Source organism: Cyprinodon tularosa, unplaced genomic scaffold (assembly GCF_016077235.1).
Source record: "Cyprinodon tularosa strain WSP-4 unplaced genomic scaffold, ASM1607723v1 ctg1087, whole genome shotgun sequence".
Lineage (NCBI taxonomy): Eukaryota > Metazoa > Chordata > Actinopteri > Cyprinodontiformes > Cyprinodontidae > Cyprinodon > Cyprinodon tularosa.
The window spans coordinates 100,301-172,105 of NW_024037879.1; the positions used below are offsets into that span (position 1 = coordinate 100,301).

A 71,805-nucleotide genomic window follows, 5' to 3' on the forward strand; every position below is an offset into this window, starting at 1 on the left:
AAGCTGCACTCTTAAGCAATTTATACATAACCTCCTCTATCATGTCTGAAAAAACCTGACATTTGGTTTCCCATCTAAATATATTATTGTGAGCATTGACATGAACTGCATTCATAATATTTATGTGTACATGGGTTTAGAGAGAACTGCATGGAAATGTAAAAAAATAAAATAAATAAGATTAATGTAAACAAATATAAAATGAAATTCCTACCTTAAGTTTGAGGGTCTACTGTTTCTGCAAATAAAAAAACAAAAAAGGTAACTTGTTTTTAAATTTGCTGCTGAGATTATATGTTACAGTAAAATCAACAATAAAAGCCCAAAAAAGATTAGAAATAAAAGATTATAAATGATGTATAAATGACCCATAATGATGGGTGTGCATGTGACCCATCTGTTGACAGCTGATTGCTTCAAATGGGCAGGTTAACCTGCACTCCGCTTTAGCTTTAGCAATTAAATCAGTATCTCGCATCATGTACGTTACGATCTGTTGGGACTATGTAAGCCACTGGAGAGTATTAAAAACACCCAAATGTATACCTGAATTCCATGTGTATTTCTGATCAAGGCAGCAGTGCCTCAGACACATACAGGACCCTATCTCTATCTCTCCAGGGACAAACATTGCTATGGAGTTGCAACAATTTGTCAACAAAAAAAGGACTTTAATGAAAGCCATTGCTTGCAATTCAAGCCACAGATGCATCAGGCGACTGCCAAGTAAATGCCCTCTGTGCCAAATGGTAATGTGGAAACATTCCACATCCTTTAAGAACAGGTAAGCCACCTGTCTCTCATCTATTTGTGAAAATGGATCCAATTTCTTCTCTTCTTAATGAAAATGCTGATCAGATAAGGATGACGTGCAATGATGGTTCTGCGCCCACTTTGAATATTTGCTTATTGTGGTTTGAATAATGCGATGCTTTGAAATTTCAAAGGATTATGATGCTTTGTTGTAATTAAATACTCTGTTCATCACACACTGGGAATCTATGACTAAATTTAATTCAATTAAATTCAGTTTATTTATATAGCGCAAATTCACAACACGTCATCTCAAGGCACTTTACTTAGACAATTCAACCAGATCATACATTGATTCAAAGTTATCTATCTAAGGAGAACCAGTTGATTGCTCCGACTCATTAATTCGAAGGCAGTCCATCACATTAAGCATGCTTGTAGCGACAGTGGAGAGGAAAAACTCCCTTTTAACAGGAAGAAACCTCCAGCAGAACCAGTCTCAGTGTGAGCGGCCATCTGTCGAGACCGACTGGGGTTGAAGGAGACAGAAGCAGAGATACAAAGGCAACTGTAAAAGGCGGAACCGTCCAGGAAACATCCAGCCAGCTTGTAGATTTGATATATTTTAATGAAGAAAAAACTTAATTAAAAAGAAATAAAAGATTTGTCAAACAAATGGTGATATTTTTCTCTTTTCTCAGAGTGTGGGAGAAAGACTGCAAAATGAATGCAAACGGTTGGTAAATAAAATGAAAGGATGGATACCAGAAATAAAAGAGCTAATGACACAAAAGGAAAATGTGGTTCAAATAGAATAAATTCTGGAAAGGTTGGAAAAGCTGTGTGACTGTGCTAATACTGCTTATGATCAATTGTTGTGTTTGCTGCAAAAGGAAGGAGTTAATAAACAAGTGGAATGGTTGTCAAGCATAATGAAATACCCAGAAACCTTTCAAAATGAACTAAAACAATGGATAAAGGAAACCGAACAATACAACAATTCACATGAACAACAGCATATAACTACCGTATTTTCACGACCATAAGGCGCACTTAAACGTCTTTTTTCCCCCTCAAAATGTGCGGTGCGCCCTATGGTGCGGTGCGCCCTATGTGTGTTGTAACTGCGACTTTTGAGACCACCTCATTGAGGAGATGATGAAAGAGTGGCTGAATGTAAGGAGACCAGGTGTTTTTTTTCCACTCATCACCATTAATCTGTGACTCCATGCGTGCTCATCTCACAGCTGATGTGAAAAACATGGGGAAACAAATTAATGCTGTGCTCGCTGTTCAACCGCTCGACATCGGTGTGAACCGGACCCAGCAGGTGCAGCAGAAACAGCGAGTTTACATGCAAAGTCAATGGTTGACGCGGGTATAGGTGCAGCAAAAGGTCCTGCAGCGCGTTTTGAGCCGCAGGTGCAGCACGTCGGGATCGTTCAAGCATCTGACGCACCGCCAACGCGCTGCTGCTGCTCGAGATGGAAAAATTGAAGTTTTGCTGCTGGACGCGCCGCATCAACCAATCAGAGAAGCTGATCTGAGAGCTGACAGCGAGACAGACACAGCGCTCTGATGACATATGATATTAAATGAAAAGGGCTGGATAGATGAGGAGATGATGAAAGCGTGGCTGAGGGAGGTGTAGGCTATGTGAGGAGACCAGGTGTTTTTTTCCACGCATCACCATCGCTGCGTGCCCATCTCACAGCCGATGTGAAAAAAAGGTGAATCAATGAACGCTGTGCTCGCCGTTATCCCGGGGGGTCTGATAAAGGAACTTCAACCGCTCGACATCGGTGTGAAGCGCCCGTTCAAAGTAAGGCTGCGAGCGGCGTGGGAGCGATGGATGACAGACGGAGACCACAGTTTCAGGATAAGTGGAAGGCAGCGCCGGGCAAGTTACACCACAGTTTGCGGATGGATTGCAGATGCTTGGAATAACGTGTTTGCTGGCTCTGTTGTTCAAGCTTTTGCAAAAGCCGGCATTATTTCTGAGGAGCTGCGCTGCACGGAAAGTGACTGACAGCGAAGAAGGGGAAACTGGCATGTCTGATTTAGCGCAGCTGTTTAATTCAGAAACAGAGGATGATGACTTTGATGGGTTTGATTAATACTTTGTAATAAATACATGAATAAAGCACAATCATACTCAGTTTTGCTCCCGCTCTATTTTTCTACCTGAAAACTTAATTCAACAGCAGCCTCTGGGCGGGTCTCCTCCTCTTCACCGCGGTGGCTGGCAGGTGTTTTTTCATCTAAATAATCAAAATCTTGCAGCTATATTTGCTGTGATCAGTGGGAATAAAGTAGTTTTAATATGTTTTTAAGTGAGAAAGTCCACCTGAAAACTTAATAATTGCAGTCAGTTCATCCAGATTATCTATTTCTGTCGGAGGCGCTCAGACCCCCACATACCAGCGGTTCACCGACAGTAGAAATCCTTTCGTTCACCGCGGCTGCTGGCAGGTGTTTTTCATCTAAATAATTTAAACTGCAGGCACCAGGATACCAGTAATAAAAGCGAACATATTCTGTCGGCAGGTTTCAGGATTTTAAGTTAATTTAGGAGTGATCACAGCGCTGTGTCATCTGCGATGTGTCTGTCTCACGGCCAGCTGCCAGGTTTGATTAATACTTTGTAATAAATACATGAATAAAGCACAGTCATACTCAGTTTTGCCCCCGCTGTATTTTTAAATACGCAGTAGAGGTATTTAAAGGTAGTAGAGGACATGTACCTGTATATAAAAAACGCGCCCTATAGTCCGGTGCGCCTTATGTGTGTGTTAAATACAGAAATGGGACACATAACTGAGACTGCACCTTTTAGTACGGTGCGCCTTATGGTCGTGAAAATACGGTAAAATAAATAAATCCAAGCATTCTGTGGAGCAAAACGAAACAAATGTAGTTTTACTAAATATTTGTGATATAAATGGAGATTACATTAAATAAAGTAAGAGTATTTAAAAAAGGTGATCTCATAAATCTTCATACAACATCTCTACAACTTCTTCTGCACGTTTAATGCTACGTTCAGACCAGAAGCGCTGGAAGCAGCAAAAAGGCCCGTGCTACTTGTTTTTTTCATGCTAGTTCACATTAAGGTCAGTCATGCATCACAAGCAGCTTTGATGCACCTGAAGCGCGTCCAGTAAAGTGTGTCCAGATGTGTCTGATGCTTCTGCTGCTCCTGTGTTCAATGGCAGGGAGCGGCTTTGCTATATTTGCTGTGATAAGTGGGTAAAAAGTACTTTTGATAGGTTTTTAAGTGAGAAAGTCCACCTGAAAACACTGTCTGCGCAGTCGGTTCATCAAGATCCTGTTTCAAATATTATTTCGCTGTCTGAGCCGCTTAGACCACCGTACACCGGTGGATCTCTTTCACTAGAAATTCTGTTCAACAGCAGTCTCTGGCCGGGTCGCCTCTTCGCGGTTTTCTGCTACTGTTTGCGTAGCCTGGGAGGCATTTTTCACGTATCTAATCTAAACTGCAGGCACTACGATAATAAAATTGAACATATTTTTCCGGCAGGTACAAAACTCTTTTAGAGAAGTGAACAAAGCGATCTGCATCAGCTGTGTCTGTCTCCCTGCGAGCTCCCAGATCAGCTTCCCTGATTGGTTGATGTGGCACGTCAAGCAGCAAAAGTTAAATTTTTAAAAACAGAAACGCTAAATCGCTTGGAGCTCAAATAAGCTGGCACCAATGGCTGGGAATCGGTGGCATAAATAGTAGCAGGAATAGGTGAGAGGTAATGAATGTGGGGCAGAGCAAAGCAGAGAAGTGAGAAAGGAGAAAAAACCCAGCCTATCGTCCCAAGCTTATGCCAGTATGTTACAGTCAGTTGGGAGTAACTATGTAAGCACCAAAATGTATACCTGGATTCTGTGTGCATTTCTGATCAAGACGGCAATGCGTCATACACAAACAACACTCTATCTCTACCTCTCAAGCGACAAGGATTGCTATGGAGTCACTTCAAATGATGTTTTCCAAAACTCCAAAAAGGCATTCACGCTTAACAGGTGCAGGTGGTCAAGCTGGCTTTTATAAAGTATGTTATTGAGATTTGGTTAAAAAATAAAGGAGCATACCTATCCACTGGCCATATGGCTTTGGTTCTTGCACTTCACATTTGTGATGAAGTAAGTAGATTTTTCTTTATTTGAAAATATTATAAATATAAGATTGTTATGGCCCCTGTCCTTTTAAGACTGTGCAAGCTTGTTTTGTTGTGCAGGTTCAGCTGTGACAGAACACCTTCCTTATTGTGGCTGCCTGAAGGCTGCAGCGGAGCAGAGAACTCATTGGACCAGCAGAAGATTATCAAACCAATCAGATGTTGATGAGGCCCACCTGCACTATATAATATGCTCCTGAAAGCTCTCAATTGAGGGACAGCTAGTAGGAAGAGGTTTTGTAAGCTGTTCCCCCACATTGCAGAGTTTAAATCAACCTGTTTGCTATTTCTCCCGCAAGTTTAACAAACATCAACTAAACTATTCCACCATTCAAAGCAAACCATGGCTCTGTTTTTGGCTCTTCAGCACTTCCATGTTTACCTTGGTTCCGGTAGTTTGCCGATTGATGTATTCACTGATTATAATCCAATAGCATTTCTTTCACGCACGTACAATCACAATCAGCATCTTATGCAGTGGGCAATACTTTTACAAGTATACAATCTGACATTCAACGTAAGGAACAGAAAAAATGTCCTCGCAAATGACCTCTCCAGGATGTGAGTATGCTTGTTTGGTGTGACTAAGTATTTGCAGAACTTGGCCTTTTATGTTATGCAGGTTCAACACATTCATGTTGGCTGCATAAAGGCTGCAGAGGAGCCTTGACTTCATTGGACCAGCAGAGAATCGTCAAATCAATCAGATGTTGATGAGACCCACCTGCACCATATAAAAGGCTCTTGAAAGCTTTAATTTGGGGGACAGCTAATAGGAATAGGTTTTGTTAAGCGGTTCCCCCACCGTTGGTGTTTAAAACTGTTTTGGGTGGTTTGAACTCTTTGCTCTCACTTGTTCTGCATATTGTTTGAATCTGCTTTAGGTGGACTTTGCACAAGCTAGAAGCTTGTGAAGGTTTGGTGCTCCATTTGTCTTTTCTTTTGGGTTTAGAATTTACCTTTGTCTTGTTAGCAGATTTGGTCATTTAATTTGCGCTTACCCATTTTTTAATTTGTTGCTCCTCTTCTTTTTTTTTTTTTTATTGGGTTAAGATGTATTGTGTTTTGGTTCTGTGAATCCATCTTTTGTAATAATTTTTCATTCCACTTATTTTCTCTGGACACCCCTAGACCTTGGGTGTGTAACAAAGATTATGGTGTTCTTCAAAAAAGTAACCTCTCTTTTTTCAATTTCTGAAAGGAAACGAATAAACAAATTATACAATTGATTCCTGTTATTTCCTTCTTTACAATAGCACACTTTTACACAGCTCCCATGTTTTGGATCAGTTATGGAAGAGAGAAGAAGAAGTAACAAACAACTTTCAAATGGACATGGTTTAAAACAAATCTTTATCCAGTGTCTTGGTGGAAAACTATTTTCTTTAACAACACCTGGTCATTTGAAAAGGAAACAGGCCTACAGAATCACAGATCCTAAACTATACTTTTCTTGACAATATATCTATGTTTTCTGGCATAAAGCTTGTTCTCATAGGAATCTGACCAAAGCACACATTTCCAATCTTAATAGCATTTTAGCAAACCTCAGATGTTTAGATCTCTAAGAGTAGCACAGAAAGGGCATTTGCCAGAGATTCTTAGAATCTGAATGGCATAGAAAGGATTTTATGGTTGTAATTGAGATTTATTTTGCCCCAACCAATCTTAATGGTCAGATTCATGAAAACATTAACTGATAATTGATTGAGTGATTGATTATTTGTATTTACCTAGGTCCATGTTTTGGGTATAGAGCTGACAGCAATGGAAACTAAAGCCACTACGGGGAAAAAATTGAAATCGGGAGGTTTGGTCTCCAATAAAATTGGTATTTCATTACTTTACCACCAGCTATCTAAAACTGAGTTGTTTCTAAGTAATAAAGTTCATCAAACAGGTCCAGAAACATTTATTATTAGGTTATCTTGCAGTAATATACCAAAGACAGTAGGTCATTATGTGATGTGTTCATTTACTATTCAGACAAACGTCCAAAGGCATATTTTCTCCTTTGCTTTTGTAGATGGTGCAAAAGACAAGTTCTCTTCAACCATTGTTGGGCGTGTGTATTTCCTCAGGAACATGACAGTTCATGCATGTGTGTTGCGCCCATAGGAGGTTGATTGTTTGCTCGGATTAACAAACAATTGTGAAAACACACATGGCCCATGATAAAGGCAACATCCTTTTGCTGTATTTACTTTGTTAAGCCGTGATTATTTGTACTTTCTGTCTAAACCAATTAAGGTTCAGACACCTCAGTGTTTTACTTCAGAACCCATTTCTCAACACACGTTTGGATTTCTTTAAGAAATGCTTTAAACACCTTAATATGAGCTTCCTCAGATTTAACTGACTAACGTCCAACATAAGCGTTGTATGTGTATGTTTTTATTTATATTCTTTTTTCAGTGTGTTGTTATCAGAGTTAATGTTGTGAATTTAACCTTTTCTTTTGGGAGTGTGTCTAAACTTTCACGCACAACATTTTAGGATTGCCAGTCCAAAGAGGGGGAGGTTTACAGGGGGAAGGAGATGAGCAAAGTGGAAGATCAGGAAAAGCCAGGTAAGTCCTAGAAGATAAAAGATGATAGTCAGTTATTGGCAAAAGGCACTGAGCAAGTTTCAAAAATGCAGAAATTGGTACAGTGAAATGTATCTTGCTTGGGTGCTCAGCCCTAGCCTGGGTGCCATTCCAAACTTAGTCCCGCCCACAAGGTTTGAGGTCGGGAAGTTCGGTCTGGCATTGCTCCATAGTAGCGCGAGTATGATTTCCCACTCTCTGGCGATCCAATCATATTGTCAGGGCGGGCTTTATACGATGATGGACAGATGATCAACAGTAACGTAATCAACCATGTGACCAAAGCGCGCTTGGGTGACAACAACAATGGCTGCCGCTAGAGAGTTTAGGTGAGTAGATTCTGCTATTAGGTCTGTTCTAGAAGATATCGACAGCAAATTAATTTTAAAAGAGGAACAGAGAAACGCGATCAAGGCTCATCTTATTCTTGGCGTGCAACTGCACGCTTTGATTTTTGTTGACAACAACTATGCCTGGCTTAACATACGTCACGCACTCTGTTGCTGTTATTGGTTGTAGGTCTATCCAATTGAGTGCAGAGGCATTTTTTTTCCTGGTTCGTTCAAAACACTCCCCATAATAAGGTTTTCTCCTTGTTTTGTGGTTAGCCAGGGAGTCCAGGTATTGTATGTTCTTTTCATTTTCTGTGTTAGAAATTGTTTTGTTTTATAAGTAAGGGGGGGGGGGGGGGGTGTTTGTTGTTTTTGGCCTTGGAGAACCTGAGGCTCTAAGCTTCCCTGTTTTGCTGTTTTGTTTTTTTTGTGACCCCTGCAAATTGTGAATAAATTATATTTTTCTACTGACATCATCTTTTAGTTTACTGACTTTTGTGTTACACCCAGTGCCGGAATTTACCCTTTAGTGGTCTTAAGGGTGGGGGTTGTAACACACATAAACAGCGTCCACATTTGAATAAAAAGCTGTCATTTTCAGATTTTTTAAGAGGTTGAAGACTTGGTTTGAAATGTCTTTTCAACGTCTATTATGAGACTAAAGTGGGACAAAATCAGACCATCCAAACACAGCCCAATTTTTCAACAATCATTTCTGGACTGAATCAAGACTATGTTGGACCGACCAGATTTAGCCTAAAAACAAACGTCTAAATGACATCTGGTGTTCAGGAGGGATCCTTCTGCTTTTTTTACTCCAATTAGCTTTAGACATCTTCCCCAGTCTACCATGTTTGGTTCCACACACAGTAAGATATACCGTATTTTCACGACCATAAGGCGCACCGTACTAAAAGGTGCAGTCTCAGTTATGTGTCCCATTTCTGTATTTAACACACACATAAGGTGCACCGGACTATAGGGCGTGTTTTTTATATACAGGTACATGTCCTCTACTACCTTTAAATACCTCTACTGCGTATTTAAAAATACAGCGGGGGCAAAACTGAGTATGACTGTGCTTTATTCATGTATTTATTACAAAGTATTAATCAAACCTGGGAGCTGGCCGTCAGACAGACACATCGCAGATGACAGAGCGCTGTGATTACTCCTAAATTAACTTAAAATCCTGAAACCTGCCGACAGAATATGTTCGCTTTTATTACCGGTATCCTGGTGCCTGCAGTTTAAATTATTTAGATGAAAAACACCAGCCACCGCGGTGAACCCGGAGGCTGCCCAGCCTAGAGGCTGCTGATGAAGGGATTTCTACTGTCGGTGTACCACTGTATGTCGGGGTCTGAGCGCCTCCGACAGAAATAGTAGCCTATAGGCAGGATAATAATCTGGATGAACTGACTGCAATTATTAAGTTTTCAGGTGGACTTTCTCACTTAAAAACATATTAAAACTACTTTATTCCCACTGATCACAGCAAATATAGCTGCAAGATTTAGATTATTTAGATGAAAAAACATCTGCCAGCCGCGGCGGTGAAACCGGAGGAGACCCGGCCCAGAGGCTGCTGTTGAATTAAGTTTTCAGGTAGAAAAATAGAGCGGGAGCAAAACTGAGTATGTTTGTGCTTTATTCATGTATTTATTACAAAGTATTAATCAAACCCATCGAAGTCATCATCCTCTGTTTCTGAATTAAACAGCTGCGCTAAATCAGACATGCCAATTTCCCCTTCTTCGCTGTCAGAGTCACTTTCCGTGCAGCGCGGCTCCTCAGAAATAATGCCGGCTTTTGCAAAAGCTTGAAAAAGTGAGCCAGCAGACACGTTAGTCCAAGCATCAACAATCCATCCGCAAACGGTGGCGTAACTTGCCCGGCGCTGCCTTCCACTTATCGTGAAACTGTGGTCTCCGTCTGTCACTCATCGCTCCCACGCCGCTCACAGCCTTACTTTGAACGGCCGGTTCACACCGATGTCGAGCGGTGGAAGTTCCTTTGTCAGACCCCATGTTTTTCACATCAGCTGTGAGATGGGCACGCATGGAGTCACATATTAAAAGCGATGGTGATGACTGGAAAAAACCACCTGGTCTCCTCACATACACCTGCCTCAGCCACGCTTTCATCATCTCCTCATCCATCCAGCCCTTGTCATTTGCGTTAATATCATATGTCATCAGAGCGCTGTGTCTGTCTCGCTGTCAGCTCCCAGATCAGCTTCTCTGATTGGTTGATGCGGCGCTTCCAGCAGCAAAACTTCAATTTTTCCATCTCGAGCAGCAGCAGCGCGTTGGCGGCGCGCTCCCGACGCGCTGCGCCTGCTGCTCAAAACGCGCTGCGGGACCTTTTGCTGCACCTATACGCGCGTCAACCGTTGACTTTGCATGTAAACTCGCTGCTTCTGCTGCACCTGCTGCGTCCGGTTCACAACGAGCACAGCATTAATTTGTTTCACCATGTTTTTCACATCAGCTGTGAGATGGGCTAGCATGGAGTCAGATTAACAGCGATGGTGATGAGTGGAAAAAAAAACACCTGGTTTCCTTACATTCACCTCCCTCAGCCACTCTTTCATCATCTCCTCAATGAGGTGGTCTCAAAAGTCGCAGGTGCAACACACATAGGGCGCACCGCACCAAAGGGCGCACCGCACATTTTGAGGGAAAAAAAAGTCGTGAAAATACGGTAGGTAGATTTACACAGATCGTAAATGTCTGTGTCCAAATATAAACAAGAGTGCATTCAAGCCTCACTTCCTTCAGTATAAACAGTGAAGGTAACATTAGCTCAACTCACATGAAGTTCCATATTTAATAATTTTTTTACAGTGTATTGCTACTGTTGTCAGAAAACGTTAATGACTGTGTTACCCTTAGTTATTTAATGAGGATTTAATTTAACCAACTTTTAAGTCTTTAAGAGAACAGCTAATAGCCTAATAGTGTCAGGGTTGGTGGATGTTGGTGCGGACCAAAATGCAGATTAGTTGGAGGCAGAGATGAGTTTGTGCAGATTTATTAGAAGGTAGAAGGCCAAAAACAAAGCCTTCTTGGGCTTAGTACTGTTTTGACTTGTTTTGGCTTTTACTAAGCTTTTACTAAGCCCAAACACATTGGCATTTTGAATTGAAAAAGCTTCCTGAATGGAAAACGAAACATCTTTAAACTTGCAAACAAAGTTCGGTGGATTGTTTTTTGAATGTAAGGTATCCTGATAGTTTTTTTCTTATTTGAAATGTGTATTTTCTTATTTGATATTATTCTCATATATGGTAAAACACTACAGTTCTTTCTGAAATACACAATACTTACTTTGGATTCATGCGTTGATGGTTTTAGTTTATTTGGTCTGGAGAGAAAAGAAAAATGCAAAAAGTGAAGTAGTTTTTATGAAGATTTTCAGTGCATATACCTCTAACATCCCTGAGAGATACATAGGAGAGACTGAAAATAGCAGATTTACCTGCATTCCTTTCAAATTACTTGCAGCTTGTTTGACTTGTTCTGCTCACAAATTTCTTTTTCTTTTTTATTGTTTTCACTAAGCCAACTTTTGTACTTACGTTGACCTGGAGAATTAAACTAATCGGGTCAGCCAAGCAGCAGGTTCCCATAATTTGAGCTGTGACCCCAAAAATTACAATGCAAAAGACTGAATAACCTCTAAAAATACATAAAATTACTTCATTTTCCAACTATTAACAAATAACAGTTAAAGTTCAATAATAATATTTCATTTAAGATACATTTATTATTTAAAAGGAAAATATTACAGTTATTTATTTAATAGTGCCTCTCAAGTTAATGATGTATTTAATATTTCAATTTTATGTACTAAATCATTCAATTCAATGATCACTTTACAACGATTGTGAACATCAGGGTTCCAACCCCTACTTTAAGTAAACTCTGTTAAACTGATATTTTAAGGTTCTAAAAAAGAAATTTTTTTCAGAGTCACAACAACTGACACAATTATGAGTCATCATTATTATTAAATTTTTATGGGCTGTGCTTTTAGGTGGGTGTATGTGTTGGCCATTTTTTTTTAAACTGCTGTTCCTTTTATGCATTTTTTGTAGCTAAATCTTTAAGACTTAATTCCTTTTTTATCCAGGAAGTTTTTTCTTATGAGTCACTCTGTTTTACCCTGTTTTACTTGTTAAGTCTGTGTTTTCTATGTTGCTCTCGTGTTGTCATCCATGTGGTAATGGACACATGCTGTTGCGTGTTGTGTCTGTGAGAAACCCTTTTTTAATCTCTTCGTCTTTCCTTCCTACACACCTGTTTGTGCAGTTTTTGTTTTTTCTTGCTGGTGTGTCATTCTTTGGTATTTTCTGGTTTATCTACTTTACTCTAGAAGCTGCAGTCCTGGGAATACTATTAAAAGTGTAAAGGTTTCATTGGATTATATGTACATCTCATCGCTCCTCTCTTCATGTCATTAAGGGACACTATCTACCAAATTGCATCAACTTCAGAATTTTCGGACAGCGGTAAGTTTATTTAATACCTGTGTGAATTTCTCATGCATATGGAAATAAACTCTCGATAACTAAGCTTTATTTTGTGAAAAAAATATGAATTAATAATTGATTGTTTACCACCCCTCTACACATTTCTTTCTGTACATTATATACCCAAACACAGATATAAATATATATATATATATATATATATATATATATATATATATATATATATATATATATATATAGATAGATAGATATACAGATATATATGTATAAATTAACTTTACTGCAGGTGTAAGATAGTGAAGTTTGTGAAAATGCTTTTTTTTTTACACACACTCTATCCAGACTACCAGTTCCTGGTACTGTAACATAATTCACCCTCCAGGATGACATGTAAAATGAAGCTGTTGGTTTTTCTGCTGATTATGGTGGTCCTTGGAGTTCTCAAGTTTGACTTCAGAAGTTCCCTGTTAACAAGCCAAAGCTCGTTCCCCTGTTTTGCTAAAGATAATCTGCTGTTTATGCGTCGCGTTGAGCCATTCTTGTCTGCACGCACCAACCTATCAGAGGAGGCCTTTACGTGGTGGAAAGTAAGCTTTCATGTATATTTTAACAAGTATCTTTTGTAATAACAGATTTGGTGATAGCATCAGTTTGTTTCCTGGAAATTAGCATGTCTAACCGCGTCTGTGTTTCTGTTTGACAGCACATTCAACTTGAAAAGCGTGACCTCAGTTACTTTAAAGCAACCCTAAAAAGGCTTTTTGAAATCTTCCCATCCATTCCCAAATTTGGAGAACGCAGATCAGAGAGAATAAGAATGTGTGCTGTGGTGGGAAATTCCATGGATTTAAAAGGTTCGGGGTATGGACGTCTCATAGACTCCCATGAAATCATTATAAGGCAAGTGTTTTTGTTTGCTTCATCATCAAGAAGATAAATACGTATTGACGAAAAACCTTCTCGCCTGCTGCTTAGAATGAACTTTGCTCCAGTGAAAGGTTATGAAGAAGACGTTGGGATCAAAACAACACATCGTGTCATGTATCCAGAGAGCGCCGTGGATTTAGATAATACGACGCATCTTGTGCTGTTTCCATTCAAGATAAATGATATTGAGTGGCTCATTAAGGCCTTTACAACAGGATTCTATGGAAGGTGAGATATATTGTAAAAGGTAAGTCATTGCTGTCTCTTTTTTATTTACATGCTAATGTACTCCCTACAATACATATAAAGATTGAATTGTCATGTTTGTTTTAAGGTTTCTAACCCACATGCAGAACACACGGACTCTGGGAAAAAGTTCAACAGTTTATTGTTTGACATAATGAGAATAAAGCACTGATTCTGGGGGTTATCAGGTCCAGGACTGGTCACGACTGGTTTCTCTGCAGGGGGGGACAGAATGGTTAGCAGATGTCCAGGTATTTTTGCTGGTAGAATGAGTGTAGGTCTGTACCTGTTCTGAGGTTTGAGCAGAGCGGCAGAGGGGGGGAACCAGGAGGGTCCAGAGGCTGTCGGCAGGCAGAGGGCAAGGCAGAGGCAGAGCTTGGTTTGTGATCTTGCAGATTCGGATCTGAGTTTCTCTTTCAGTTTCTTCTGAAAGCGGGCAGGCAGGTATCTGACAGATTTGACTTCCAGAGTTCTTCAGAGATCAGACAGGCTGGTTTCAGACTGAGAAACTCTTCCAGAATTTCAGGGTACAGTCAGGTTCTTCCTGGGAAGCAGAGAGGACAAAAACAGGTCAGGTTCAGGTTATCAGGGAGTCAGAGATTCAGACAGCCTGATTGGCTAAGGCTTGCTAACCATAACTGGCAAACACCACTTCTAACACCACTCTGGCGCCGGAGTGTTGCTCTGCCTCTCCTTAAATGCTGGTCTCCTGATGAGCAAACGAGCCGCAGGTGTGAAGTCAGCTCCAGCTCCAGGAGACCTAGAACTGTAGGAGAAAGGTGGACAGACCTCCACATAAATAATCTTTAACAGTTTTCAATATTTAGAGTTAATGCAACCATTTAACAATAAAGACATTATTGTCTTTCAGATGATGTTCTTACAATAACTTACACAAGTTAAATCTAATGTTTATCCTTTGCAAACTTAGCGATTTTTTTTTTACAGTTAAAACCACAGGCTTTCATGTAAAGCAGTGCAACATTTTGAAGTGAAGGGAACCCTTAGCAAAAAGCAGTATACTTTAAGTAAATTATATTAAGTATACTTAAGTATAAGTATACGTTTAGAAAGTATACTCGGGCTATGTACTTTTAGTGCACTTGAAGTATACTATTTTAATACTTCTTCGAACTAAATTGGGACATTTTTAAGTTTACAAAAGTATACTGATAGTATACTGTTCCAAGATCATTTTAAGTTTACTAAAGTATACATTAAATTATTAAGCAAGTACACTAATCTATATACTAGAAGTTTACAAAGTATACTTGTGGTTCACATTTTAGTTTGTTGAAGTATATTTAAAATATACCACCAGTATACTCTTCAATATCCTGCCAATATAATAGTTATATACTGCTAGTCCATATTTTACACATTCAAGATTTACTGAAACTAAAATACTATTTTAATTTGTATAAGTATACTTAAGTTCACTGACCATATTGTAGCACATCAGATATCATATCCTTACAGTTACCCCATAATGTAGTTATAATGCAATATGTTTATACAATTACAAGACAGTATCTTGATAACTTTGGTTTATTTATATAACATATAGGTTTTTTTTTCTAAATGCCATCTTAAACTATTACAGACTGCATTTCAAAATTAAAAAGCTTCTCTTAAATCAAACCGTTCTTAGGTTTCAATATTAAAATAAAAATGTAAACACATTTACATATGAAAATATAAAAACAATGAAGTCATTCTTTGTCAAAAATTAAAAACTGCAATTGACATCAAAAATCTAAACAAAAGTGTGTTCCAGATAAGGACTGAATAAGAACTGAGAACTGAAGTCCTTGGTTTTCAAAAGAAGCTTAGAAAAGTGCACATTTTCGGAACAAAATATCTTCAAAGAAACAATATTTTTATGACTTTTCATCTAGTTGCTTTGAATAGCTTAAATTGTTGCATTTCTTTCTAATGATCCTCCTGACATCTTGCATGGCGGTGTCGGGGAACTTCGCCTGGGCATAGGCTGTGAGTACAAAAACAAATATACAAACAAAACATTACTTATTGGTAAATTTCTTTACTATCCACATCTAACACACATGTCAAACAGCCATAAAAGAATGTTTTTTCACGTATATGTTTGGAACTTAAATATAATCTATAATATACAGAAACTGCAAAGAAGAAAGATGTTGTTAACAAAGTTCAATTCAGCTTATTTATATAGCGCCAATTCAAAAGCGAAGTTATCTCATGGCACTTTACAAAGACAATTTAATCATATCATACAGACAAATTGTTAAATATTTTTTATCCCCTGATAGCATTCAGTGATGGACTTTGTAGTATTCCCTCCTCCAGAAAGTCCAGAATACCACTTTTCACAGATTCAGAAACTAGTGCCTCTCAAGTGCAGACTCAGGGTCAATCAGAATATCTGAAATTGGTAAGGCCCTATAGTCACACAATATTATAGGTAAGTCAAAATGGTTTAGCACTTGTTGACATAAATACTGTCAAACAGGTTTCTTCCTTTTTAATAGCAGCAGGTTTCCTTTCATGCTTGCTCAGTATGAGGGATTGCTGCAAATCCATGGACAATGCAGACGACTCCCTGTGGCTCTACGCTTCTTCAGGAGTGATGCTGCTTGGAGAGACTTTGATGCAATCAACTGGTTCCCTTATTTAGGAATTTTTTTTTTACCAATCTGTATAATCTGACCCAATCTGTATAATCTGATTCATTTTTTTAAAGTACCTTGAGATGACATGTTTCATGAATTGCCACTATATAAATAAAATTGAATTGAATTGAGTGTGATGTGCTTTGATCCCTCATAAGTCTCCATCAAAAATGGCCCTTGTTTGGTTTAAAATATGGCGCACACACTTTCTCGATTGTAGCATCAGTAAATAACTGATATGCCTCATGGCCTCTTAAAAAAAGAAAAATGTGCATTTACCTGAAATACTTAAGCTTTGTAAAACAGAAAAGGCCAGGATGGAATGAACACACTGTGAAACAGCCTACTGTAACTCTACTGGTATTAAAACTAATATTAACTGAATTAATATATCATCGCCAATATTACAGAACACCAAACAATACAGTCATTTGCTCATAAAAGAAGGAGAAAACAGCACGTATGAATTTTTTTTAAGGACGGTTTTTGTCCTAAATTACACGCACTTACCAAGTATAGCGTCAAGTTTTGTGTTGTCCAGTTGTGGCTTCGACTCCACATTTTTGTGAGCTCCTGACTGCCTCCCAGTCAAACTTGAGTTGGCCAGTGTTTCTCGACCATAGACGAGCACCGCCAGATCCCCAATGTACAGTGCTGAACTTGTAGTATGCACTGACTTCAACTTCTGACTTGGGACTTTGACATCATACCCTGGCAAAAGGGGCACCTGCGAAGATTTGAATGTTATTCACCAAATAATTATTGTGAAATTGCTTAAAATGTTTGGTCATCTACTGTATCTATTTGACAGTAGTAGAAAACTTATCCAAAACAAACAAATTGTGAATCCATGAAAATATCATTAAATTTAAGACAGCTCCATTGAACAAACATTTAAAGAAATTAAAGGTAGTTTAATTGAAGATAAGTGGTATATAGAGTATAATAAACCATGTGGACAGTTAATAAACCGGAAAATTGTACACCAAACACTTTCATATATGTGTCAGGAACATATAGTATCCATGAGGTAAATACCATATCATTATGGTCAGGCACAACTTGGGGAGAGATGGGTAGAGAAACTGGTGGCTCTACAGATGTTGTTGACAATGGTTGTTGATTGGTGATTCTTTCAACCACATCTTTCAGCTGTGTCACCACTGCTGGAAGCTCTAAAAACAAATGAAAACAAGGGAGGAAACAAGGAAACAAAAGCTTAGCGTCATTAGTATTGATACCATTTTAGAAAATTGAATTGGTCATTTGTGTTATGAAGGGTGGGATAAAGGCTGGGGTGATTAATGGGGCTTTCTGAAAGGAAGCAACGTTCATACCGCTGTGCAGTGTGAACCTTTGACTGCAGCACATGCTGCAGTCAAAGTTAAGCATATTAAAAAGTCAGAAGGAGAGGTGGGAACACCAGAGAGCAAAACACAAAAGGTAGTGCTGTGTATTGACAGAAAACTGGTGAACTAAGGCAAGCCTGAAACTGCTGTTTAAGAGACTGAACTCCCAGAGCCGCTCCACAAACCTGAGGGTTTCCTTGACCCACAGCTTCTTCTTCCTTTCTGCCATTTTTCTCTGAACCAGCAGGGCTAGTGCTAGCGCTAGATTCTTAGCACAGGAGATAGATGCATATTTTTCTTTATTTCATATATTGCAAGGTGTATCGGATCTGCTTTAAAATTTAAGTAGAAGACTGAAGCTAGATTAGGGTCCTTTTCCTTATTTGGCTTAAAAAACTGTGTTTAACAATTTGCTTTGCTTGAATTGAATTATAAATAAATACCTCTCATGGCATCTAGGATGTCTTTCACATGGGCTTCTTTCAGACTCTTGTTCTCTCTCTGGAGCTTTTTAAGTTTCTGCTGTGCCACACTCCAGTTTCTGGGAAGCTGCTCCTCATCTGATGACTCCTCATTTGAGTTACTTACAGCATTCTAAATTGCAGTAAATTTCACACCATAGCAATTACACTAGCTTAAATTACACCAATTAAAATACATTCAAAAATTTTACCTCTGAATTTATTTTTTTGGCCAACTTCTTCTTCAGCTCCTCTATCATTTGGTTTGCTGAGTCTTTTTCTGGGGCGGTTGCTTTCTTCATTTTCTGTGACAATTTTAATTCAGTTCTGTATTGTTATAACGGGTTATAACAATACAATACAATACGGTCTAGCATCACAATTAATGATGATTTACTCTAGTTACAGATGGATCACAACAAGATTTCAAAATGTATGAATAAATTTTAACAATCCAATAGAAATGTTACTTTTCTTCTGAATTACAATAGACTCGTCTTATGCTGAGTTATTTATGCGGGCAGCTACCTTTTTTGTTTGACCTTCATGGTCCTCCTCTTCAAAATCTTTCCATTTGCTGTTTGGTTTACTCTTCCGCTTGGGGGCTTCTTGCCAGATGTCTTCACCATTTATGAATTTTTGTCTCTTCTTGCAGAGGTCACTGTAGTTGTCTGTGTAAGAGAAGTTGTCCAGTTAAAAACAGAGAGATTTTAAAGTGCATTGAGATGACGTGTTGTGAATTATCTATACTAAATAAACTATTAAAACATGAAAAAATGAAGTTGCAATATTAAATAATATTCAGCAAATTGTAATACACGTTCTGTTAATTTAGTGTGTCATTCCTATTATCCTGTGTCTTTTAGGGCCCACTCCTGAAACATGCTACATTTTGTGTTGTGGAGGCCTGATTTTTTTTATTCTTTTAATCCCATCAGAAACTTATGACTCGCTTTATCAAAATTATGTGCACATAAAAGGATATATTTTTTGAGTGCAACATGGTTTAAATACCATGTCACCAGGGGCGGCTCTAGACAGGGGGTAAAAGGGGCCAGTGCCCCTATAGAAATGGTCCTGGCCCCTTTTAGGGCCCCTGTATTAAGGACAACACATTTAATACACTTCTTATTATATGCACATAACTGCTTGGTCATTTTGACCAATCTAAGTTTTTTACCTGTACAGTTTTACAACAAGGTTTTAAAAATTAAAGTGTTTCAGTAGTTTCTGTAGTTCCAGAGCCACAAGTGGCTCCCCTTAATATTATTAGACAATTAAATATTGCCCTGTTTTATTGTTTACCTGTTTATTCTGTGCCCCTATGAAAAAACACTGGCCCCACCTTGGCCCCCCTGGTAAATTTCGTCTAGAACCACCACTGCATGTCACCTTATAATTTCTTTGCAAAATCAAGTTAGGACTATAATAAAAATACATAATGTAATTTAAAAAATACTTATAAAAATTACAGTTCATAGTAGTCCTCAACCAATTCTTTCAACGTTATTGTTAATTGCCTACATATGAACTAACCTCCTAAAAAAATGTTGAATAATGTATCTTTTTGCTAGCTTGTAGGTTATCTTTAAAAAAAAAAAAAAAAGCAGCATAACTGGGCATTGCAAAGCGAACTAATAAATGAATATAGATAACTATAGGAAGTAAAAATTAAGCTTACCATCAAACATTAAAACCTTTGAAGGAAAAAAGGTTTGACCGCTGGACTTTTTTCTGCCTTTGACGTCCCACTTTACCTCTATCCATCCATCTTCATCTTCTAGATTAGGGCACTCAGTTATTATTTTAGGACATTGTTGCTGATCAATAGGACTTATCCACGACGTTTTCCCAACTTCCACAGTCTTGTCTTTAAAATAATAAAGGGCAAATGCCATCTCTGTATCATGAAAATACGTTCTGGGAATAGGAGCTTTTTCCCCCCTTTTTTTGGGGGGAGAAAACGGTTAACGCAGCGATGGGCGGGAATTTGCTATCGGGCTTCCTATTGGCTGCCTGGTAGAGAGGCGGGAACATGGGCGGAAACGGACAAGGTCAGGTGACGTCAGGAGGGGTAGAGAGAAGAAAACCTCTTGTGAATGAGCCCATTAGATCTATGGCAAAACGTCTTTGACCTTATCAAAGATATTTGGAGGATTATACAGCAGATGTCCCAAGGAGTACCAAGCACAGATGGAAAGTAAAAGTAAGTAAGAGATAATAAATTCAGACTACTATGATTTCAATGTCAAAGTTCAAAACAGCTAGCTAGCTCTCCTAGTCACCATGGTAAATGCCTGGTAAAGTCTTACATATATATATATATATATATATATATATATATATATATATTTATATATATAAATATACTGTGTATGTATATATATATATATATATATATATATATATATATATATATATATATATATATATATATATATTTCTTGGTTTTTTCTGTAGCTGCCCATGGTCTACATACAGTCTTATTTGTAGGCAAAATACAATTTTAAAGATCCACTCAGTATACCTGTGGACAATAAAATGCCTTGAGTGGTCATAAACAAGTACAACATTCCACCTTTCCAGGGCCTACAGGACAACCCACCAGAGCATTTGAGTCAGTCTGTTGCTTCACGCAGAGTTACAGATGTAGACAGCAGGAGTTCCTTCACTACAAGTCCTTTGGACATGGCCTTTCAACAGGTAAGCATATAATGACAGTTTTAGTCTCAAGGGGATTTTTTTTCCAAATTATACATTTAATTATCTAAATATATCGGTTTAGCAGGGCACTAGACTCAAAATTGTTGCCACTAAGAAACATTGGAAAATAAGAACATAGTTCTTAATGAGAGGCACCAATGTCACCTCTGAACATGGAGAAAACAAAAAGAAATAGGGGTGGGCTTAATTAACAAAGGTACAGGAAAGAAAACGTATATAGGTGAAGCATAGAGTAATAAGATGAAAAACATTGCTCCCCCCAACTTTGTTCTTACAACCTGGTGAGATCCCTGATGTCAAAGCATCTTCTGTTGCCAGGATAAATTCCCATATTTATCTTGGTAATGCCTGGTTTTATTTAATATTGGCAGCTAAGGCTCTGTTTTGGATTTGTTGATTGGGCTTGATATACATGAAGTAATTCATTTAGGTATTCATTATTTATGTTTTCAATCTGTAGAATACTGGCTGTAATGTTGACAGCAACACAGACGATCCCATGAGTAACACTTTGACTGATGGAGAGGAAGAACCCAGCAGTTCCAGCAATGAGGACGAACTCAATAATGACAACTCTTCCACAACTACCATGACTGATATGATAATACAAAAGGTACAATTCTAATTACAGTTTTAGCCTTATTGGGATTTTTTGTTTGCTCTTTTAGTGGATAGGGTAATGCACTAGGCCAATTTCATTATCAGAGTAATACTCTTCAGGGGGTTCTAATTACACCCTCAATTTGTCAATGGTACACACATTTCACAGTGAAAGCAGTTTGCTGTAGTAGCTGACCTATCCTTTAGCCTAACCCAGCAAAAGCAACAGCACACTAGCTGCACAAATCCAAACATTCTTATAAAAATATATTTTCAACTCTGTTTCTTTTGTTCATATGTAGAATGATAACAAAATGAACACAGAAGAACACTGTATGGACACTTCCACTAGTGAAGGGGAAGATGAGGAACTCAGTACTGAGAGCATGACCACATGCATTTTGGATGTACACATTCCAGAGGTAAATTAACTTTTGTATGTGGTAGTTTATATATGTGTTCTATATAGAAATGCTTTCTCTTTTTAATTAATTTCTTCAACTACTCCTTTTTTCTTTGTTAACCTGTAGAATGAAGAAGCTGTGTCATATTCTGAAGACAACTTGACTGATACGTCTAGTAATCAAGGTGAAAACCATGCTGATGATGAAGACATGATGGAGGGGAATAATGCTGGAGAAAAGACACCCAAACTTAAAGTGGTATGTAGAAAGTAGTTCGAAAACATAGTGCTAGTAGTAGTAGGGCTGTTACAAAAAAATTAAAAACTTTGGACACAATACATAATAATGATAAAGAAGGGAGTTACTTTCAAAACTAAGCATTAATTGTTTTTCAATTTTGCTATAGGTAAAATGCTTTATGCTAGATGGAGATTACTGCTCAAGTTTGCTGCTGTTCATTTTCATTCATACATATTTTCTCTTTTCCTTCATTCTATAGGGCTCTGAAGACCAAGCAGATGGTGACAACCCCCTATATCCTGGTGCATCTATTTCAAAGGGAGAAAGTATACTGATGCTAATGTCTTATGTGCTGCGACACAACTTAACAGGCAAGGCAGTTACTCACTTACTGGAAATGTTTAACCTAATGTTTCCAGGTCTGATTCCACCCTCACCCTCCTACCTTTTCCACAAAGAATTTAAAGGTTCATCTCAATCTGAAATTCACTTTTATTGTGAAAAATGCCTTGCATACCTTGGCAATAGTGCACACTGTAACTCTCAGTGTACCCATTGCAACAAAGCGTTTGATGCCAACAGAAGATCTTTTTTGAGGAACTTTAACTTTAACAAAAGAAAAACTGAAAGTTGTAAAGTCCTAACTGAAAGTGTTAGGGATTTTGGTAATCCAACAATGCAGAAATCTATTAAAATTTCGTATAGGCTTGCAATTGCAAAGTTGTGTGGAAATCTAAGCAACTGCTTCTGGTCTTTCAACCGTTTTTTGGTCAGTGGAGTTCTGTATCATAGTCAAAAGTATGACAAATTGAAAAAGAGATACAACAGTGCAGTATACTTAAAAGATGGAACACTTTGTTTAATTAATGACTTGGTTATTTTTAAACAAAAATGTTCACATGAAATTTCTGCTTTGTGTTCTTGTACCAAAATGTGTTGTGTTTTAGTTGAAGTACTTGCTAAATTAGACAGACCTGTATGTAAAGATTCACAGATCAACATACAAAGTACTTTCTTATTTGAGGTTAAAAAAACTGAAACTGTTAACGCTGTGTGGCCTGACATGCTTCTAACCAAATGTGTTCTTGTTGAAAGAGATAATGCTTTGTACATAACACCATTGCCAAATGCTTGTGAGAGACTAGAACTTGACCAATAAAGTCAGTCAAATGTTTCCCTGTGTCTGTGTATGTTTTAAGTTACACAAAGATAAATAAATTACATACAAATCAATATACTGTAAACTTTTAAACACCAGCACTATATGATCTTGAATATACTTTATCTTTCATTGTTTACTGGATCAGCACATGTATTAGTACTTTGTGGCAGAAATAAGAAAAAAAGCACAATATACCATAATACAAGTACAAGATTAAGTATTAAAGTATAGGCATTGTATTGATTTACTTACCCGTAGACTTCTTTTTATACTTATTAGTATAAGTCAAGTACACTTGACTATACTATTGTAAAGTATATGAAATATAGTTTAGAATAAGTAAACTTTAAGTACACTGCCGGATTTTAAGTATGAAATTAGTGCACTTTTAGTATACTTGAATAAACTTCTTTTTGATAAGGGAAAACAAGACATAGCTTTCTGGCAAATAATGATATTCAACATTCATTACTCTGATACCCCATAGAGATGCACAATTTTATACTGAATCATAATCAGATATTGGTGATTTGATATCATATATCAGAGATCCAATCCAATGGACTTAAAATTCAACAGTTTTTATCCACTTCTTATTTGTTAATAAACAATAAAAAGTACATTTAAATCTGTTAACTTGCTTATAGCAAGGCTAAAGCCTTCACTCAATTAGCAAGATATATAGTTCCTTCAACAGCTGAATCAGATGAGTAAAGGCAGATACACTCAGTCTAAGTATCTCTAACTGATTGGATCTGAAAAAACAAGATCACTGCATTTCTAACACCTCAATTGTTGCCTTAAAATTTGTAAATATAGTTCACTTTATGTAGTATAATCTCTACATAAATCCAGCTATTCTGTGCAGTACTCTGAGGTGTTTTATAGAACACTAGTGAGCAAACCAAGGACCAAGGAACATGGTGGACACATTGGGGGCGCAACAAGAAGGCAATGAAAACTCATGTTTGCCACTTACAGTTATGGTTCTCCACTTTCAGACCTCTATTTGAGTTTCTTTTGAGTTTTCAGCTATTTGTGTCATTCTGTTTTGTTGATCTTTGGTTTATTTTTCACTCTGTGTTATATTAAAGCTGTGTTGTATTTTTTGAGTTACTCTCTGTTGCCCCTTGTGCCTGTCTCCTTTCCCCAAGCTCCCTTCTAGTTACTTCTATCCACACCTGCTTCATATCAGATCATTGTTGCATTCTTTGTTCCTTTCCCCATAGATATACTACCTCTGCAGTTCCTAATTGCTGGTTTCTTATTTCACTTGGCTCCCCATGTCTGTTTCCCCTAATGTCCCCTGGTATTTTTTGGTTTCCTATATTTTTGGTGCTTGGATTTTGTTTCTGTTGCCTTTTTTTTATCAAATCAGAAAAACTCATCTCTGCCTCCTCATTTCTGGATTTGGGTCCTCAACTAACTTCCACCAAACCTGCCACTTGCTAAGGAGAAGATGAATGCTCCAGTTAAATAAGACCAAATTTGAGCTTTTGGCTTATATGTTAAAACATTATGTTTAAAGCGACTAACAACTAGTGCATTTCCAGGATAAAGAGCAGTTTAAGTAACATGCAATCGGGATTCAACTTTTGATACGGACTTAGTAGCTGATGGGAAGATGGATGGAAGAAAATGAAATATGCAGTGGAGGTTCACCATTCAGCAGAAAGACTCTGACACTACAGCCACAGCCACAACAAAGACGTCTAGAATAAGCCTAGTCATTTCTTGAAGCGGACCACTAAAATTCAACATCTGAATCGGGCGGAAGTTTAAAATTGGTATTAAAACGCTTTTCATCTATTCTGATTTAGCTGGATATATTTTTCAAAGAACAATAGATAAAATAGTTTCTACACGCTGGAAGCTTGTGATGACATCCCCAGAAAATACAAAAACATTCACTGCAACAAAAAGGGCATTTGCAAAACTTACACTGTCTTTATTTGATCAGCTGGAAGTAAGAGTGATGAAGAATTCATCATGCAGAATATGATATTTTGCTAACAAATAATACTAATACCTATATGGAAAAGCTAGATTAGCTACATGGTATGGTCGGAAAACAAAACAGATCATATTCTGTTTGAGAATGTGCGATGATATCAGATTATCTAATCTGTTGGCTTCTATGGAAGAATAGATTTTCATTAGTAAAGGCCAATATTAATACATTTCAAACCTAAGAGATACAACAGAACAATACTTGTAAAGTATTTGCTTCTGTTTTTGTTCATCATTCTATGGTTTTAACTTAAAATAATGCTTTTGAAAGCTACATTATTCAGCCAATAATGCAAATAACAGAATTTTAAAAATGTATTTAGATTTTTCTTTTCCTTCAACATCTCCTAATGATTCCCAGTATTCATTTGCTGCATTAACACCACAATATCTATACAAAATGAAGATGTAAAGTTATTTATGACAACCCTATAATGCAATTATGCAGTTCTAATAGAAACTTAACATTTTTCTGATTCTGGAGTGAGGCTGATATTGTATTGAGTGTGAAATAATTTTTCATACTGTGTTAATAAAATTTAAAACTGCTTTTTCCTTTATTTTTACAGATCATATGCACCGATAAAACCAAAAATAAAAGGCAACAAAAATTTGGTGAGTATTGTATCGTTGAATGAATGAATGAATGAAACATTTTGATTTGCAATAACTAGTGAAAACTACATTTTCATAATAGGTGATGGTGGTCAGTCCAGCTTTTATGAAGTACTCTCATGAGGTTTGGCTGGGGAGTATAGGGAACTACCCTTCCACTGGTTTTATGACTTTTGTTCTGAGCCTTCATGTTTGCGATGAGGTAAGTTAGTCTTTCTCCCAAAGTGACCATAAGGTTCTCAATTCTAAAGTTATAGCATTGTACAGTCTTGCACGAGACCAAGACCTTTCCTATTTAAGCATCTGACAAAGAAAAGTAACCTGGTAGACTTTCCAGATTGTAAGTGGTGTTTTACATATACTATACATCTGAAATTGTCTTTAAATACACCTTAAATCAATTTAGAAGAATATTATGAATACAGCTCATGCGTACCCTTGTTTTTCCTTGCGATGGCCTGCACTAGAATTTGACTCAATATTGCTTTTGATTGTTGGAATTTCCCCTTTAAATGCAAAAGAGACAGGATTAGTTGTCACTACCTGATCCGTCGCGGAAGCACAATCCATCCTGCACACACCTGAACAGATATACATCCAGGTGTCCATAAATAATGTAATTATGATACAATAATTTCTTATTTCTATCATTAGCTCTCTAAAGAATGTCAACGCACATCTATGAAACATTTTGTATGACTTTTAAGAGACAATTTTTATGCTTTTTACATTTTCTTCGTTAAACAGCTTGTCTGACATCATTGGACATGCTCAGAGCAGTCTGGCAAAATATGATTAAACCATGTTTATCTACATTTTAGTTGTTTCTTTCTTTAGATTACGCACTGTATACCATAATGTTAACAGGAAAGGAAAATGTAAAACTCAAAAAGACTAGAATGATGTTTAAAACCAAAGCCGAAAAAGTTAGCTCCCGGAAGTAGCGTAGGATCTCATTTCCATTGCGAATCTGGCAGAGATGAGTGAAAAACCAGAATTTATTTTCACAGAAAATACATGATTAACCTTTAACACATTATATTTTAGTATGCTTAGTAGTTTTGTGGAGGGGAAATTGTCATTTAGATCTTTTTAACAAAATAAAATCGAGGGCGACCCAGATGTATATCTGGATGCACATGCACAAATGAGCAGATGGAGCATGTGCAGAACAGATCGTGCTTCCAGGACAGATCGGGTAGTGACAGTGGTGATAGGTGGACTAACCCTAGCATGTTTCTATGAATGACAGAAATCAAAGAGGAGGACCAAAATTGTGCACTGTGGCAACTGCGCCATTCTTGCCTTTTCTAGTTTAAAAAGGAGTGTCTGAAAAGTTTTAACTCCGGCTTAACACTGACAGACAAGAAAAGATGCATTTAAAATAATTTGAATAAGGCTAGTAGGGTTTTAAAAATCCAATGCTGATGTAGTTAATTTTATTTTGAAAATGATATCAGAATCACGTTTATTGCCAAGTAGGTTTGCACTTACAAGGAATTTGACTTGCTGTTGATGGTGCAGACAAATTAGATATGTGTACAGAAGGATCTATAGTTATATAAAATATAAAACATACAATATAATATATACAATATATACTGTACAGTAAAATGTCCCCACTTTCGTTGATGGGCCCTTGGCCTTTTTAAACATGTTTGTACTAAAATATGCTTCAGTCATGATTTATGGACATTAAAATCTAAAGAGAAGCATCATCTCCTGATCAGACCCTGTAATTCAGTGAAAGGGTGGAGTCAGAGAGAAAAAATATGCAGGCCCATGAGAAGGAGTGGGTCACTCCAGTGGCTGGAAGTTGGAGAGGATTTTGCTGGGAGTTGCAGGAAAGTGGGTTGCCATTCGGCTGCCGTTTGACCGGGAAAGGCCATTTTAAATGACTGCTACTGTAGTATATAGCTATGTACTATATACACAGTAGGCTGTGCGTTAATGTAACGCAAGCGGTCTGGAGATGCTACATTAGTATAGCTTCTGGGTCATGAATGGGGGAGGGACAGAGGCAGTGTCAGTGTAACGGAGGTCTCTGGGCCATGTTGATAAGGCTGGTAGCGGATGGGAAAAAACTGTTTTTGTGGTGTGAGTTGTTGGTCCTGATGGACTGCAGTGACTGAAATAGTTTGTGGCTGGGGTGCGAGGGATCAGCAACAATCTTCCTTGCCCTTGTCCTTGACAACACAGTCTGCTGTAAACAGAGGAAGAAGAAGTGGCAGGAAATGCACACCCTTACTGTGGTGAAGTTAAAATGCTTTTAACTTTTCTGCGGTTATAGCCTGTCTGCTACAGCTGCACTCTTTTGGTTTCAGGGGCCAATGTAGCAACATGTGTAGTCTATTTAATGGCTTCCATTTGTGACTTTATTTTTTTTCCATTTACAGGCTATGGTATTAGGCATGGCTTGTAGATACCAGTAAGATAACCTTTTGGTTTTTGAGCTGCTTTAATCATGCTATAATCTTGAGGCTATTTAAAAGATTCAAAGAATGATACTATAGGGTATTTGGTGCTAGTCCTTAAGGCCTCTGAATAGGGTGTGTAACATGGTTGGGCTGAAAATGGCATAGTTGAGTCATAATGCAAGCCTGGTTAAAAGCCCTAGAATGAAAAAAACTTTTTTTTCCTTTTATGGTATGATCATGAATGTTTAGATGAGCTGTGCGCTGATTGGTTGGTTTACAACGAGCGAAGCTCTTGAGCAAAGACGCATCATAGCAACAAGCACTCACTCACTGAAACATCAAATTGTTGATATGGTAGGGTGACCAGATGTCCTCCTTTTCCCGGACTTGTCCTACTTTTCATACCTAAAAAAATGTCCCAGGGGAATTTCAAAATCGTCTGGGATTTTGGTCGACTACAGTGCAGCAGAACCGAGCTGTGAGCTCCAGGGCTGGTCCGGTGCAGGGAGCCAGCAGGGGACGGAGTGACCAAACCCGACCCGGTGACAGTATCCTGGACACAGGCGGCCCCGTGCTTCCCCCCGCCTGCCTTACCGGCCCCCTCCTCCAACTGAGGACGGGCGGCTCAGCGGCCCAGCAGTTGACACTTCATACCTGCCCCCACCGGGGCATGACAAACGTAAAGGCTAGAACCATTTAAAGCAACATCCCCGAGTTTACGTTAATTCAGGGCTTCTTTTGGATTCCCCCGTTTTATGGTGGAAGTTTAAAATTGTGAGATTTTTGTCGATTGGGTTTGAACTTCTCTATATGTCTATTTCACCCACTGACCAATCGTTATTCATCTATGACAATAGAAATTCGGTTTTGAATTCTAAGACCCCTTTTAGACTTTGTCTTTGTTTCGTAAAGTAAACAATCGAATGACCTGTGTAGATTCAGCCCTCATAGGCTTTGTTTTTAATATCATCAAAACACAGAAAGCTGGAGTATTATTTTATTTTCGAATTTTTGTTTTATTTTTGACTTCTCCCATGACAATGAAGACTAAGAACCCTCATGTTCATCTACTCAGATGGTGCTCAGGCACTTATGAGGAGACCATGAAGATACCGCAGCAGAACAGAACCATCAGTTAGGGTTGGATCAATATAAATAGAAGATTCACAATAAACTTGACACAACCTGGTAAATGAACTTAATTAAATTTTTCTTTATCAATCCCCAAAGAGAAATTCAGGTATAAAGTTTTTCATCAAATTCAAAAGCAAACCATTGCTATTTGTATGGGTGTATTGAAACGTAAGGCATTATGAAAGTGGAGCACAGGGAAAAAGGGCAGCGTCATCAGGATAATTCTGCAACAGAATGGTGTGAGGTTTCAACATATATGGCGTGTGTGGAACAACAACTTCATATATAGCCTGGGGGTCTTAGGCAAAACCAAAGATCAAAGAGGACTGGCGACACAGAGGCAAATGTGTGTGAGTTGGTATACAGCAGTAGCACTGTTCTTGTGCAGTGAAAAGAGGAAGAAAAGGGTAAGCCAAAGGGGAAAAAACAAGCAAAGAAAGTTGACTGCCAGCTTTAATTAGATGACAGCAGTAGAGAAAGAGATCTACATCACTCAACTGTATGTCATTCATGGGACCAACAGCTCTTAAAAAATGATCTGAACTATCAGAGATGTGTGACATACTTTGTAAATGATCAGGGGACATAAAAATCATACAATGGTTGGAAATTTGATCTCCAAATCTGATAAATATATATGGCTGAAAATGTTAAATGTGGTTTAAAAATACACCTGTGTTGGAAGTTTTATTAGTTTTTTTTTTTGTTTTTTTTACAAATTTTCCCTGCAGAATGACTTTATCCAATAATATGTTTTTGGATCAATACACACCAGACACTGTAGGCGAGATTGAGGTTCCTCCTAGTTTCAAAATGAGGACTTTGGAAGTTTTTAGCCATCATTTAAAACCTGCCTGACTCTTTGTAGTTTCACAACGTGCAGCAGGATATCAGCAATTTTATGTTAGGTAACTCGTCACTATAAATATTGCACATAAACAAGCAAATGCGTGCCTTACCCAGTAAGTTAACAGCATTATTTAAACTAAAGTGGTCCTATTAAATGAGCAGTTGTAAAAACAAACAAATTAGTGGGTCCATTAAATAAATAAATGTTGGCTTTATTCACAGATATTACAGATAACTCTAACCCAGTAAATTATTACTAAATTAGTAAGATTCTTAGTGTGAAAGGTTCCTGTTGGTGTTAATGAGCAAAGTGAGTTCTTAGCTTAATTCATCTCGATGCAAATTCATCATCAAAATCTCAGCTTTTTAATTATTAAATTGGAAAAAAGATGAAATCTTGAAGTTAGTTAATTTATGAACACCTCAGATTGTTGGATGAAGCAACTGCAGCTGTCATAACCAGCACACATATGTCTCTATTCCTTTGATGAGGCAACCTTCTGGATGTGTGCTAAATACTTAAACTCTTCATCAAATACAAATCTTCAAAATGCCAGTGGAAGTAAACAAAACTTATACTTACTTATACTTAGTAAGTTTAAAAAAAAAAAAAATTATATATGTATATATATATATATATATATATATATATATATACATATATAACATGTATTATCATTATTTCTTTTTTTACATTTTGGGATATTTATAAACACATTATTGGTAATCTTTTAAGATTGTTTTACTATATTTTAAGACATGCCTGCCTTATTTGCAACCAGACATATAGATCAATAAGTTGGCCTGATTTTGAACCTGTGCTTTATTTTTTGCTGCTTTCCTCAGGTACATGTGTTTGGTTTTGGTGCAGACAGCCAGAGAAGCTGGAGTCATTACTGGGAAACCCTTCGAGATAAGAGCTTCAAAACCGGACCACACCCTGGACACCATGAACACGCAATTATACAAAATCTTGCTGATGGAAAAACAGTAAAGCTTTATAAAGGCTCATAACTTTTCTTCTCAAACTTTAAAAGTCAGATTTTCATTCCTATTTTGTTGACATGACTTTATTTGTTGTTATAGTAACAACAGGTTGTTTTTTGGTGGGTGTTTTCTTATTACTTTTTAACCAGTTACCATGTTTTATCCATAGTGTGACAAAATGTCAAGTTAAAGCAAGCTAAGATATTTTCACTCTTTTTTTCCTTTATGGCTCCTATGTGATCTTTGATTTTGAACCCTAGCGGATCACAAAAAAAAAATATAATAATAATAAGAAAGACTTCAAGGATTTTCAATGAGAAACTCTTGGGTCTAAATCTTTGGTGAGAAAAAAAATCCAAGAATGCAGCTGTTTATACATTTTTGACAGTGCCACATTTAAGGCCAGTAAAACTTTACAGGTGTGCATATTTTAAACATGGGAATTGGGTTCATGACACAGATAGATGACATTAAAAGAAGGTGCAAATGAATTTGTATTTGCAGTTCAGCAGCCAAAGAAACTGCAAGCTGGATTTTGTTTATGTTCCTTGAAGGCATCTTGAAAGAGTCATTGGAACAATGCCAGAGGATTGGGAGACATTCTGTGCATCTAAACCAATTTTGACTGTCAAAAATAATGATATTAATTCCATGCAGGTAGTCACAAAGTCATGCAGAAGAACAGCAGACAATCTTTATACCGTTATCTTTGGCCTGATATGTTTCATGGGCTACAAAATAAAAAAAAACAGAACCATTGCTCGTAGTTTTTGCATCTTATCCGTTCTTATCTGATTGGTTTTAAAGGAATAGTACACCCAAAACATGATTAGCCTTCATTTTCTACTCACCTCCATGCTGAACAACACTCTGGAGTACTTTTTTGATATCTCAAATGCATCTGGAGATCTGGGAGACTTCTTGCTGTCTGCTGACATTCAAATAATGGAGGTCTATGGCGCCCGAGACAGAAAGGTCCACAAAAGTCCACAAAAACTTGTCAATATTCCTCCATACTGCTCGTCCAATGTAATCCAAGTGTCCTGAGTGGGTAGCATCCAGAATTTACTCGAAACGAAGTCATTTAGAACGTTTTAGAGCCTAAACAGTAGTGTATAGGATTTCCTAATAGCGCCCCCATGCGCGCTCACGATTCTACGGAAGCCGGCAGACCAAACCAGCGCATTCAGCTCGGCAAAGAACTCATGCTCTTCCTCAACACTGAAGTCCTCAGACATTTTTCTTTCGTTGTTTCTTTCTTTGCACAGGTAAACAGCACATTTCTTCTTCTACGCTTGCATTATCGGCAGACCAGACGCTGAATGCGCACTTCCTTCCGGTTTGGTCTGCCGGCTTCCGTAGAATCGTGAGCGCGCATGGGGGCGCTATTAGGAAATCCTATACACTACTGTTTATGCTCTAAAAACATTCTAAATGACTTCGTTTCGAGTAAATTCTGGATGCTACCCACTCAGGACACTTGGATTACATTGGACGAGCAGTATGGAGGAATATTGACACGTTTTTGTGGACTTTTATGGACCTTTCTGTCTCGGGCGCCATGGACCTCCATTATTTGAATGTCAGCAGACAGCAAGAAGCCTCCCAGATCTCCAGATGCATTTGAGATATCAAAAAAGTACTCCAGAGTGTTGTTCAGCATGGAGGTGAGTAGAAAATGAAGGCTAATCATGTTTTGGGTGTACTATTCCTTTAACCTGATGATGCCGACCATGTTAGTCCCGCCTTTAAAATACAGCTTTACCAGCTCTTTACCAGAATGAATGCTGAGCATAATGTATGTCATATAAGTCTGGCCAGCAACCAGTATTAAAATTTTCATTTTTATTTATTCTATTTGGTTTAACTATATGTATCTGTGCGAGCCAGTAGACCTGTATTGCTTTATTAATATTGGACTAAAATTATCTTTGTTCGTCCAAATATGCTAACATACACACATGGTACCTCTTCTGGCATTTGATCAATTCCTCGTTTTTTGAAAGGATGCCAACAAGTATTTTAGAGTGTCAGTTTGCAGCTCACTTTCAGAAGTACTATAAAAAAGGCGCACAAACTGCAGTGGAGTTTTCCATTTAGAAAATTGCTTTGCACATAGTAAATATTTCCATTTTCATATCCTTCAGCTATTGAGTTGAAAGAGTTTGGTAATTAGAATATGACCGGCACACAAAGAAAAAGGTTTGCATAGCCTGTCTACTGAACTGAACAAATCACTTTGTGCCTTCTTTGGAGATCTGGGTGACATAAAACTGGACAGTTGGACCCAGTAATTAAGGTGAAAGAGACCGTGGGAAAGTTCAAACTTTTTATTTAAATAAACAGACAAAAACAGAAGCACAGAGCTGTGGGCCACCACCCAATCGCTGAGAAACCCTGATAAGTAACCACGATGATCTGACAGGAGATAATTATCTGTGTGAGTCACCTAAGTACGTGGTTCAAAAGTTCAGAGCCCTGGATCCAGCCAATGGACTGCCAAACGAGCTGCATTGCAGGGCCACCAAGAGTGTCTGTGTTGCAGCAACCTCAGTGAGCAGGCAGGAATCTGATCCAGGTCAGAGATACAGATCAGACACGAACAGTTCTGGAATCCAGGAGTCCGCAGGCCGATCAGGGGTTACAATCCAAACAGGAAACGAGAGATCCAGGGTTCCAGGAATCCACAGAGCGTGAAGGCAGGTTCAGAGTTCCATGCTTCCAGCAGCGAACTCAGACAGAAACGCACAGATGCAGACAGGCAGGCTTAGCAGCTGAGGGACAGAGCAAACTGCGAACAAAACTGGTCTCCACCTAGGAGCAAGGCTTACAGGAATTAAAACTGTACTCCACCGAGGGGCCAGGACACGATAAGGAGGCGAGACGAACGCCAAAACCCTCTTAACCCACTGGCCTCCAGGGAGGAGGACAAACAACAATCAATGATCAGGCCCCTATAACTGGGCTGACCCGTATATAAAGCAAAACGAGCAGGTGGATGAGATGAGTGATAAAACGGAGTAGGGCAGGCGAGTGTCATGAACAGTTAAGTTCAGCTATTAGGGCAGATTGTGACACTGCTGGGGTGGTTGGAGGGTAACATTTGACTTTATTTATTTTTACAAATGTTTCAAAACTCAGAGAAGAGGTACCTATGTAAAGTGTTCTATAACTAATATGTGGTATTATAATTGTATTATTTCCTCCAACTATATGAGTTAGAACCACTTCATTTTTCTTTTACCACCATTCTAAAAAGTAAAATGTGCAATACACTCCTCTTAATGGGCAGGACCAAAACAGTTTGCATTCCTCAAAATTTGCACAACAGTCTTTATAGATCTCCTGCAACCCACTTTACCACATACTTAAAATAAATGTGTGTGCAATTTATAGCTTCTTCTTCAAAGTCTTTGAAGACCAGGAAATTTTACTTGTTATTAAAGAAATATGCGTTGTAAAATGTGTATGTAATGAAACGTTGATGTAATTTGCAAAGCTTATATCTATGGTTTGTTCTTTTACTAAGAACCATTCAGAAAATGTTTACAAAAAGGAAGATGTGAATTAAAAATAAGAAGAACTATACAAAATGTGGACATGCTGTATCTAGTAGTGGATTGACTTTGTGCTACAAATGGGATATAGACAGACCAAGCAAAGTCAAACAGAATAATAACAAAAAAGGTATAAAAGCACTTTTTAAATAGCTAAATGAAAATGAAGGCTATAAAAAAATATAACATTTGAGAAATTATATTATAATCTAATATTTAAACTGTTCAAACTTATGTTTATTATAAAATAGATACAGTTTATGTGCCATAACAGGGATATGTATCATTTAATATTAGAAATGTAGTCTATTATGTATGATATAGATGCATAAAGTAATTTGATGACATGCTTAAAAGTTTCAGGCAATAAAAAATGTCTAAACTTCTTCTCAATACTTTTTCAAGAGTGAAGCTGATGATGTATTGCACTTTGCAGTTGTATTTTTGTTTACATATATGTGTGTGTGTGTGTTTGTATGTGAGCATTTAGATATTTATGAAGGAATGAAATAATGTATTATTTCTTGTTTTTATGCATAAATGCTAGAAATATGTATATTAATTAAAAATAATAATATATTAAATAATCTCTGCAGGGTTGGACTCCTTTTTTATGTTTTTTGTACATACTGGTATAGATTATATGATTAGTTTATAATAATTTTCTTGTGAGTAATTCAGTTGTTTAATAAATATGAGCTAACGGTTACCAAAGACTGCTATAGAGGCCGTGCAGCTGACATCAACCAACCATATAACAGCCTTGACTCCTTCTCTTTGGACAGCAAAACAAACCTCATGTGCAACATGCCCTGCACCGATTGCTGTTTTCCACCATAATACCTTGAAAACATAAAAAAAAAAACACTGTTAAATGGGGGAGTGGTGGCCTAGTGCTTAGGGCATTGTGCTTGGATCCCAGAGGTTCTGAGTTTTAATAATAATAATAACTGAACTTTATTGATCTTTATTTACCTCTGCATTTAACCCATCCCCTTGTGGAGCAGTGGGCTCCCATCATGGGGCACCTGGGGTGGAATCAGGGGTTAAGGGTCTTGACACAAGGATGTAGAGAACACAGCCTTCAACAACTTTTTCAAAGCTTCTTTGTGCTCTCCAAGAGCAACAGTCATTTCTTTTAAGGAGTTTTTCATAATCTGTTAATAGTGGTGGTATTTATGAAATGAATCACATGAATTCTCTAGATCAGCGGTCCCCAACCACCGGGCCGCAGACCGGTACCGGTCGGTCATTTGGTACCGGGCCGGACAGGAAGAAAAAAAAAAATATATATATAATTTATCGACGATCAGAGTCTGAGTGATGTTTTATTTTGAAAAATATAAAAACTCTCCCAATTACATCAGTCAGTGCATCTGTGCCTCTTGACACAGGTTAATTCAGGTCAAGACGCATCCTATTTATAACATCCCATCTTTGTGAAGCGGGATTTTCTGCGGTTATGGCAACCAAAACAAAGCTACGGAGCAGACTGGACATTAGGAGCACACTTTGTGTGTCAATGCCTCCCATTACGCCTAGATGGGACCGGCTTGTTTCGGAGAAACAAGCTCAGGGCTCCCACTAATTCAACGTAATGGTGAGTTTTATTTTTATACTGTTTGTATTTGATTTTATGCCAGTCGTATCATTTCATTTGATCCGGTCCGTGGTGCAAAAAAGGTTGGGAACCGCTGCTCTAGATGGTTACATGAACCCTTGCCAGGAACTGTTGCTTGCTCGCCATGTTTTTCTAGTTATACATTTCCCTATGTACGGACACCACACAGGGTATGAGAAAGCCAAAACTGACATAATTTGGGCTTGCCGACACTTCAAGAATAAATTAATTGTTGATGAGCGCTTGGAGAAGTGATGAGAGTATGCAAGGAAAGCTTGTGTCAGCTGGCATAATACTAGGGTCTAATTGAACAAATGCCTACCAAAGGTACCTGTAGCAGCACTTGAATTACTCAGCCAGTCTCTACGGGTGAATTAAGCCTTTTATTTTCTTTGATGAAGATCCTCATCACATTCACCATCTTAGTCACTGTGAAAACTAAAACATATACCACATATACAAATATTAGAATACAAAACAATAATTTACTATACAAATAACAAAACATACCTCGCTGCTTTCACTGGGGAACACTACCTGTTGATTGCTTGCTTGATTGATGACAAACAGCTTAACAGTTCAAGTCATTCATTAGTGCAATGATCCCACCAGCATTTATAGGGCCTGCCCTCATTTTCTACGGCAGCCCATGAGGTACAAAAAACCAACAAAAAGAATTAAACATTACCATATACAATGCTAATCAAAACAGACAAACATCCATAAACAATATGCAACATTTAGAAAATTCGCTTCCAATATGAAAAAATAAATTACACAATTCATTTTTAATAACTCACTATCCATTACAGTACCAAAGGCTTAAAAACAGGCCTTATGCTATAAAGGTTGATAAAATTCAACCTAGTGCCACGTTGGCATAAAGAGGAACCAAACTCAATGAAAGGGGACCTACTGCATGTTTGATGATGTTACCATAGAAGCATACAAAAGAGGCCAAGCTTAAATGCAGAGCCAAGGAGGAAGTGGAACTTTGTATGCTGCATATGTGCATGATAAGAGAAAATTGAAAACCGCAGGAAAGGAACATTATGCACAGTGTTGACACATGAGAGAAAAATGGTAACCTAAGGAGTAAGAGTAATGCCAGTATTGTCAACTCAGTGCTTTTGTTTTCTTTGAAACCCGCCTCCTGACATCCTCTCTGTCTGTCATGGTTGATGCAGGGCAGGTTGCGTGCATGCTGCGCTGCAGCAGAGACAACCTCTCAACTTCAAATCCAGATTGCAAAAGAAATGCATGTTCCAGGCTGTTACATAAGACACAGCAGAAGATACAGCAGAGGAAATGACCATTTATTCAAATGTCTATCTCTCCCTCCTCATCATTCTCCATTCATGCAGTCCTTGTGTCTTTTAGTTTTTCCCCTCACGACTCCTTTGTTTTTAAGTGAGAATGCTGCATATGTTAAACTTAGTGGACAAACACTCAGTATTCATGAATCACGAAGATACAGTAAATGATTAAAACCAATGAAAATGTCCAATCAAAATTAGCTCTAAAAACATACACATCAGGTCACTGAAATAATTGAACCATTGAACCATTCAACAAATCTGAATAGATCCAACCACCATATCACAGGATAGATTCCCACTTGGCATGAAAACTGTCATGATGGGTTTACTGAGAGGCCCAAGATGCAGAACACAACGGACTCAGGGGAAAAGTTAACAAGTTTATTGTTACACAAGCACGTAGTAAATGTACAGTTTGCTGGTTCAGGCCTGGGGACTGGTTCACTGGAGTCTGTGAGGGAGACAGTTCAGTTAGCGTTGGCTTGGTTGGAATTGATCTTGAGAGATTCTGGTTTGTACCTTGAGATGCGTAGAAGAGACTTTGGGAGAGGAACTGTTGGGTCCGGAGATGGTTTGGTTCAGCAGAGTCTGATAACTGTTTCAGCGTCTTACTTCAAGTGAGGGTGTTGACCTTGGTTTGAGTTCCCAGCTCTAAATCCAGAGCTGCTTGGAAATCCAGAAGAGAGTCTTCAGGTTTGGCTCGGCAGGTTAAGCTCTTCCAGAGCTTCACAGGAGAAAAACAGGTAACCTGGAAGCAGAGACAAAAAGGTTAGAATCCAAACTGGACTCAGAGATAGCAAAGTTCTCAGGAGGTTCTAGGCTTAGGTGCTAACCAAACTGATTAAACACTGCGGCGTCGAGGCAAGGTCTGAAGACAGCTTAAGTACTGTGGTCCTCCTGATGAGATGATCAGTCACAGGTGTGCAGGCAGCTTAGCTCAGGAGGATCCACGGCGGACTCTGCTGGAGGAAGGTGGAACTTCTCCAGCTCCCAACAAAAACATGCTTATGTGCTGCTCCTCTGCTTCTATTACCATGTTATTTACTGCCTTTCCTCATCATGCTACGCCCGGCAACCATGACAACAGTCTACACTCCACATGGTTTTTTTTTTTTATCATAAAACACTTAAATCAGAGACAGCTTAAATCATCCAAAATAGACCCTCACCAGAAACCTGGTTACTAGATTCTGTTGATATTTCACTTAAAGGAATAGTACACCCAAAACATGATTAGCCTTCATTTTCTACTCACCCCCATGCTGAACAACACTCTGGAGTACTTTTTTCATATCTCAAATGCATCTGGAGATCTGGGAGGCTTCTTGCTGTCTGCTGACATTCAAATAATGGAGGTCTATGGTACCGAGACAGAAAGGTCCATAAAAGTCCACAAAAAACGTGTCAATATTCCTCCATACTGCTCGTCCAATGTATTCCAAGTGTCCTGAGTGGGTAGCATCCAGAATTTACTCGAAACGAAGTCATTTAGAATGTTTTTAGAGCATAAACAGTAGTGTATAGGATTTCCTGAAAGCGCGCGCATGCAGGTTCATGACGCTACGGAAGCCGGCAGACCAAACCAGATGAAAGTGCGCATTCAGACACAATGAGACTTGATAAACATATCATACCATGCTGAAAGAACTTTTTTGGAGAAGTAATTAGTAAATATGACTAGTTACTTTTTTAAGTAATTTGCACAACATTGACGGCCCAGTTTTAAATCTGAGCCCATATCTATATCTAGAAGAAAAATAGGACTGAGACTCAAAAAAAGGCCCAACCCTATCATCTTTAAACAAAGGCATTGATAGCAGCAATCCAGTTGATATTTCTCTCCAGGATGGTGAAACAGCAAAAAATTATATATAAGATGAAGCTACCATGAAAAAAACAAACAACAACAAAAAACAGAGAGCATATAAAATTATGGGTGGAATTTAACAAATACCACAAAAATGGGAGAATAGAGGTACAATGAAAAATGGTGATGTAAAGTGGTCCCTCCAGCAGTCTAAGCCTATAGACTATAGATATCTCAGGATAACCTGACTACTTTACTCTAATCATAAACCTTATCAAAAAGATAAGTGTTAAGCCTAGTCTTAAAAGTAGACAGGGTGTCTGCCTCGCAGACTAAAACCGGTATTTGGATCCACAGGGAGCCTGATAACTAAAAGATATGCCTTAAAATTCTACTTTTATATGCACCTACACCATCTTGTAAAGGTTTTTACACCTTTAAGCTTTCTCTCCCCAACTTTTTTCAAGAAAGATTGGGACAAACTCTTTAAATAACACTCCATAATGTATATGCTTTAAAATAGATGAGACATGACAATAGATTTTATCAGAAATTATAATCTTACTCAAACCAGAGAAATTACTGATATTTACGGATTGCAGTGCTTACCAACCAGGCTGGCTTCTCCAAGAAATTGGCCCCCGAATCACAGTTAAAGAAGCATTTTATACAACTCCAGTATGCCACTTCCTCAAATCATTTAATCATACATGTTTTTAAAGGAGGGGACATCCATGGCTCCTATCTTATGAAAATATTCCACTCAAGGACATTGCTCTCATTCTATTCCCAAGTCTAATGAAGATGACTTTTTATCCCGACTGAACTGTCCTAAGTAGATAAACTGCTTGGGAAAACATCAGTTTTGACATGTAACAGGCAGGTATTATTAGGGTTTAACAGACTCACTCATAAATAAGAATAATCCAATACTCGATCTTCTAGAAACCACTGGTCCTCTTTTTCATATTTGATCAAGCATTAAATGGCTGTATATATACGTATATATATATACACATGTATGTATATATATATATATATATATATATATATATATATATATATATATATATATATATATATATATATATATATATATATATATATATATATATACAAAGACCTTGTCGTTTTTTGGTTCATTTTTTTTTAATACCACTGTAGTAACTTCCTCATTCACTTAATGACTCTGCCTCTTTAATGCGTGACTTCACCTCAGATATCAGATGCACTTGGTGTGACAGATATACAGTAACTACATGGGTTTCAGTTCTAAACCAATTAATGTTTTATTTTACACGACTTCAAAAATTTAAGAGCTCAAGCTGATATCAGGTAAGGACAAAATCTAAGTAATATGTTCTCATTCAGAGCAGTTCTCTATCTTTTCTTTCAGATATTATAGATATTTTGAAAAACAGAGCAGGGCTATGAGTTTTGGTTTTCTCGAGAGAACATCTTTCCTTGACGTTGATTCAAGTTTTTATTTAGTGTTTATCTGTTTGCAAAGTTATCTGTGCTTGTTATCTTCCTGTTTGTCTGCTTTTTTCAGCACCCAGCTCTTATTCTTTTCCACTTCCTGCCATGTGCTTCAAATGCTTCAAACAAAGCTGATTTTTTTAGGTTAACTTTCATTCTACATAAATCTCCGCTATTCTTAGGCCCCGTCCACACGAAGTCAAACCCTGGCCTAAACGCACAAATTTTTCACCAAACCATCCATACGAAGCCGGCGTTTCGGGGGTCTGTAAACAATCTTTTTTTTATTAAGCCTTCAGAGTGGGAAGATTTTGAAACGCCGTTTTCCCGTTTCCCTCTTTAAGCTCTAACCGCATTTTTTTTCTTACACGCATGCGTCATAGCGTCGCCTCTAAACATGCATGCGCGACACAGTATCACAACAACAATGGCGCCGTACTGTGTTGAATGGTTGCTGCTCATGCTACTCACCCTGCTGTTGGGCTTACAACAGAATCTTCTTCTTCTGGAATATCTCCAGGAAGAACAGAGCAATATAGACGACATACAGGTGCTGGTCATAAAATTAGAATATCATGAAAAAGTAGATTGATTTCAGTAATTCCATTTAAAAAGTGAAACTTGTATATTATATTCATACATTACATACAAACTCATATATTTCAGATGTTTATTTTGTTTAATTTTGATGATTACAAATGACAACAAATGAAAATCTCAAATTCATCATATCAGAAAATTAGAATATTACTGAAGACCAATAAAAACAAAGGATTTATAGAAATGTTGGCCAACTGAAAAGTATGAACATGAAAAGTATGAGCATGTACAGCACTCAGTATTTAGTTGGGCCTCCTTTGGCCTGTATTACTGCAGCAATGCGGCGTGGCATGGAGTCGATCAGTCTGTGGCACTGCTCAGGTGTTATGATAGCCCAGGTTGCTCTAATAGTGGCTTTTAGCTCTTCTGAATTGTTGGGTCTGGTGTATTGCATCTTCTTCTTCACAATACCCTATAGATTTTCTATGGGGTTAAGGTCAGGAGAGTTTGCTGGCCAATTAAGAACAGGAATACCATGGTCCTTCAACCAGGTACTGGTAGCTTTGGCACTGTGTGCAGGTGCCAAGTCCTGTTGGAAAATGAAATCTGCATCTCCAAAAAGTTGGTCAGCTGCAGGAAGCATGAAGTGCTCTAAAACTTCCTGGTATATGGCTGCGTTGACCCTGGACCTCAGAAAACACAATGGACCAACACCAGCAGATGACATGGCACCCCAAACCATCACTGACTGTGGAAACTTTACACTGGACTTCAAGCAACGTGGATGAAGTGCCTCTCTTCTTTTCCTCCAGACTCTGGGACCTTGATTTCCAAAGGAAATGCAAAATTTACTTTCATCAGAGAACATGACTTTGGACCACTCACCAGCAGTCCAGTCCTGTTTCTCTTTAGCCCAGGCAAGACACTTCTGACGCTGTCTGTGGTTCAAGAGTGGCTTGACACAAGGAATGCGACAGCAGAAACCCATGTCTTTCATACGTCTGTGTGTGGTGGTTCTTGAAGCACTCACTCCAGCTGCAGTCCACTCTTTGTGAATCTCCCCCACATTTTTGAATGGGTTTTGTTTCACAATCCTCTCCAGGGTGCGGTTATCTCTCTTGCTTGTACACTTTTTCGACCACATCTTTTCCTTCCCTTCGCCTCTCTATTAATGTGCTTGGACACTGAGCTCTGTGAACAGCCAGCCTCTTTAGCGATGACCTTTTGTGTCTTGCCCTCCTTGTGCAAGGTGTCGATGGTCGTCTTTTGGACAACTGTCAAGTCAGCAGTCTTCCCCATGATTGTGTAGCCTATAGAACTAGACTGAAAGACCATTTAAAGGCTTTTGCAGGTGGTTTGAGTTAATTAGCTGATTAGAGTGTGGCACCAGGGGCCATCAATTTTGAACCTTTTCACAATATTCTAATTTTCTGATATGATGAATTTGAGATTTTCATTTGTTGTCATTTGTAATCATCAAAATTAAACAAAATAAACATCTGAAATATATGAGTTTGTATGTAATGTATGAATATAATATACAAGTTTCACTTTTTAAATGGAATTACTGAAATCAATCTACTTTTTCATGATATTCTAATTTTATGACCAGCACCTGTAGTTCATCACCTCAATTTGACTGAACCACGAAAATGGACCCGCAGGGCCATTTTCCGGTTTTCCGGTTTGGTTGTTGTATAAATATTACTGCGCGTGCCCAACATTTCGTTGCCTGTTTTCGGCTATTTTTGCTTTGGCACCACAGCGCCACTTACAGGCCTGGCATACAATTTGCAGCATTTTCATGCATTCGTGTGGTCGATCACATTTATTTTAAGTCTCCGTCTTTACGACAAACGTTCTGGAAAATATTAGCGTTTCGTGTTCGTTTTGACTTCGTGTGGACGGGGCCTTAGCTATTTTATATTTAGCTATATAGTTATATATAGCTAAGTCATAATTAGGCGATAATATCTCATAATTCTCACAATCATGAGATATCAAGAGAAACTATGTTATAATGATTAAATCCAAAATTACTGGTGCTTCCATCTGTAGCCATGCTTGCTGTCTACATGATCCTCGCAGTTGTTGTTTAATGAAGGGTGATTTATGAGATAGCTAGGTTGTTGCTTCTTTTCTTTTTATCAGAATGGTGGAAAAATGGGCTTCCACAAAAAAAAAGGCAATCCGTAAATACAACTTTGAAACTATAAAATTTTCTCCCACACAGTTAACATTTGATCACTGCTGCACTTTATGGAATGGAAATGTTTATTTACTTCCTGAAAGTTGTACTAAAGAAGTTTCATTTTGTTTACACTTTGTATATACAAAATTACATTTTTTAAGAGAAATTTAACTTTTTTGTCAGATTTTATATTTTCAAATGATCTTTTTCCCCCCAAGTTTTTCATTTATTGTTTTGTACTTTTATATTCCCCCCCCCGCTCCCAATTTCTCTTTTTTTAAATTGAGTTGTACAAATTGCATCCATTTTTTTCAAATTGCATTTCCCATTGTCTTCACTTTGTGGGTGGGCTTTTCTCTGAACTGAGGAAGCATTTTTATTGATCTGCATGCATCTTGGCAACAACATTCTATTGTTCAGTGTAGGTCAAGAGTGAGCATTTGCAACGGGCCTAAACTAAATGGGAATGTGATCAATATAATGCAACTTGTAAAACTCCATCCAACAAATACAATATTTAAATAAATATGTTTGGGAAAAATAAAAAGTAACAAACCCCTTTTCTTGATCAAGATATTTTTCTAAGGTTTATTTCTGCATTTATTTTAAAATGCATATTTGTAACAATAGTTGAAATAAAATCACTCCATTTCCATACTAAAAATGTAATCTTAAAGAATGCTTTGGATCTAATGATTTAAAATTGATATTTTTTTCTTGGAAAATGTATTTGCAATTACATTTTTCTCTCTCAGATTTTTTTATGCTAGAGACCTTTAGCTGCAGAGAATTCAAACAATTCACCAATTTGAGTTTCTCATCAAGTCAAACTTTTCAATTTTTTGAGTTAAATCAGTTGAGTGTGAATTTTCAAATCAATGCATTTAACTACAAATTTAGTTTTTGATCAAATGATTTAGGGGCACAAAGCTGATCCTCGCTGATTAATTTAAATTCACTACTTCGTTTGGTTTCTTCACAGATTAAAATCCCTCATAATTACAAGAATCTGACATCCAGGATGGGATATAAAATCAAGGTGCTTCTTTTTCTGCTGGTTGTAACAGCTATGGGGGTTCTACTCAGGTCAGAATACACCAACTTGCCTCAACTGATACATCAAAGCATATGGTGCTGTTTTTCTAAAGATAATCTGGTGTTCATTCGTCGAGTTGGGCCATTTCTGTCTGCAAACATCAACATCTCCGAGGATGCTTTTACTTGGTGGAAGGCAAGCCACCTCTTATTTTACATGTATAAAAACGATGTACTGTATGTATATATTTTTTTTCCAGTTGGGTCACTTGAGTTCATTAATAAACAATTTCTGATCTATGTGGCAGAACATACAGGAAGAGAAAAATGACTTCACATACTACAAAGCGACAGTTAAGAAGCTCTTTAAGATATTTCCACCAGTTCCCACCTTTGGAAAATCGAGCACAGGCAGAACCAAGACGTGTGCTGTGGTTGGAAATTCTGTTAATCTGAAAGGATCAGGGTATGGACCTTTGATAGACTTAAATGATGCAATCATAAGGTAAATGTTAAATTTTTGTCCTAGAAAAAAAAGAAGAAAACACCCTGTAACAAACATTTATTTTCCTTTTTTTTTCCTGCTGCTCAGAATGAACTATGCTCAGATCCGTGGTTACGAGGCTGATGTTGGGACTAAAACGACTCATCATGTCATGTATCCAGAGAGTGCTGTAAACTTAGATGGCGCCACCCATCTTCTGCTGCTCCCCTTTAAAATACAAGACTTGGAGTGGCTCATCCAGGCTTTTACAACAGGATTCTATGGAAAGTAAGATATATTTAAAGGGCATGGACTGTATTATTATTTCAACATTACCTTTACAGCATTTTTATGCATTGAAAAAAAATGAAACATTTAAAAAAACTTTCCAATCCAGTCCAAATATATTTTTTAATCACGTAAAACAACCCCCCTGTTTTTGAATATATATATATAAAATATATATAAAATATGTATTGAAAAATAAATAAAACATAAAAGAGTACAGATAAAAGACAAAACAGCTAAAAAAAATGGTTAAAACTAAGTTCACACAATAAAAAAAATCAAAATAATAACAAAAAATAATAATTACTTCAAAAGGCAGCCAGGCAGACGAGCTCCGAGCCAGTTCCCATGTCAGAGGACGAAGAGAGCACATCCAGCCAGTCACGGTCAGAGAAACAGGACCGCACTGGAAAACAGGCCGATCTCCAGCATCTTTAAACAAATGGTGTTGATGGCAGGAGCACAGTTGATGATTCTCTCCAGGATGGCGACACAGCCAAACAGGAACAGACGAGGCAAAGCTACTCTGAGGACAAGCAGAGAGAGCAGAACACTAGAGATTGAACTAACAGATTCTGCAGAATAGGAGAATAGAGAGAGAATGAAGCAGAATGATGAAATGGGGGTCCCTATGTCCTCCAGCAGTCTAAGCCTATAGCAGCATAACTATAGAGATAGCTCAGGATAACCTGAGCCACCCTAACTATAAGCTTTATCAAAAAGGAAAGTTTTAAGACTCAGTCTTAAAACTACAGTGTGTAATAATTACAAGTATATACAGTCAGAAATGTAATATATTATACATAACTAAGTTATTTATCATCATCTACGAGCTCAGCCTCTTAACCTTAATATTTGCGTTGCCTTAGAATTCGTTATTTATAATTACATAGGAGCGGGTCTCGCAGCCATGGAGGCAGACATCTTTGCGCTACCTCAGCACAGAGCCAACAAACTAGCGATTGCGAGATCGCCCATTACGCTCGAAAGTAACTACGGCAAGTTGAGAGAGATGAACTGAGACGGTACTGAACAATAGATACTAAATACTACTATAGATACTAATAAATACTATCTGTAAAATTATCTATGTAAACAAACCTCATCACTTGAGAAGGTAGGTGACGTCGTGGAAGACATTTTGTCCCGTAACGCTCGCCGTACTGTTGGGGGGGGGGGAGAAGCGGTGGGGGGGAGATGTTCATGTTGCTGCGGTCTGCAGTCTGAACGTTAGATGTCGCTGAAAATTACACACTGTAGCTTTAAAAGTAGACAGGGTGTCTGCCTCACGGACTAAAACTGGTAGTTGGTTCCACAGGAGAGGAGCCTGATTACTAAAAGATCTGCCTCCCATTCTATTTTTAGAAATTCTAGGAACCACTAGTAAACATGCAGACTTGAGAGCGAAGTGATCTGTTAGGAACATAAGGAACAATCAGATCTCTGATATAAGATGGAGCTTGGCCATTTAAGGCTTTATATGTGAGAAGGAGGATTTTAAATTCTATTCTGGATTTAACAGGAAGCCAATGAAGATAAGCCAGGATAGGAGAGATGTGATCTCTCTTTTTAATTTTCATCAGAACTCTGGCTGCAGCATTTTGGATCAGCTGAATGCTTTTAACTACAGTTTGTGGACTTCCTGATAGTAAAGAATTACAATAGTCCAGCCTTGAAATAACAAATACATGGAATAGTTTCTCAGCATCACCCCTGGACAGGATATTTCTAATATTTGCAATATTCCTCAGATGAAAGAAGGTAATTCTAGAAACCTCTTTGATATGGGATTTAAATGACAGGTCCTGATCAAAAACAACAACAAGATTTTTTACTTTATTATCTGAAATCAGTTTAATCCCATCCAAATTAAGTGACTGACTAATTAGCTTATTTTTCAAAGACTCTGGTCAAAAGACTATAACTTCTGTTTTGTCTGCATTCAGAAGGAGAAAGTTAAGAGTCATCCAGGTTCTTATGTCTTCAGACATGCCTGTAAACTATGTAATGGGTTAGCTTCATCTGGATTATAGACAGATATAGCTGAGTATCATCAGCATAACAGTGAAAATCCCATGCTGTCTAATAATTCTACCGATTGGGAGCATATATAAAGTAAAGAGAATTGGTCCCAGCACTGATCCCTGTGGTACTCCACAGGTAACCTTTGAGCATGTGGAAGATTTGTCATTAATGTGAACAAACTGAATTACCGTATTTTCACGACCATAAGGCGCACCGTACTAAAAGGCGCACTCTCAGTTATGTGTCCCATTTCTGTATTTAACACACACATAAGGCGCACCGGACTGTAGGGCGCGTTTTTTATATACAGGTACATGTCCTCTACTACCTTTAAATACCTCTACTGCGTATTTAAAAATACAGCGGGGGCAAAACTGAGTATGACTGTGCTTTATTCATGTATTTATTACAAAGTATTAATCAAACCTGGGAGCTGGCCGTGAGACAGACACATCGCAGATGACACAGTGTGGTCACTCCTAAATTAAATTAAACTCCTGAAACCTGCCGACAGAATATGTTCGCTTTTATTACCGGTATCCTGGTGCCTGCAGTTTAAATTATTTAGATGGAAAACACCTGCCAGCCACCGCGGTGAACCCGGAGGCTGCCCAGCCTAGAGGCTGCTGATGAAGGGATTTCTACTGTCGGTGCACCGCTGGTATGTGGGGGTCTGAGCGCCTCTGACAGAAATAGATAATCTGGATGAACTGACTGCAATTATTAAGTTTTCAGGTGGCCTTTCTCACTTAAAAACATATTAAAACTACTTTATTCCCACTGATCACAGCAAATATAGCTGCAAGATTTAGATTATTTAGATGAAAAAACACCTGCCAGCCACCGCGGTGAACCCGGAGGAGACCCGCCCAGAGGCTGCTGTTGAATTAAGTTTTCAGGTAGAAAAATAGAGCGGGAGCAAAACTGAGTATGATTGTGCTTTATTCATGTATTTATTACAAAGTATTAATCAACCCCATCAAAGTCATCATCCTCTGTTTCTGAATTAAACAGCTGCGCTAAATCAGACATGCCAATTTCCCCTTCTTCGCTGTCAGAGTCACTTTCCGTGCAGCGCAGCTCCTCAGAAATAATGCCGGCTTTTGCGAAAGCTGATACAACAGCGCCAGCAGACACGTTAGTCCAAGCATCTACAATCCATCCGCAAACGGTGGCGTAACTTGCCCGGCGCTGCCTTCCACTTATCCTGAAACTGTGGTCTCTGTCGGCCATCCATCGCTCCCACGCTGCTCGCAGCCTTACTTTGAACGGCCGCTTCACACCGATGTCGAGCGGTTGAAGTTTCTTTGTCAGACCCCCCGGGATAACGGCGAGCACAGTATCCATTTGATTCACCTTTTTTTTCACATCGGCTGTGAGATGGGCACGCAGTCACAGATTAACAGCGATGGTGATGCGTGGAAAAAACCACCTGGTCTCCTCACATACACCTGCCTTTCATCATCTCCTCATCCATCCAGCCCTTTCATTTGCTTTAATATCATATGTCATCAGAGCGATGTGTCTGTCTCGCTGTCAGCTCCCAGATCAGCTTCTCTGATTGGTTGATGCGGCGCTTCCAGCAGCAAAACTTCAATTTTTCCATCTCGAGCTGCAGCAGCACGTCAGATGCTTAAACGCTCCCGACGCGCAACGCCTGCTGCTCAAAACGCGCTGCGGGACCTTTTGCTGCGCCTATACGCGCATCAACCATTGACTTTGCATGTAAACTCGCTGCTTCTGCTGCACCTGCTGGGTCCGGTTTACACCGATGTCCAGCGGTTGAACAGCGAGCACAGCGTTAATTTGTTTCTCCATGTTTTTCACATCAGCTGTGAGATGGGCACGCATGGAGTTACATATTAACAGCGATGGTGATGAGTGGAAAAAAAACACCTGGTCTCCTTACATTCAGCCACTCTTTCATCATCTCCTTAATGAGGTGGTCTCAAAAGTCTCAGTTACAACACACATAGGGCGCACCGCACCAAAGGGCGCACCGCACATTTTGAGGAAAAAAAAAGACGTTTAAGTGTGCCTTATAGTCGTGAAAATACGGTAGATCAGATAAATAAGATTTAAAGCAGTCTAGTGCTATACCTTTAATTCCAACAAAATATTCAAGTCTTTCTAAAAGAATATTATGATCAACTGTATCAAATGCATTACTGAGATCCAACAGGACGAGCACAGATACGTAATAAGTCCATTATCTGAGGCCATGAGAATTTCATTAGTGACTTTCACCAGAGCTGTTTCAGTGCTATGATGAGCCAGACTGAAACTCTTCAAAAAGTTCATTATGGTGTAAGTGACCGCAAACTTGTTTGGCAACTACTTTCTCAAGAATTTTAGATAAGAAAGGAAGATTGGAAATAGGTCTCTAATTGACCAAGTCATCTGGGTCAAGAGACGGTTTCTTAAGCAGAGGTTTAATTACAGCAACCTTAAAAGCCTTAGGTACATATCCCTCTAACAGAGATAGATTAATCACATATAAAATGGAGGAGGAGATCAAAGGGAATACCTCCTTAAATAACCTGGTTGGAACAGGATCTAACATACAAGTTGAAGGCTTAGATGAAGACAACATTTTGCTAACTCTGAAAGTTCAACTGGATCATGTCAGGAAACGAGGACAGATGGACCCAGTATTCAGGAGAGACAGTCAGTAGGAAAGTTCAAAAGATTTATTAAAATAAAAACAAAACAAAGCGGAGCTGTGGCTCGCGGACACTGCAGGCGGGGGGCGGGGCACCGCCCAATCTCAGACACTCTGGGGGAGAAACACAGGTAAGTGACCACAATCAACTGATAGAAGATTAACTGTGTTGGTCACTTACCTGGTTTAACAGACCAGACCACGAGTGTCCCCAGTGCTGCAGTCCCAGAGGTGATGGTGGAAGCTGATCCTGGTGAGGGATCCAGAACAGACAGGAACAGACAGGATCCAGATCAGGCAGGAACAGAAACAGGTGACATGATCCAGACTTCCAGGCATCCACAGGCTTCCAGGAGGGTTCAGAGTCTGACTGGGACCAGAAGCATGACCAGGTGGTCACGCACAGGAGCAGACAGGATCAGGTGCAGACAGGCAGGCTCAGTGGAAGAGGGTAGCCGAGACAGGACGTGGAACCAGAACTTGAAGCTGGACTTTAAACTGGTCTCCTCCCTGGAGCCAGGCTTACTTTGATAAAAACTGAACCTCCCCCCATAATGAGCCAAAAACCCAGAGGACTCCGCAGGGGAGGAACAGTGGACGATCAGGAGACAAGACAAACACTAAAACCCTCTTTCCACTGGCAGCTAGGATCCAGGACATGAACCAAATAAAAACTGAACAGAAAGACTGACAGAGAGACAAGCAATGATCTGGCACTGAATGCTCAGGCTGAACTGAATATAAACTAAAGGAAACAGGTGAGGGGAATAAGTTATAATTGAGGCAGGGAAGGAAGAGGGCAGGTGAGGGGAATTACTAATTAAGGGAGAGAAACAGGCCAGATCATGACAGATAAAAGCAGTCTAAACCCGGCTCAGATTCCATGACTACCTCAGATACAATCGCGGATAGAGGAGTGCTTATGATCTTATTTTTAATAAGATCAATCTTATTAATAAAGAATCCCATAAAATTTTTATTCTAAGAGTAGGTGGAATGGACGGTTCAACTAAGCTGTGGCTCTGGTTGAGTTTGGCAACTGTATTAAAAAGAAATCTAGGATTATTCTTATTCTCCTCTATTAATGAGGAGAAATATGCTGCTCTTGCTTTACAAAGGGTCCTCTTATACAGCAGTAAACAATTTTCCGAGACTAAGTAGAATTCCCGTAGGCCTGTGGAGCGATATTTTCTCTCCAGTTTCCTTTGCTTCAAAGTGTGCAGCTCTGCATTAAACCAAGGAGCCAGCTTTCTATTTTTAACGGTTTTCATTTTCAAGGGAGCTGCGTTGTCTAAGGCAGTATCTAGAGAACTAGCAACCCCATCAACAAAATCATCAACCTGTGAAGGGGAATAAACTAAGCTTTTGCACTCTGCAGCACTGCTCACGACACAGAGGAGAGAGAAAGTGAAGCAGATTCTTTAAAATGTATAACTGCACTATCTGATAATGATATACTAAAATTGAACCTTCTTTAGGGGGAGGAGAACTCTGTTAAAGTAATCCTGAAGGTTATTAGAAAGTGGTCAGAGAGGACAGGGTTGTGAGGAAATACTGTTATTTCTTCACATTCTATGCCATGTCAGCACAAGATCCAAAGTATGAAGATGAGAATGTGTGGGACTATTCCCATTTTGAACAAAGCCAATAGTATCTAAGATAGCATGGATGTTAAAATCTCCCACTATGATGACCCTGTCAGTATTTAATACCAAATCAGAAAGGAACTCTGAAAACTCATCTAAAATTTCAGAGTAAGGACCTGGTGGACGATACAAAGTTACAAAAAGAAGAGGTTTTTCTTGCTTTGAAATTTGGATCAGGGAAATTAAGAGTTGTAGGTATTAACTGTCTTGGGAGTAATCAGTAAGTCAGACTGGAAGATTGTTGCTACTCCTCCTCCTCATCTAGAACTTCTGGGTATGTGAAAATTTAAATAGCTTGAAGGAGTTGCCTCATTTATGCTCACATGATCCTCTTGCTGCAGCCAGGTTTCTGTAAGACAACATAAGTCAGTTAGTAAGTTAGTAAGTAAGTTGTGATTATCACAAATCAAGACATTTTTTTTAGACTTTTAGAGAAAAGAGATCTTATGTTAAACAGACCACATTTAATCGTTTTAACTTTTTCCCCAGTTGGACTTATTTTAATTTTAATTAGATTATCATGATTTACTCCTTTGGGAATATTTGCTAATTTATTAGATTTTGGTCGTGGGCAAGACACTGTCTGGATGGAGTAAAGAGTGGGTAACAGTAGAGAAGCTGCAGAGATGTGTGTTAAACTACAACTCTGCTTCCTGGTCTGCACCCTGGGTGGTCAGGGTTTTGGAGGACTAATAAATGTGGCCAGATTCCTAGAAAGAAGAGCTGCACCATCCAAAGTGGGATGGATGCCGTCTCTCCGAATAAGACCAGGCTTTCCCCAAAAGGATTGCCAATTATTAATGTAGCCCATGTTGTTTTCAGGACACCACCTAGACAACCAGCGGTTGAATGACGACATGCGGCTAAACATGTCATCAATGGTCAGATCAGGGAGGGGACCAGAGAAAATTACGGAGTCCGACATTGTTTTGGCAAACTTACACACCGAAGCACATTTCTAGGCAGTCTCAATTTTCTATAAAAAAGATAACTAAAATATGTGTACAAGAAAACATTTTTCTATCAAATGACACTGTTTTTTATTAGAAAATCGTCAGTTGTTCTTGTCGGTTATTTACTGTAATTAACCTCAGCTACCTCTCTTGGTTCCTGTTAAAAAGAAATGCCCTTATTTAGCTTTTCTGATCAGAGTTGGGTTGTAACGAATTCCATCTCCTCAGTTGTAGTGACCTCAGTAACATTTAGAAAAGAAAAATACTTTACGTTTTACTATAACTTTGACTTTTGGCTAGGTAATGATAAGCAAAAATTAAGCAAAATCAAATCTAAAATCCTAGTCTAGCTACTCTCTCCTGCACACAAGCTGACTTTCCCCCACCTACCACCCAATCTCCTCCCTCACCCTTTTATCCACCCCCACTCACCCTCTGGCTTAAGGGTTGGTTATCCTCCCGCAGCAGTGTGTTGCAGTGAGCTTGTCGCAGATATTTTTGATTTATCTGCGACTTGCGGGGCAAGTTTGTGCGACAACGGAGGGACATGAGGGTGAAAAAGAGTGGGGATCCAGGTGGAAAAAGGGTCCCAGCATTCTTGCGCACCTCGCTGTTCTAGCTGGTCCATCTTCACAAGTCGTTTTCCACAATGGCGGTCATACAAACAAAACAAGCTAGGAAGGTACCAAACAGGAAATACGCATAGTGTAGAGCAGATGTAGATTTTGACCAATCAGAGGCCTCCTGTCTGCGGCACTGTCTGCGGCACTGTCTGCCGTCACCTACAATTTTGGAGAGGTGCAGCAGAGTGTCTACAGAGGGGGCAGGGGCATATTTGCATTAACTGTGACACAAACGCAGACGACCTGGTTTCTAAGCATAAATCAGCCTTTAATCCACCACCAGTGTCCAGGCCCAGGAGGGGAAGACTAATCTAATTGTTTTCCTAGGTTACTCATTCTGCCAGGGCCTCAGTGCCAAAACACTTATTTCATTTATGTGAATATCTGCATGTCTGCTCCTGTCTCCTTGGACCCCAGTCAGCCTTGGCAGATGGCCGCTCATTCTGAGTGAGCCTGGTTCTGCTGGAGGTTATTTACTTATAAAAGGGAGTTTCAAAGGGACAATTTCAAATTAAACATTCAAATTATATAAATATATATCATAATCATAAATTATAAATATAGAAATTATATAGCTATTGTGAGATCATGTGAAAATCTTATATAAAAAAGATGTTATAGCTGGAAGTTCTTTTCCCTTTTATCCTCTATTACCTACTCTAAAGGTTCATAAGCTTACGGAAACATTATTTTAGGAACGGTTACTTTGTTATTATGACTTTTTGTTGTTTAATATTATTTTATATTCGTAGGAGCACCAACATTTATTATCTCTCAGTGTGATTAGATTATTTCAACATTAAATGATGTTTAAGACATAATTTTAAACATTTAACAGCATATTAAATCACAGCAGCACTATGTCAAGTTTTGTGTGAGTCTGCCATTATTGTTGAACCCAAAAAGGTGAAAGAACAGGAGTGAAGAACATGAGGGAGGAGCTACATTTTGAGGCATTCGGATCGACACATTGGCTGATGGCATAGGAAATGCAGTGATGCCATGAATCCTGCACATAGATGAAAAGCCAGGCCAAACAAACCAAGAAGGAGGATTTTTTGTCAAAAGTGAGGTCTCTCAAGGCTACAGAAAAATGTTTTATACACAGAGAAAGTTTTATGCCTCATTTAAATGCAACATACAAGTTGCACAGGCAAAACAACACTGTTTTGAATTGTCAGGCATTTTTAAAATTGTTATATTTGGTTCCAATAAAGAAAGAGTTTGTTTTTTAACTCTAAGTTCTTGTTTCACCAGATCATACGCACCATTAAAATCCAAAATAAGAGCCAACAAAGACTTGGTGAGTAATGTGCTGTAAGTAGTTCAAGTTGACTTTTTTCTCTCTCGCAAAACTAAGAAATAAATCCGAAAGTTGCTGTTAACAGGTGATGGTGATCAGTCCGGCTTTTATGTGGTATGTTCATGAAATCTGGTTGCAAAACAAAAGGGGGTATCCTTCAACTGGCTTCATGACTTTGGTTCTTGCTCTTCACCTTTGTGATCAGGTAACTTCACACTAATGTTTCCTAGGAGAAGATAATGGCTATTTTTTTTGGTTTGTATTGATAACAATAATGCTAAGAAGAGAAGCTTACATTAATTGTCAAACCAACTGATCTTGACACTTTTTGTGTGTCTATATCCAGGTTAACGTGTTTGGATTTGGAGCTGATAGCGATGGGAACTGGAGCCATTACTTTGAAGTACTCAGAAACAAACGGTTGAAAACTGGATTGCATCCAGGACGTGACCAATATGACCTCATACAATTTTTAGCGGTCAGAAAAGCTATAAAGTTCTATAAAGGTGTTTGACGTTTCATCAAAGACTTCATTACTGTGGATAAAGCTGACTTTTTTAAAGTTGGATTTTAGTTAAATATGGATAATTTATTTTACCTTAGCTGTGATGAAGTTATATAAGTTATATTGTGGTAAATTCCTAGAAACCGAAGTAATCCTTATAGCTTGTTGATACCATTGTAACTACAAGCAAGCTAAACCCACCAATAAAGCTAATGATCAAATCAAATTCAGGGTTGGCTCCCTGGTGTGTTTTTGCTTTGTTGTATCAATAATGATGTGGAAGACCTTCTGCCTTGCAGTACCAAAGGACACTCAACCTACAGTTGACTATAGACCTGTTGCACTGACCACTTCATTGAAATTCTATGCTGTGATGACGGTACTGCTGCTGAAACTCCTCAAAAAAATTAATTAACAGGCTGGCCATTTCTCAATGTCTGTACTTGTGCATTCCTGTATGCTCATGAAAGGTCATCAGCCTCATCCCTAGTACTGCTCCGATTCAGAAGAACAGCAGACCGAGAACGGACAAAGTACCCGGATGTTGTTCTCGCCCCTCCCTTTTACCCATGCATCAGAGCAGATTTGTCCGTTCTTGAGATTGACGGCTGTCCAGTGGTGTCAAAAGTACACACATTTGTTACTTAAGTAGAAGTACTTTAAAAACACTCTGGTAAAAGTTGAAGTATCAACTTGACCTCTTTACTCAAGTAAAAGTGAAAAAGTATGTGCTCCAAAAACTACTTAAAGTATAAAAGTATGAAGTATCCTTTAAGAAAAAGGCCAGATGCCACTATATGAATTGAAAGCACAATTTTTCCACTATTTCAAGAAATTCTTTGAGATAGGGCCAAGGATGAGGGAGGTCTTGTTGGTCTCCGTCTCCATCTCCCGATACGCTCTCACCTGTGTCCGACCTTTCAGACATTTAGACATGTTTTTCTGAATCCAACATTGTAGCATGGCATAGACAATTCTCGTTTACAGTTTGAAGAACACCTGCTTGCTTCTGATGATTTCCTTTAACTAACCAATGAGTGTTTGCGTTATACGACTCATCCAATTACACTAGTTTTCACTAGATGTGGATAGCACCAATGATCTGCATTGGATGGCGCACATGACATGAAATACATATTTAGAAACATTAAACCAGGGGTAACTAATAAAATATATGTGGGGTCCGAATAAAGAAAATCAACCAGTAAATGTCAGGAGACATTTTTAATGATCTGTTACTTTAAACAGAATTTAACACTGAAATAAAATGACGTATTTATGCATTCATGTTACATTGAATTAAAAAAAAAAGATGAAAAAATAAAAATAGAAATTGCCAAATATTGCATCCTGTTCTATCTGAGAGGAGTTTACACTTGTATGACTGTATTCCTGTATATCCATCACTAGTTAAAAGACAAGATTCAGCAAATGCAAATTCTGCCCTGTAAAACAATGACAGCGCAATTGTCGCTGTACGACCGAAGCCTCATTTGGAGCTTTTAAACAGGCTTTTGAAAAACTTTGATACTTTTTAGAATAAAAAGCTAGCAGATGTGCATAATCAAAAAATAACAGAAACACAATATAGAGCATTCAGTATTATAAGAAAGCCCACACTGTTTCTGAATAAATACATTATTGTATGGGTTCTGTTCCGTTTTTGTCTCTTTCCTTGTAAGTCTGAAATGTCCCATGCTCCTGAATGCACCATAGCTGTCTGACGCTCGCGAATGCATCACACTGGTCTGTGTAGATGCGCGTTTGATTTTCAGTTGAAGACAAAGCTTTGCAGTTTTAAAACCCACGTCGGCTAATCACTGTTTATTGTTGTGTGTGAATAACAAGAGACTACAACAAATACATCAGCTTTACCTCGGACAAAATCTTTGGATTTAATGTTGTTCATAACATCGCAGTCCCCTAATCCGTGACCTGTGCTTTAAACCGAAGCCAAGAGTAACGAGTAACGTTTGTTTTAAAAATGTAAGGAATAGAAAGTAAAGATACTTGTGTGAAAATGTAATGAGTAGAAGTCAAAAGTAGGAGAAAAAATAAGTAATGGAGTAAAGTATAGATACCTAAAAAGTGTACTTAGGTACAGTAATGAAGTATTTGTACTTCGTTACTTGACACCTGTGCAGCTGTCCCAGCATGCACTGCAGCAACAGCAGCTTCCAGTGGAGCGCTCACAGAGCTCAGAGTATTAAGTTAAAAGTTCTCTTTTCTACTGCTGTGGTTCAATAAAAGTATGTTTTAGGATAATTTGAGGTGAGAATATTGTACTTTTAAACTTGACTATATGGCCAATTTGCAGATTTAATGCGTAATAAAAAAAAAAAAAAAAATCCAAAGTTGAGAGGACGGCGGCAACCAGCGGACCTTCGAGGGTAACAGCAGCCAGATCTAATCCTAGCCCGTCTGCAGCAGCCCTCTCTCTGCATAGCCGTGTGTTAAGAACCCGGTGCCTTGTTTTATCTCGCAAAATGTTCATTTGATTTGTGTTTATATGACTGTGTTAATTATTATTCTCCCAACAAATGAAAAAAGTAAGAATTTATTATTATCTAGAGACTATTAATAACAGGAGGTGAAATACAGCTGTAGATGAGCCGAGCGTGTGATGACATCACGAGTACGCTTCTGTTCCAATTGACCCATATTTTTGGTGCGTGCTCTCGTTGTCACCAAATCCAGACATTCCTTTGTTCTTCTGAAGAACATGGCGAGGGCACAAGTCTGTACTCACATTCTTGGGAACTGAGAAACAGCCATCTAATCCTTAATCATAACAAACCGATTGGTTATTGTAGACTTCAGAAAAAACAGGAACAAATTGAATACTGTTAATTAAATGGGAAAAAACCTTGAGGTGGTGGAGTATAAATACCTTGGTGGTCTACAAGAAGGGAAAGAGCAGATTGTACTTCCTAAGGAAGCTTATGTCTTTTGGTTTTTGCCAGAAGATGCTGCATATAAGGCTACTGTGGTGTATGTAATCTCTTCTGCATTCATCTGCTGAGTATTAGAGCTAACAAATTAAAAAAGCACAACAAGCTAATAAAGATGGCCAGCTATGTTCTAGACTTAGACTTAGACTTCTTTATTTGTCATTTTGTATGCACAGGGTGCATACAGAACGAAATTGCGTTACATACAGCTTATGAACGTTGCATTGATATTTCAAATGGCACGAGTTATAGAAAAATACAAAAAGTGCAGCAGTGGTCAAAGTGTGAACAGTGCAGAGGATAAGAGACAGTGTGCAAGTTGCAGTGGTTCAGTGCAAAATGGCATTTGTGCAAAAAATGCGTTATTGAAAAATACAATGAGATGAACAATTTAAAGGGCTAAAAGTTAAAAGTTCAGCAGCATTTGATGCCCGATAATGTGTGTTCTAGGATATCCTCTAGTGTCATGATCTGGCTTGTTTGCTCTCCCTAATTAGTAATTCCTCTCACCTGCTGTTTTCCCTCTCTGCCTCAATTATAATTTATTCCTCCGCCTGTTTCCTCTAGTTTAAATTCCCTTCAGCCTGAGCATTCAGTGCCAGATCATTACTTGTCTTTCTGTTAGCCTGTCTGTTATTTTTATTTCATGGTTCATGTCATGGATCCTGGCAGCCAGTGGAAAGAGGGTTTTAGTGTTTGTCTCGTCTCCTGATTGTCCACTGTTCCTCCCCCGCCGAGTCCTCTGGGTTTTTGGCTCAATATGTGGGGAGGTTCAGTTTTTATCCAGTAGGCCTGGCTCCAGGGAGGAGACCAGTTTAAAGTCCTGCATCAAGTTCTGGTTCCACGTCCTGTCTCGGCTACCCTCTTCCACTGAGCCTGCCTGTCTGCACCTGATCCTGTCTGCTCCTGTGCGTGACCACCTAGTCATGCACAGGTCCCTGTCAGACTTTAGTTTTTGTTTATTTAATAAACCTTTTTGAACTTTCCTACTGACTGTCTCTCCTTGAATACTGGGTCCATCTATCCCCTGTTCATGACATCTAGAACCTTTTCTTCATAAACTTGAGAACATTATGGACAACAGTGAGCATCCTCTTTATCACACTGTAAAAGAACAACAGTGGCTCCACTAAGAGACTTCTCTTCAGATCCAGGCACAGCTAGATGGGGGGCCAGGGGTGGCCATCGCCATCCTCAGCCAATCACTGGCCACCCCTGTAGCCACCACTACCATTTTATTCCCTTTAAACGGTGGCAACAGCAATACTCAAGTGGAATATTCAAAAAGACAAAAACATTCTTTCAGTTAAGTACAGAATTCATTCTGTTTTCAGACCTAGATTTTGTGTTATATATGGGGTAAAATGATAAAAATGAAATGTTTCTGCAAGTCATCTAGGAGTCTTTAGTGAAATCATAGATAAATTACTATTTTAAAACTTCTTAAATAATAAATTTATATGCAGAAGGTTTATTGATAAAAGTAGGTAAGTAATGACGATGGAAAAGATGTTCGCCCCAGAAATCTTACTGGAAAGAATTGTATCCACTATACCTTTTATCTAAAAAGCACAGATGTTTAACTCTATGTGTCTATATGTTAGCAAAGGCTGTAGGAAAGTATAGTTTGTCTTTATTTTGAAAATCTGGTTGTTTTGCTTGTTCATTTTCCTGTTGGAACAGTGTAAATTGACCCTGAGGTTCTGGCACCTATCCACTTTCGGCCACACCTCAGCGTACATTGGTTAATGCTTGGCCACCCTTATAAAAATGTTCTGTCTACGCCTCTTTTCAGATCAGGTGAAAGGCCACTACAGAAGATCCTTCCTGCCTACAGCTATCAACACCTACAACAACTGGTTAAAAATAAAAGTTACAACACTTAACTTCTCTTTAGCATCACAAAAATATTTTCTAATTACAATTAAATCCATGTGCTGAGGTTTCATCCTCTAATCATGCACACAGTATTTTCAAACAACCACAAGACTTACAAAAGAAGGTATGACTTGCTGTACAAAAAAGAAATACTGAAAAATAACTGGACAGAAAGACAGAAAGTGCAAACATGAAAGGGAGGAACATATAAACATATATTCCAGATGCATGGGGTTTTAAATAAATTTACAAGAATTTTTTCAAAAAAGAATCTTCTTCACTGCCACATCTAGAAATAATTGTATTTTCTGTGGTGATTTAAACAATCCTGGGAAAAAAGAGCTCACACAAAAATCTACATTTTAAGTGTTTAAGGTATGATAATCATTTTAGCATTTCACAATTATTTTCACTAGATGATTTTGAAGTTTCCCACTGTGTTAAAACAACTTTGCATCAAACATATTTTACACATTCATTTAGATCATTAATGACTCCAATAAACAATTTTAACAAGCATTCCTATTTATATCTGTTTAAAAATATCTAACAATTTCATCTAATGACATATGAGATTTATTCATTTTTTGATCATTTATCTTCAAATTTCATTAAGATACTTTCCTTAAAATGATAAGGTTGAATCATCAAACCAGTGGTTCAGTTAGAGCTAAATAGAAGGAAAGAGCTTTGAAATAGCATGAAATGAGGAAGCATGTTTGTGGTACAAACCTCTAAAGGGAGTAAATGAGCAGTAGTTAAGATCAGTTAATGTCAATCTCATCACGTGGATCAACTGTTGTTTTTGAAGAAGATACCTATTTTTTTCTCCAAATTGAATAATTTATGCATTTTTATTGTACAGTTAAAGAATGGCGAATATCACTGTAGAGAAAAGCCAGCAAACTTTTGTTCAGACACAAAGCCTCTAAGTTAAATGTCAACTGCAAAATATGGTTTTCCCCTTTTCACAATGAAAGTAACAATTACGTGCTGAAGGAGCCGTTGTGCGTCATGTTTCTAGTTTTACATAATATTGACTATATGATTTATAACCCTGTTGCCGAGAAATTTACTGCTATGAGAGAGATCAATGGATATTACATAATGTGTACCAGATGCACTGGAAACAAACTCTGGAGACTTTTAAAGCCAAACCTTAGAAACTAGATGCATAGAAGTTTAACACAGGTGCTTAGACAAAAATCTCTTGGAGCCATGCAGTAGTTCGACTATAGTCTTATAAATAAAAAGTATGGGATGTAGTTATTATTTTGAGACTCCAGAACATTTTAATAGATCTTTAAACAATAATACACTTTTAGACAATAGACACCATTATAAAACTTTGGAAAGAAATCAAGTAAATTGAAATCCACTTAACATATACTCAATGTATGTATGGTTTAAAATCAAGCAAAATAAATTATTGAAAAGTATATTAAAAATGAAGTGGATACGATATGCTAGTAATCACAACCTTGCTCTATACATATATATGATCATATGATCGGAATTATAGATGTTTAAAGGGATGAAAGAATGGTAAATTCTGGGGAAAAATGGTGAGTTGGAGAGCAATCAACAAATACAACAGAAATTCAAAATAGGAAAATAGGATTTCCTTTCATGATTTCTAAATGAGAAACTATAAAACTGTGATAAAAGCAGACCCCTCAAAAGAAGATGTTTCAGTAAGCTAAATAATAGCCAAGGTCTATGGGAACAGGGACCTTGGAATAATAAAACTATATGAAGGCCTTGGAAATGTAAAAAAACAAAACTAAAAAAAATATATTGTGTAAAGGCAACAGAATTGCTGGAGACCGCCTGCGCAAAGCAAAGCCTACAGCCTCTGCTGTGGCTCCAGTCCGCTCCGCTCTGAGTTCCTTGGAGATCGTAGAGGGCATGCGCCAGATGATTAAATTCAAAGCAGCAAAACATGCGGATATTATCCAGCGTTTCCGCTGATCATTAAAAATAATTACAATTCATTAATTTTTTTTTTTAATCAAGGCCTTAATTGGCACTAACATTAATTAAATATGTTTATCGTGGCATTTAGAATTCTTTAATAAAAAATGTCTAGAAAAACAATTTCGTCAGAAATTTCTCGCTATTAAGCCGTATGTTCAGAAAGGAAGCTCGGGGTGGAGAAAAAGCTAGAGAATATATATATGTATATATATATATATATATATATATATATATATATGTGTGTGTGTGTGTGTGTGTGTTTACACACATACAAGAGTCATGGAACTGGGGTTAAAGATCCTTCATATCTCATGTACACTAATAACTTGTGCACATGGTTCTTCTTGATGGCATTAAAATCATTTCTAATAGCATTAAATTAGAGTCACTCATTCTTGTATAAACCATGTGAATGCTTAATTTAATATGGCATATTTAAAAAATCCCCATCAGCTTTCAGTATATGTTCAGTTTCTGACCAGATATATATATATATATATATATATATATATATATATATATATATATATATATATATATATATATATATATATATATATATATATATATATATATTTAGATTTTTGGATTTTTGTAATGGGGATAACTAGGATAATTCAAAACTGCTTTTTTTGAATGAACTTTGTTTGTTCTCTACTCCCAAACTAAGCATCTTTTCATCCATTCCTGTAATAAGAAGTTTCTTTTGAATGGATTTGATAAAACTTTTAGTCCCTCGGTATAAAATAAATATTTTGATGGAGATGAGAAATCTGCTTCCTCGTTTGTGCATAACCAATACATTGCATCGTATCATTGAAATAAACAGTGTTAGTTTTTTTTAATATATATAAGAATTATGCTATAATTTCTAGTTGCCAATATGTCGCTACTATATTTCAATTTGATGAACCGGAATTTCTCGATGTTCTTTTTCCTGTTTGGTGCGATTGCAATATTGGATCTTGACCTGACCGGAGCGGAGCAAAAAATAGCTCGGCTCCATATTTTGTCGGTGAAGGACGGAGAAGACGTACGTGGACGGAGATGTGCAGAGGAGTAGCGGTGGATGTGGAACAGCTCTCATTGATTTACATGAAAGACAGGCGCTCCGCACGACGTACGCAAGTGGGGCGGAGAGGTGCGGAGCGCTGACGGAGTATGTGGAATCTGGGGGTTAGAATACAGGGGTTTTAGAAAATTTTCTGAAATGTAATTTGTGATCTTCATTAGATACCAAGGCCCTCTTGGACCTGAAGTATTAAATACATTTTCAGAGGAAATTATTTGTGGCAATGAGAAAAATCTGTTTAAGACATTGCTTTTGGCGGCCAATTAAAGCCACAACAAATAATTTGAGGAACGATGACATTCTATCAAACAACCATTAGACTGTGATTGTGGAGAACATTTTGGTGTGCAAATACACCAAGCAAGGTTATTTAATGTTCACTTAGATTGGGCTTACCATCAATTGTTGAGTTGTATGAAAAAAAAAAAAAAGTGGGGGGGGGTGGTGGAATTTTTTTTCCGAAGCATACATAGCCTAATTTATATAGGCTATTAACCTATAGCAATATGCATGGTATAGTTGTTCCATGTCAGGTACGCCGGTCATTAAACTTAACCAAGTCACCTTATAGTAGAACTGCAGGTAGTCACTGGACTGGGATGCCTATCACTGCCCCTACATAATTAGGGAATAATTTCCAACTTTGATCATCTTCATAGTCATTTTAGACCACTTTGATTTTACTTTGGAGAATCTTTTGGCAATTAATCTATTAAGATTTGGAACACAACCTCAAAACATTGCAAATTATTATCTGAATCTTTAGGTCAAGTATTTTTTAATACAAAATCAATTTAATTGAAACAGCTGAAATAATTTTCAAAATCTGAAAAAAAACTGCTAACAAATTCAAATGCATTAGAATTATCCTGAAAATGAAATAAGCCTTATAAAATCTAATAATTTTACTCACCTTTCAAATATTTATTATGAGTATTTGATATTGTTATTGTATTGTTCTTATGTATTAGTATTGGTTTCTTCTCCAGTACCTCTTAGGCTATCTGATCTATCTGATCTTCTCTGTAAACCTTGTTCTGATTCAACTTCAGCTCTGGATACTCCCTCACGGACACTGTTTCCTCCTTATCGTCGGTTGGCATCAGCTCGTCATCCTGGAAGTGGCCCTGGCCGCAAGGGTTGGACAATCCTCCTATCGGATTCTTCTCTTTCCCCTGTGATTGGACTGAACTCATAACCAGGTGAGTGAATTTTTGCTCCTAGTACTGATCAGCCTGATATTCTTAGCCCCTGGGCTGAGTTTTCAATCCCGCTTTGAATATTGGTTCCAAGGTTTCAAGGTCGTGACAGAATCTGGCCAATGTTGCGGATCCATCAGCAGACAGATCATGGCGCAAGGACACTTAAGAAAAAAATTCTTGCTCATCTGCATAATCAGGCTTCGGCTGCCTCTGTTCCTTCCCACTCTGTTATAACCCAAGTCTGTTTAGCCCTGAATTGTACAGGGGAGATCCAGGGCAGTGCCGGGCTTTTCTAACCTGGTGCGAAACTTCGAATTGCAGCCCTCCGCATTTCTGTCTGATCTAGCCAAGGTGGCTTATGTGTTTTATGTTATTTTACCTCACAGTGCCAGTTTTAGCAATCCTCTAGGAGGAACCATTATGAAGTCCTGCTAGCAGCACAAAATCCCTCCCATCTCTAAATACTGTATTCACTAAAAACAGCAAGCTAAATCACGCTTAACGTCCAGTTCAAGTGAGGAGGTTATTAGTCTGACAGCATCTCACAGCAACATACCTCTAATGTTAATTTCAGTTCTACATCTCTGTACCTTAAAAATGTTTTGTTTCACCTATTTTATTCATCTTTTCTTTACTAAAGTAACCTAAAAGGCTTTTTTTTTTTACTCAGTGAGTATTTAATACAGTTGGCACAATCAATAGTAAAACTATGAAATAGAAATTACTCCTTAACTCAACATTGGGGGAGTGTTTTCCTGGTGCGTTAGAGCAGTGTGCTTCTGCTCTGAGAAGGTTGGAAGTACCCGGTTTGATCCCCACAACCTTCACTCTGGGTGTCTGAGAACGGCTCTTAAAGGAATAGTACACCCAAAACATGATTAGCCTTTATTTTCTACTCACCCCCATGCTGAACAACACTCTGGAGTACTTTTTTGATATCTCAAATGCATCTGGAGATCTGGGAGGCTTCTTGCTGTCTGCTGACATTCAAATAATGGAGGTCTATGGCGCCCGAGACAGAAAGGTCCATAAAAGTCCACAAAAAACGTGTCAATATTCCTCCATACTGCTCGTCCAATGTATTCCAAGTGTCCTGAGTGGGTAGCATCCAGAATTTACTCGAAACGAAGTCATTTAGAATGTTTTTAGAGCCTAAACAGTAGTGTATAGGATTTCCTGAAAGCGCGTTCATGACGCTACGGAAAGCGCGGCAGACCAAACCAGATGAAAGTGCGCATTCAGCTCGGCAAAGAACTCATGCTCTTCCTCAACACTGAAGTCCTCAGACATTTTTCTTTCGTTGTTTCTTTCTTTGCACAGGTAAACAGCACATTTCTTCTTCTACGCTTGCATTATCGGCAGAGCAGACGCTGAATGCGCACTTTCATCTGGTTTGGTCTGTCGCGGTTTCTGTAGCGTCGTGAACGCGCTTTCCTTTAACCCCACTCTGCTCCCCAGGCGCCGCACAATGGCAGCCCACTGCTCCCCAATGGTTTTCCGTCTGTTTGGTCCAAACAAATATGTCTAAATTTGCCTAAATGCCTAAATTTCTCCAATGTGAGATTTAAAGTTTAATTATATTATCAATTATAACATATTGCAAAACAGCTATCACAACACTGAAGCTCAGCCAAAAGTTTGCTACAGGGTCTTAAGCAGGTTTATATTGGTGCAGAAGAGAACATTATTAAGCATGATTGAGTACGGCATTTTTCCGGCTGTTTTAGTGTCTTTGCTGCCAGTCCTGCTTTGCCATGTTAACCATGTCTCTCACCTCTCTATGCCTCCTACGCTCAAACTGAACTGACATAGCTTTTGTTTAACAAAGTTCTCTGTTTAACTAAGTTGTCTTTGTTTGTGGATGTTCCTCCCATGCCCCCTGGTGTCCAGTCAACCCTTTTGGTCAGGTCTTCGTCTCTCCTCTCTGACCCCTCCTTCGAACCCTACCATCTCCACATCTTCCATAACCCTAATCTAACAGATTATAACGTGTAGTGATTTATGAACTCAACTTTTAGACAGAAAGTTGTTAAGAGAAAATTGTTGCATATGTTTTTTCACCTCTAAAGTCCCCTTATTGTTGTGCCTACATCCACTTCAAATAAATATAAAAGTAGTTCAAGACACTGCAAACAGACAGACAGACAGACAGATAATATAATAGCTTTTTTTTCTCTTAAACAAGCTGATAGATAATGTACAGCTTCTTTTGGAAAAAAAAAAAAACACTCCAGATTAAGGCACACAGTCAATGTTTATCTTAAATACAATTATTTTTGTGGACACAAACTTACGTAAACCAACAATTACATTTGGAGGTAAAGCTTTTATACAGTAGGAAGTACATATTGCAGTTGGTAAAAACTTTAAAAAGGTTTACCCGCTTGAGAAGACTGTTTCTTTTGACTTATGTACATTATGTTTAGGTTTGATGATGAGCATCCTCTTGTGGGCTGCTATGCAATTACAAAGCAAAATTGAGGTAAGCCGGAAATAGTGACTGAAGAAGGAAATAGTTAACGGGCACAGGAACAAATTCCTCCTGCATCTTCATAGACACAGAGAAAGACAGCTTTACCACTATTGTATCACCCCCTCAGGAAATGACAGCTTCTCAGCTTCACTTTGTTTTGTGCAATGGGCTATAACATATCACTCTTTTTTCTTCAACTTACACTATATTGCCAAAAGTATTTGCTCACCCATCCAAATTATTGGAATCAGGTGTTCCAATCACTTCCATGGCCACAGGTGTATAAATTCAAGCACCTAGGCATGCAGACTGTTTTTACAAACATTTGTGAAAGAATGGGTCGCTCTCAGGAGCTCAGTGAATTCCAGCGTGGAACTGTGATAGGATGCCACCTGTGCAACAAATCCAGTCGTGAAATTTCCTCGCTCCTAAATATTCCACAGTCAACTGTCAGCTGTATTATAAGAAAATGGAAGTGTTTGGGAACGACAGCAACTCAGCCACGAAGTGGTAGGCCACGTAAACTGACGGAGCGGGGTCAGCGGATGCTGACGCGCATAGTGCGAAGAGGTCGCCAACTTTCTGCAGAGTCAATCACTACAGACCTCCAAACTTCATGTGGCCTTCAGATTAGCTCAAGAACAGTGCGCAGAGAGCTTCATGGAATGGGTTTCCATGGTCGAGCAGCTGCATCCAAGCCATACATCACCAAGTGCAATGCAAAGCGTCGGATGCGGTGGTGTAAAGCACGCCGCCACTGGACTCTAGAGCAGTGGAGACGCGTTCTCTGGAGTGACGAATCGCGCTTCTCCATCTGGCAATCTGATGGACGGGTCTGGGTTTGGCGGTTGCCAGGAGAACGGTACTTGTCTGACTGCATTGTGCCAAGTGTAAAGTTTGGTGGAGGGGGGATTATGGTGTGGGGTTGTTTTTCAGGAGCTGGGCTTGGCCCCTTAGTTCCAGTGAAAGGAACTCTGAATGCTTCAGCATACCAAGACATTTTGGACAATTCCATGCTCCCAACTTTGTGGGAACAGTTTGGAGCTGGCCCCTTCCTCTTCCAACATGACTGTGCACCAGTGCACAAAGCAAGGTCCATAAAGACATGGATGACAGAGTCTGGTGTGGATGAACTTGACTGGCCTGCACAGAGTCCTGACCTCAACCCGATAGAACACCTTTGGGATGAATTAGAGCGGAGACTGAGAGCCAGGCCTTCTCGTCCAACATCAGTGTGCGACCTCACAAATGCGCTTCTGGAAGAATGGTCAAAAATTCCCATAAACACACTCCTAAACCTTGTGGACAGCCTTCCCAGAAGAGTTGAAGCTGTTCTAGCTGCAAAGGGTGGACCGACGTCATATTGAACCCTATGGATTAGGAACGGGATGTCACTTAAGCTCATATGTGAGTCAAGGCAGGTGAGCAAATACTTTTGGCAATATAGTGTATCTCCCTCTATCTTCCACTCTTCACTAAAAAAAGATTGTTACACTGTACCCTCACAAAATAATAATTCATTCATCTACAACCCTAGAAATAAATTGCTGCAGTTCCGGTTTTTGAGGCTCCTGTAGAGAATGATTTACCAGTTTCAATTGCTGAACCAAAGCCTATTCTCTTGCTTAGTCTCACTTTTTTTTTACATAAAGAAACCACACCTCTTCACATATGACTCTTCACCAGTACCTTTCCTATCTACTTTTACTTCCTGAATATCAAATACACTTACTGTACTGATGACTATTGTGAGCAAAGGATAGCTGGAGCAGAGAAATATACCTTCTAATCAGGTATGATTTAATTCTAATAAACATGAATTTATCTTAACTTATTGAAGCTATGTGTACCTCAGGATGACAATATTAACAGATTGTTATTGTATTGTTCTTATGTATTACAGAAGAGTTTAATCAAATAACATGAATAAAAGTAATTAAATTCATCCTGTCCATGCGCAAGCAACCTTATTGTCTAATTTAGGTGTAAGTTAGTTAATAAATTCTGAAATAATTCATTTCCTTTTTTTTGTTTACAATTTTCACAAATGTTAACAAAGTAACATTATTTTTTGCTCTTCTTTTTTTTTCTCCCCAAACTTTCTGCAGACAGAAACTCATTCATACTGAAAAATCAGCGGTCCAAATGATATTAAAAGGGAAAGTATGTATAATTCTCTTAGCTATAACTACTGCAGGTGTTTTCTTTACGTTAAATTTCAGAGAAGGGGTTTCGTTTGAGGACATAAGGTTTCAATACAAGGTTACAATACCAAAAGAGCAACATTTCTCCAACAGTATAAAGGACGAAAACCCACTAAATAGATATGTCCAGGACGAAAACTTACAAGATAAAATTGTACAGGACAACATACAGGACAAAAATACACAGGATGAAAGCTTAAAGGACAAAAATGTTAAGGACAGAAGTGTACAGGATGGAAGCTTAAAGGACAAAAACGTACAGGACAACAATACACAGGACAAAAAAACACAGGGTGGAAGCTTAAAGGACAACAATGTTAAGGACAAAAGTGAACAGGACAACATACAGGCCAAAATAAAAAAGGATGGAAGCTTACGAGACAAAAATATACGGGACGAAAATGTCCTAATTAAGAGCACACAGGGCAACCAATGTGGTTGTAAGAAATGTTTTTCCAAAGATGATAAGTTGCTCATGAGTTGTTTCAATCCTTCAATTGAACCATTTTTGTCTGTGAACACCAAGCTTTCTGAGAATGTTTTCCAGTGGTGGAAGGTAAGCTAATACCACAAAACATTTTCTCCCCTTTTTTCAAGTTTTTATTTTAAACCCTAACAGAATAATGTTTTTGGTGTGTGCATACAGCGCATACAGTATGAAAGACGCGACTTCAGTTACTACAAAGCAACAGTGGCCAAGCTGTTTACAATGTTTCCGTCCATTCCTGATCTTGGAAAGCCTAGCCCAGGCAAATGCAGGACTTGTGCTGTCGTGGGGAATTCTGTAAATTTGAAAGGTTCAGGTTACGGACCTTTGATTGATCATCATGATATCATTATAAGGTACAGGCCCAGTTCTGCATTTTTAAAATCCACTTCAAATCCATTAAGCAGCAAACTAATTATCATACTTTGCTATTCAGAATGAACGCTGGTCCAACCAAAGGCTACGAGAAAGACGTTGGGACCAGAACCACTCATCATGTCATGTATCCAGAGAGCGCTGTAGATTTGGATAATTCAACTCATCTTGTAGTGTTTGCTTTTAAAATACAGGATCTGGAGTGGTCCACTAAGGCCTTGACCAGAGGATTTTATGTAAAGTAAGTTTTTTTTTTTTTTTTTTTTTTTGGCTACAATTTTTTTGTGTGTTCTGGTTTCCATGTCAGTTACTGTACATCACAAAAAAACAGAACGATAGAAAAAAACAACCACATTTAAAGATATATTTTTAACAGTACATCCAATTGCAACATATGAGGTAATACATGCATTTCCTGTTTTTTTTGTTTTTACTTTTAAAAACTATGTGATTAACAGGAAGCGGAAACGTGAAGCACTAATTGTGAAAATATGTTTTTTTCCCTTTATTAGACAGAAGGGTTTCAAAAAACTGCATTTTAACGGGTTTCCAAACAAGTTGAACATGTTGCCCTAGATACAATACAGACCAAACATTTGAACACACCTTCTTATTCAAAGAGTTTTCTTTATTTTCATAACTATGAAAATTGTAGATTCACAATGAAAGCATCAAAACTATGAATTAACACATGCAGAATTATTTACTCAACAAGAAAGTGTGAAACAACTGAAAATATGTCTTATATTCCAGGTTCTTCAAAGTAGCCACCTTTTGCTTTGATTACTAAGGGGTAGTCACCTTAAATGGTCTTCCAACAGTCTTGAAGGAGTTCCCAGAGATGCTAACCACTTGTTGGCCCTTTTGCCTTTACTTTGCAGTCCAGCTCACCCCAAACCATCTCTATTGGGTTCAGGTCAGGTGATTTTGGAGGCCAGGTCATCTGGCGCAGCACCCTATCACTCTCCTTCTTGGTCAAATAGCCCTTACACAGCCTGGAGGTGTGTTTGGGGTCATTGTCCTGTTGAAAACTAAAAGGTTCAACTAAACGCAAACCGGATGGAATAGCATGCTGCCGCAAGTTGCTGTCATAGCCATGCTGGTTCAGTATGCCTTCCAATTTGAATAAATACCCAACACTGTCACCAACAAAGAACCCATCGCACCTCCTCCATGCTTCACAGTGGTTACAAGGCATTTAGAGTCCATCCTCTTCTGCTTGTTGCCTGCCCTTAACAGTGGTTTCCTAGCAGCTATTTTACCATGATGGCCTGATTAACAGAGTCTCCTCTTAACACTTGTTCTAGAGATGTGTCTACCGCTAGAACTCTGTGTGGCATTGACCTGGTCTCTAACCTGAGCTGCTAATGACCTGCAATTTGTTGAGGCTGGTGACTCGGATTAACTTATTCTCCAAAGCAGAGGTGACTCTTGGTCTTCGTTTTCTGGGGCGGTCCTCATGTGAACCAGTTTCTTTGCAGCATTTGATGGATTTTGCAACTGCACTTGGGGACACTTTCAAAGTTTTGCCAATTTTTCCGACTGACTGACCTTCATTACTTGGCTGCTTTTTTCTTGCCATGATACAAATTCTAACAGCTGTGTTAGCTCATAGTTTGGCAGTCTTTAGTGTGAATCTACAATTTTCATCGTCATGAAAATAGAGAAAGCTCTTTAAATGAGAAGATGTGTCCAAACACTTAGTCTGTACTGTATGTCTTAATTTATATCTTCCTATTAACTTAAAAATACCTTTTGTGATACATAAAAACTCACAATTTCTTCTAAAATCATGTATCGTTTGTTGCAATTTTTACCAATGGTAGCCGGCATATGCGTTGAATGCTCATAAACATCTACTGTAATTAATTTAACCCTTTAAAACGGGCAGTGATTTTTTAACTTCAACTTTTAACAGAAAGAAAGTTGTTAAAGAAAATGTTTTTATCTCTAGTTGTTGCATACGTTCTTTTCATCTCTGATTTCCACTTATTGTTGTGATTAAATCTGAA

General features: G+C 38.3%; 4 protein-coding genes and 1 long non-coding RNA gene across 11 annotated transcripts in view; 3 read left to right on the forward strand and 2 right to left on the reverse strand.

The window, feature by feature from the left end:
• Positions 1-12,169: 12,169 nt before the first annotated feature.
• On the forward strand, positions 12,170-55,386 carry LOC119788114 (CMP-N-acetylneuraminate-beta-galactosamide-alpha-2,3-sialyltransferase 1-like). 4 transcript variants are annotated; one of them, XM_038292296.1, is made up of 7 exons: positions 12,170-12,378; positions 12,865-12,947; positions 13,064-13,260; positions 13,336-13,515; positions 25,704-25,749; positions 25,832-25,951; positions 30,996-31,415. In XM_038292296.1, exons 1-7 carry the CDS (start codon positions 12,321-12,323, stop codon positions 31,161-31,163), a joined length of 852 nt encoding a protein of 283 aa, XP_038148224.1. In that variant the 5' UTR covers positions 12,170-12,320; the 3' UTR covers positions 31,164-31,415. The 4 variants fall into 4 exon arrangements, with proteins under 4 accessions (XP_038148224.1, XP_038148209.1, XP_038148216.1 ...); XM_038292281.1 differs by having other exon boundaries at positions 12,290-12,378; positions 12,703-12,947; XM_038292288.1 differs by having other exon boundaries at positions 12,290-12,378; positions 12,703-12,947; positions 13,064-13,221.
• Positions 15,066-19,774, reverse strand: LOC119788104. Of its 2 annotated transcripts, XM_038292252.1 has the most exons (7): positions 19,676-19,771; positions 18,523-18,665; positions 18,207-18,299; positions 17,977-18,127; positions 17,223-17,359; positions 16,695-16,911; positions 15,066-15,523 (listed from the first exon to the last, which is right to left on the reverse strand). In XM_038292252.1, the coding sequence occupies exons 1-7, from the start codon at positions 19,683-19,685 to the stop codon at positions 15,414-15,416; spliced, it is 861 nt and encodes a 286-aa protein (XP_038148180.1). In that variant the 5' UTR covers positions 19,686-19,771; the 3' UTR covers positions 15,066-15,413. The 2 variants fall into 2 exon arrangements, with proteins under 2 accessions (XP_038148180.1, XP_038148189.1); XM_038292261.1 differs by lacking the exon at positions 17,977-18,127 and having other exon boundaries at positions 18,207-18,301; positions 18,524-18,665; positions 19,676-19,774.
• On the forward strand, positions 20,058-23,136 carry LOC119788091. Of its 2 annotated transcripts, XM_038292230.1 has the most exons (6): positions 20,058-20,200; positions 20,581-20,697; positions 21,179-21,331; positions 21,621-21,740; positions 21,849-21,980; positions 22,222-23,136. In XM_038292230.1, the coding sequence occupies exons 2-6, from the start codon at positions 20,683-20,685 to the stop codon at positions 23,119-23,121; spliced, it is 1,320 nt and encodes a 439-aa protein (XP_038148158.1). In that variant the 5' UTR covers positions 20,058-20,200; positions 20,581-20,682; the 3' UTR covers positions 23,122-23,136. The 2 variants fall into 2 exon arrangements, with proteins under 2 accessions (XP_038148158.1, XP_038148166.1); XM_038292238.1 differs by lacking the exon at positions 21,179-21,331.
• On the reverse strand, positions 38,001-38,331 carry LOC119788139. The gene is made up of 2 exons (XR_005281423.1): positions 38,153-38,331; positions 38,001-38,084 (listed from the first exon to the last, which is right to left on the reverse strand). It is a non-coding gene; the product is annotated as an uncharacterized LOC119788139 (long non-coding RNA).
• Positions 55,387-68,387: 13,001 nt separating the features above from the next.
• LOC119788144 (CMP-N-acetylneuraminate-beta-galactosamide-alpha-2,3-sialyltransferase 1-like) overlaps positions 68,388-71,805 on the forward strand; it is an 11,274-nt gene continuing 7,856 nt past the window's right edge. The window contains exons 1-5 of one of the 2 annotated variants that reach the window (XM_038292323.1): positions 68,388-68,520; positions 68,836-68,979; positions 69,166-69,487; positions 69,578-69,774; positions 69,855-70,034. In XM_038292323.1, the coding sequence (XP_038148251.1) occupies positions 68,873-68,979; positions 69,166-69,487; positions 69,578-69,774; positions 69,855-70,034 (806 nt within the window). In that variant the 5' untranslated portion in view covers positions 68,388-68,520; positions 68,836-68,872. Of the gene's footprint in view, positions 68,521-68,835; positions 69,488-69,577; positions 69,775-69,854; positions 70,035-71,805 lie in introns of both variants that reach the window. The other variant, XM_038292315.1, reaches the window with a different exon arrangement.

Coding starts and splice junctions, on each gene's coding strand:
- LOC119788104 (XM_038292252.1), bottom strand. Junction 18,300..18,522: donor ATGAAGGTCAAACAAAAAAG/GTAGCTGCCCGC, acceptor AAATTGTCACAG/AAAATGAAGAAAGCAACCGC. Junction 17,360..17,976: donor CATCCTAGATGCCATGAGAG/GTATTTATTTAT, acceptor ATTTGTTTTTAG/AGCTTCCAGCAGTGGTGACA.
- LOC119788091 (XM_038292230.1), top strand. Junction 21,741..21,848: donor TGGATGTACACATTCCAGAG/GTAAATTAACTT, acceptor GTTAACCTGTAG/AATGAAGAAGCTGTGTCATA. Junction 21,981..22,221: donor AGACACCCAAACTTAAAGTG/GTATGTAGAAAG, acceptor TTCATTCTATAG/GGCTCTGAAGACCAAGCAGA.
- LOC119788114 (XM_038292273.1), top strand. CDS start 44,672: ATGGGATATAAAATCAAGGTGCTTCTTTTTCTGCTGGTTGTAACAGCT. Junction 44,882..44,993: donor ATGCTTTTACTTGGTGGAAG/GCAAGCCACCTC, acceptor TCTATGTGGCAG/AACATACAGGAAGAGAAAAA. Junction 45,458..54,623: donor ACAACAGGATTCTATGGAAA/GTAAGATATATT, acceptor TTGTTTCACCAG/ATCATACGCACCATTAAAAT.